Raw genomic sequence first — 72,089 nt, 5'->3', positions numbered from 1 at the left:
GAAAACATTTTATATTTATCTAAAATTACATTATATATGTATACATACATGTGTAGATACACATATATAGATATATATAATGTAATAAATATACATGTATGGGTATGAGTATGCTATACTATATTATATATATATATATCACAAAGTATATGTGTATAAATATGCATAAATGTACTTATACCATGCCTCTCTCTCCATATATATATATATATGTGTGTGTGTGTATATATATATCAATATATATATCATATGTATGGTATTTATTTCATACATAAATATCATGATTATATCTATATCTGTATCTGTACCTATATATCCATGAAGTTATACTATTTAGGAGAATAGTGCTTCCCACAAAGAACCATAGTCTTTCCAACAAAATCCACAGTTTCAGGCATGAGAAACTTCTTGTTGAGTTATTGATCAGGAGACCCCAAGAGCTTCCCAAACAATATAGGCTATTGCTGTTACCCTTGGCTGCTTCCCAGAATTGGAAGACACCATATTTCAGATACAGGACATTGGAAGAATTGAGTTGATGCTGACCTGGATGCTGCCTCCCTTAGGACTAGCATTCATTGTATTGGAAATTGCTATGCAATCTGCTGAGGAATAAAGTCTTAGCATCTGTAATACTTATAAAACACAATGACCTTCAGGAGGAAGATAACCCCAAAGGTATCTTAGTGGCACTTCTATCTTAGAGTAACCAAAACTGTCTAAGGACTTAAGGCCCACTCAGTAGGAGGGGATCCATGCCAGGCAATGTAGACCTAGTTAACTCCCCATAGCTAGTGAGACCACAGCACTAGAAGAGAATCTACTATTACCATTTCCTAGACCAGTGCAATTCCTAACTGCATTCTTCATACTCATTCTAATACCCACAGAGAGTGTAGCTCTCATCCATCAACAAAAGAGACAGTATACAGAGAGCCACACTGGTCAGAAGGAAAGAAAGGGAAAAAAGAAAACAGAGGGGAAAAAAAGATGCATCACTGTAGAGATGAAGACTCTCAGATGGCTTCAAAGTTCATCCCTGGCCCTAGGGTCTTCTCTGTAGAAAGTAAAACAAAATTTATGCATGGTGATTTTGAATCTAACCTAGATCTACTCATTTATTCAATTGTTTACTCAATAGGCTCTTAACTCTCCCAATAAATTAAGACAACTTTCAATTATTCTTAGTAAAAATATTACCTCCAGATTTCTTAATAATAATACTATTAATAACATTATTATTTTGATGTCTCAAGAAAGGGTTACTTTGTGTAGCATTCCTGGCTGTCTTGGAGCTCACTCTGTAGACCAGGCTGGCCTTGCCACCTGCCTCTGCTTCCTGAGTGATGGGATCAAAGGCATGTAGCACCACCACCAGTGCCCCAAGATGTCTGCTGGATATCTTAATTCTCAGTCAAAAAGCCTCTAACCCACTCTGCCCCATCCCAAATCACACTGCCAAAGGCCTCTCTCTGAGCCTGGTAGCAATCTCTCTACCTATCCAATTCCCAAGGCAGGTTTCCATGCCAGAAACACACATCCCAACTCTGTGGTGGCCCAGACCAGCCGCCCCACACTCCATTACACTTAAATCTACACATGAAAGAACACACAACACAATAACGTTTGACCCAATTGATGAGATATAATTGCCCACCTAACATACAAAGCCCAGTACCATCCATCCCTTAAGAACATTAATAACAACCTGTAAATACACAGAGCGGAATCTTAACGTCACCTGCCATGTTGTCCACGGGCTACTCTCGCTGTCCCTTCTATCAATTAACACCAATAAGCAACTTAAAAAATTAGGACTTTAGCCCAAAACATATCCATCTGTTAAGCTCTCTACCCAGAGCCACAGATTTTTATTTAACCTTAATAACTTCTATAATGTATGTCTGTATTCATTCTGCCTGGTGTTACAGACATTTATCACAACCCTCTATTTGGAGTCAGTGACTACTTTTCCTTAAGTTCTGAACCATGGGTGAAAATCCCCACCTGATTCGAGTAATCTCTGTACTCTCTCCTTAAAAACAAACTTAAATCGCCTACTAATAATATGTGTCATTAACCTGTCATTAACAAGTAGCTTGTCTAACTAGGACTTCAACCAAAAATTCCCGTGGAGCCCACGTTAGAAGGAATATGAGTATCCTGAAAGACTTTCTAAACAAGTTTCTTTAAAAAGAAGCTTTTAGTCTCTAACTCTATGATCTGCCATTACTTATCACACAGCAGGGGACCTACAGCCTGCAAGCACAGTTTGCTTTTGTGTTTGTTTAAAAGTTCCCGCACTTGAGACATCATGTGACTTAACATGGCGCTGGTCTCCTCTTAGAAAATAAAACTTTCTCTCAACTCTTAGGAGTACTAGTGGATTCTTGCCCATCACATTGTTTCGCCATCTGTTGTTGTAAAAATATAAAAAGTAAAAGGCTGTCTTTTATCCTCCACTAGGTCTGGTCTGCTAGACATCTTACGACTCCATCAGAAAAGCCTCTCACCTGCTTTGCTCCATCCCCTATCACACTGAGGCTGGCAGCAATCTCTCTACCTATCTAGTTCCCAAGGCAGGTTTCCATTCCAGAAACACACATCCCAATTCTGTGGCGGCCCAGACTCTCCAGCCGCTGCACACTTTCTTACACTTAAATCGCTACATGAAAGAACACACAACACAATAACCTTTGACCCAATTGATAAGATATAATTGCCCACCTAAACATACAAAGTCCAGTCCACATCCATCCCTTAAGAACATTAATAACAACCTGTAAATACAGAGTGGAATCTTAACATCACCTTCCTTGTTGTCTACTGGCTCCTCTCTCTCCCCTCTGTCTATCCCTCTTTCCATTCCAGTCTCCTCCTCTTCCTTCAAACTTTTCTCCCGCTTTCTCATCCAATGACAGGCCTCCTTCTATCCTGTACCTGCCCACACCTGTATTTTACAAATTAAATGGGGAGAAGGTTCTGGTGAAGTCATGTGAGTCCTGAGTAGTGACTAGGCAGCTGTCCTTGAGGCAGCAGAATTAGCATCAAAATACAGATAACTCCAGGGCAAACCACAACATGGTTTGAGTAAAAAAAAGCACCCAGTTACCACCACTTCGCTTGGGTGGTCAAGACCAAGAAGTAACATCTAAATAACAATTACTCCATTTGCTGTAGAATATGATGCTAACCTAATATTTTAATGACTGTGAGTAATTCTGTTCCACTAACAAGATGTTCATAGGGCTATTCCTCCCTTGACTAAGGAATTCATTTTTAACCCAAGAACACAGTATAGAGAGGGCACACAGCAACTTCTTTTGAAAAAAAAATAAAAACAAAATAGGTGAACAAGACACCTGGAGAGTATATGACTGTACTCACCAATTGAAAGAAAGTTGTATTTTAGGAGCTGCATAGTATTCCACTTTATATATGTACCATATTTTCATTGCCCATCCATCTGCTGTTAGACATCTAGATTGGTACAATTTTCCTACTGTAATGAATAAAGCAGCAATAAACATGATGGTGCAAATATCTCTATGGTAGGTAATAAAGTTCTTTGAGTGTGAAATGGGTGAGTCAAATGGAAGTTCTATTTTTTTATGGTTTGAAGAATCTCCAGACTGGTTTTCACAATGGCTTGCATTAATTTGCACTTCTACCAGCAGTGAATAGATGTTCTTCTCTCTCTATCATTTGTTGTCAGATTTCTTGATGATAGTCATCTGACTAGGGTTAGATGGTGTCTCAAAGGAGTTGCGGGAAAATGGATAGACTTAGAATGTATAGTATTAAGTGGGGTCACATAAAAACTGCACCTTCAGCTGAATGGGCTTGCAACCCCATAAGAACAACAATACCAACCAACCAGAGCTGCCAGGGACTGAATCACCATCCAAAGAGTACACATGGACAGACCTATATACATACAGCTGCATATGTAGCTGAGGATGGCCTTGTTGGGCACCAATGGGAGGAGAAGTCTTTGGTCCTGCCAAGGCTGGACCCTCCCCCCAATTTCGGGGAATGTCAGAGTGGGGAGGCAGGAAGGGGTGGGGGATTGGGTAGGGAAACACCCTCATAGAAGAAGGGGGAGGGGGATGGGATATGGGGGTTATGGATGGGAAACTGGGAAAGGGGATAACATTTTAAATGTAAATAAAAAATCCAATAAAAAATTTGAATCACAAAATCCTGTACCTTCTTCTTTATATGCAGAGCACAGATCTCTCTCTCTCTCTCTCTCTCTCTCTCTCTCTCTCTCTCTCTCTCTCTCTCTCTTTTCTTTCTCTCTGTGTGTAAAATATATGTATTGTTACAAAATAGCATGTGTGTATATATAAATATGTATATAAAAATGTTACAGAATAACATGTGGGTGTGCATAAAAGTATATGTATTGTTACAGACTAGCAAGCAGAAAAGAGAAGAAGGAAAGTAAATACTAGGCAATGCAGAAGGTAATAATGTAGGTCATGGACATGTGTCATGAAAGAAGATTTAGTTTGATCTCTGTCATTGGTTTTTCATGGCCTTTGGTGATAATATACTTATAGATAAGTGCATAAAGTATATGTGATGCGAAGCTATAGGCCTAGAGATAAAGCTCCCCAGCTTCACATGGCTATTGTAACTGTGTAGCAGTTCATTCACATGGCTACTCTGTATAGCAGTTCATACACATGGCTACTCTAACTGTGTAGCAGTTTATGGAAATGGACAGACTTTAGATCTGGTTAATTTCCCCACATGACTTTGTTTTTGCAAGTCCTTTATGATAAAGTTTTGATAAGTTTTGATTAAGGAAGAATTATCTAGAGGACTCTCAAATGGCTCAGGAACACTTAAAGAAATGTTTGACATTCTTAGCCATCAGAGAAATACAGATTAAAACTATGTTTAGAGTCTACCTTATAACTGTTAGAATGGCTAAGATCAAAAACACGAGTGACAGCTCATGTGAGGATGTAGAGCAAGGTGAACACTCTACTGCTGGTGGGAGAGCAAACTTGTACAGCCACTGTGGAAACCAATATTGCAGTTCCTCAGGGAGTTGGGAATTAATTACTTCAAGTCATAACTATGCCACTCTTGGATGTATACTCAAAGGATGCTACATCCTATCACAAGAACACTTGCTCAATAATGTTCATTGTGATTTTATTCATAATAGCCAGAAAGTGGAAACGTTCTGTAGATGTTCCTCAACAAAAGAATGAATAAAGAAAATGGTACATTTACACAATGGAGTATTACTCAGGTTTGAGAAAAACGACACCATGAAATTTGTAGGTAAAATAATGGAATTAGAAAGACGAAATCATCCCGAGTAAGGTAGCCCAGGGAAACAAATATGATATTTATTTACTTGTAAGTGGATATTAGCCATTAAGTAAATAATAACCAAGCTATAATCTGTAGACCTAGAGAGGTTGCAAAGAGTAGAGGGGTGTAGGAGGAATATATCTCCCTGGAAAAAGGAACTAGAATAGATTTTATGGGTGGAATGTAGGCAGGTGAGACAGGAGTAGGAGGGATCAGGTTGGGGGTTGGAATGGAGGAAGAAGATACACGGTAAGATGCCTGTAATTGAGGGGCACTTTAGGGGTGGTGTGGAATCCTAGTGTAGTGGAAACTTCCTGGACTATATGTAGATCATCCTAATGAGGTCTCCTCATAATGGGACTATGGAGTCTTCTTAATTGGCCATTTCTTGTCACCATGTAAGGCTTCCAATGGCAAGACTGGATTGCATTTGATTGGGATGTTGGCCAAGGGAGTTCCATGGAAATCTGCAAACAACCCTGACTGATGCTAATACAAAGGGTTCTTCTCCACAAACTGTTGGTGAGGTTCCATTGCCAAGGACAATAACCACAAAATGCACTGAACACGGAGAAGTCAAGCTGGTACCTAGATGTATCTTCCTTTCCACATTCTTGTCTCTTTGGTGCAAGAAACTACACTGCAAATGGCCAAGAGAGAAACATGGAAACCAACCCAGCCATAAAACATTCTGTCATAGCCATAAAACCTACAATCTGTCATGCTTGCAAAACATGCTAGGACAATGGTGACCCAGAACTTGTAGCCAATCAATGTTTGATTTGACCTACGGACTTCCCCATGAGAAGAAACCCATACCCTACATTGCTTGAGTAATCAAGAACCAGAAACCAGATTGTCCAGAGACCTAGGGTATACCCAAACACTCCTGGTTTTAAAAAAAATCAATAAAATTATTCTTAATGATCTTCTGCTGAATGCCTTATCCAGTTATTGTCAAAGAGATTTCCTCTGGCAGCATAAGAGATGCAGAGACCCGCTGGTGGACATTATGGAGAGAGAGAGAGAGAGAGAGAGAGAGAGAGAGAGAGAGAGAGTCTGAGACTAAATTGGAGAACTCCATCAAATCCCTTCCCTCAGAACTTAGGAAATTCTGCAGAAGAGGAAGCAGAAAGAGTATAAGAATCATAGGGGGCAGAGGACACCAGGAGAACCAGGCCCTGAGTCAACTAAGCAAGGCACATATGAGCTCACAGAGCCTAAAGCAGTAAGCACAGGCCCTACATGGGTCTACACCAGGTCCTCTGTGTATATATCATAGCTATTAATTAGTATTTCATGGGACTCCTGAGAGGAAGAACAAGTGGGTCTGTGACTCCTTTGCCTAGTCTTGGGACTCTTTTCCTCCTGTTGGGTTGCAATGTCCAATTTTGATATGACAATTTTTGCTTCATCTTACTATATTTTATTGCGTCAAGAATTGGAAAGCAGTGTCTAGAAGTTTCAAGACTGTGTTGTCTTTAGTTGAATACAAATAAAGAATTCCACGTAGATCATGTGGATAACTTCAGCTGTTTAAGAGATACAAAGCAGCAGTAACATCAATAACAAGACAATGTTGTTACTCAATCAAAAGTTGTCATTCTGTGAGATACAGACTAATCTGTATTTTAGTTATTAATACATAATAAAAATTATCTTTTCACTAAAATAACTTATCTATGATTCTGTGTCAAGGTGATTTCACTTGTGTTCTTCATGAGAACTGTACTGCTTCGCTGGAACAATAGATCCCTATCTGTATGTTAATGACTGCCTGAATGAGGCGATTACATTTCTGAGGCCATACACCCGTGCCTTGGTCAGGGATAGGTATGACCTCATCAAATGCATACAGACGTTGCCCCAAGTGCCATGAGTGTAATGCAATTTATATATTGCAATTGGACTTCTGAACTTTACAAAACTAGAATATTAGTTGAATAGAGTTTGTTTTGAAAATAGTTTTTCATTAAAGACAAAATATTCATATACATTTAGTGATAGAGGATAGATAAGATGTCAAGAAATAGTATTTCAAAACTATCTAAGAACTCTAAATTTAAAGTAAAAAACCTCTTCACTTCTGATGTTTTTTTTTCAGGACTATAAAATAAACTATTGACAGGATTTGAAGCAATAATTTAAAAACCACAACTTGAGAGTACCTGAAGAATTGCACTCAGGTGTAAGACATTGTAAGTTTTCACACAGTAATTCTATTGCAAATTCTAATTCTAGGAATTTTCATTTAGAGCGAAGGAGTTTGAAGAACTTTCCCATTTTAAATTTCAGCAAATTTGTAATATTGTCACTTCTTCTAAAATGTTCCCCTATTACTGTGTCTTATAATGTTATGTTTAACAATCTATAAGGTACTTTGTAAAGATGTATTTATTTAATGTAAATGCATAAAATCTTCAGACACACCAGAAGAGGGCATCAGATCCCACTATAGATGGTTGTGAGCCACAATGTGGCTGCTAGGAATTGAACTCAGGACCTCTGGAAGAGCAGTAGGGGCTCTTAACCACTGAGCCATCTCTCCAGCTCCATCTATAAGCTATTCTAGGGGGAAATTTAAAAATTATTCTGCCACCATGAATTTTTGCTCATTGTCTATAGCTGAAGCCATAGAGAGCATTCTTGTGGATTTTGACATCATTTATGTTTGAAATAGGAAAATGCTGACTTTTATTGGCATTTTAAAATATTTCGCTAGCACATATCTATGTAATACATACCTATATTCAAAATATAACATTATAAAGCCTCTGGTCAGAAAATATTCCTTTTAAATCCCATCTTTGTTCCTTGTTAACTGTGTGTTGCCTATGATTTCAGCCATATTGTGTACTTGGTAATCTAAGCTCAGACTAGATGAACTCGGCCCTGTTGGGGATGTTTTCACCACAGCTCCTGCTTCTGGGCTCAACATCCTCTGGCCACCTCCTGTCACTCAGGCTTCCCCATCCTCTGGTCACCTCATGCTACTCAAGTTTACCTGTTCCTTGGAAATTCCCACTGGTTTATGGCCGACTTTTCAATTACCGTTTTTACTCTAATAAGAACATTCATTCTTCAGTCCTTTTGATCATTGGGTCCATTTCCTGAGTCAGGTCTAAGTGCAATGTCAACTGAGAAAGATCTTTCTTGAGCCATGTCACCCATCAGCCTCCTTGCCAGTTGCCTGTTATTGTTAATTTTCTTTACAAATGCCATACGTACCAATTCTCTCTGTCTTCATGATTACTTGCAGCTTTACATTCCACCAGGATGGTGCAGCTGGGCGGATCTTGTCCATCGCTCTAGCTGAGATGCCTCACACCTTGTCTTTTCATAGTAAGCAAAAGCTCAATGCTTACTGACGGTGATAAGTGGTGTCAAGAATCATGGAAGAGTTGCTGTGAGGCTTAAGCCACCACTTGAAGGACCCTGCTTAATAGAAGAGTTCATGAAAATTCAAGATTAAGTGGAAGAAAAGTTCGAGGAGCTTTTCCACCTTGGTTGAGAGAATATGTGTAAATGTGAGCTCTGACATAAACAGAGAGCGGAAGATGCTCTCCACTTTCCAAGGGACATGACAACTTCAATTAGATAAAGCAAGCATATGATGCTATGAATACTGCAGATGGTGATGTCCTGGGGATACTGAGACAAAGGGAAATCTGTCTATCCAGATATCACTGCCTTAAAAAAAAAACCCAAGACATTGTAAAGCTACGTAGAAGAATTGCTGGTGAACTATACTTACCCTTAGCCTCTTTGGGAGTGAATTTAACAGTTAAGAGTATAAAATTATTGAAATGAAAATGTGCCTTAAATTTAGACTTTCAAAAGTCCAAACCCTGACTGTTGTACAAATTAATCTCATACAATATCCATTTAACATGTATGAAAATATCATTCTAGTTGAGCTCAGTTCATCCTAACTCAGGTTGAACTAGAACGCGAGCGACTACTTGAACTCTTGAGGATATGGGTCAATCTCACCACTCGTTCACCTGTTCTTAAATCCAGGAGTAGCCAATGAATTAAATTAACTCGCATGCTTGAAAAGAGTTGAGGGTCTTTAACAAATTCTATAATGATAGTTAGGGTTACCTATTGAGAGAGGGAAATTAGAAGAGGAGATAAAAGTTGGCTCAGCTTAGTAAAGTGATCGTAAGCTCTCTTCCAATATCCATGACGTCTCCAACCCTGGGTAGTTGGCTAGGTTCCCAGTACCAGACGTGATGTCACTCTTGTTGAGTGGAACTTGAGTTCAATTACAGAGCTGTTGGTTACTGCCAAGGTGTGCATGCTACCACTGCACCCCTAGGTGACTATGCCATGCTTTGCGCTGTTGTTGATGGGTATCAGGGATGGTTAGGACTGTTGTTTGTTTTCTCCCTTTGGAAGTGTTTTTGGTTCTGTGAAATTAGTCCTCAGGGAGTGGGCATTCAGGTCAGCTCCAGATTAGGGGACTTATGGCTGCTTGCCCACCATGGGTCTGACTTCCACACTGGCTTAAACAGCATGGCTGTTTTTTTCCCTTCTCTCCTCCATTTTCCTCTGGGAAGCTGCTGAGACCTACAGTTGTCTGCCCTGGGTGTTTTTCTTTAAACCACTAATAAAATTGTCCTTGAACTTAAAGAGGAAAAGAGAAAAAGAGCTGGGGGCATTTAAAACTGTAAAAAAAAGTATTGACAGAAGAAATTAACTCATTTATGAACTTAACAAGTGTATTGTCAGGATTCTCTGGAGCAATTGGACTTACAGAATGAATCTCTCTCTCTCTCTCTCTCTCTCTCTCTCTCTCTTACACATACACACACACACACACACACACACACACACACACACACACACACACACACACACACGCTATTTATTTAAAAGACTTGCAGGCCGCAGTCTAGCTACTCTAACAATGGCTGGCTGTGAAAGTTTGAGAATCCAGTACTTGCTTAGTTCAAGAAGCTGGATGTCTCAGCTGGCCTTTCCATATACACTAGAATCCTGAAGATGTAGGCTCTAATGCCAGTGAGGAAATTGGCAAGTAGTCAAAGAGCAAACGCCTCCTTCTTCCCTCTCCTTGTATAGGCTTCCAGCAGAAGGTGTGACCCAGAGTAGGGGTGTGTATTTAGAAGATCCTGATTAAAGGTGTGTGTCTTCCCGCTCAAAGATCTGGATTAGTGAATGTACCTACTTCAAATTAAGCAAAAAATCCCTTACAGGAGTGCCCTTCGTTTTTTGGATTTTAGTCAATTCCTACTGTAGTCCTGTTGCCAACCGAGAGCAGCCATCACAGAAGCAACACAGACTTGCCACTCATGATAACTGGTGAGAAAAGGACTGCTCACGCCAAGCTCTTCATGGGAAGTGTCCATGTCTATCTTGGGCCACTGAAAATGGGTAGAAACCAGCTCCACAGAGCAGACAACCAAAATAGAGATCGGGGGTTCAGAAAGCTAAGGCAGCATCTAGGAAGGCTGAACTCTTGATCAGTTAAGCCCAAGGTCATTCATTCTCCTAATGGAAGTTGCCTCTAGTTTTCAGAGTGTAGTTAGGAGAACCACCGGTTGTTTTAAGACCCTGACATTTTGGTGCAAAGTGAAGCAAAACTATGCAAGTGAAAACTTGGCTGTTATTCTTCAAACTGTCCTATTCTCAACTTCCAATCTTAGAATTCTAAGTGAAGTCTCATACATTGTCCCAACCCAAGCATCATTTTCTTAGAAAAAACCACTGTTTCACTTATTTCCATAAAAAAACAAAGAGTAAACAAAAGCAGAAATGTTTACAGTAAAATATTGATTAGGAAACTATTTTTTTTCTTTCTTTTTTTTTTTTATTAACTTGAGTATTTTTTATATACATTTCAAGTGTTATTCCCTTTCCCGGTTTCCGGGCAAACATCCCCCTCCCCCCTCCCCTTCCTGACGGGTGTTCCCCTCCCAACCCTCCCCCCATTGCCGCCCTCACCCCATAGGGCTGGGGATTTAGCTCAGTGGTAGAGCGCTTGCCTAGGAAGCGCAAGGCCCTGGGTTCGGTCCCCAGCTCTGAAAAAAAAAAAAAGAACCAAAAAAAAAATCTTTAAAATCGAAAGGAAACTATTTTTTAACTTCTGCAAAGTGATTAATGTGGAATAAGAAACCTGTGTGCAATACCAAACTCAAGATGAAATTAAAGTTAGGAAATCTGGGGTGTAAATGAAAAGGATTTGTCAGAGAACCAGCCAGAGGGCAAGGTCAAGGAACAAACACACAGTGGTGTGGTCATGTTCGGTGGATCATAGGCAAGCTTTTAGACAGAGCATTTGCAGTGTGGGAGCATGCTAGTTAATTGTATTCTGGATCCAAGTTTTCTGAGTTCGAGTCTCTTTCCCTTCATTTACACTGTGTGCACGGCAGATCCTTTATGTGTTGTGTTATATATTCACATGAATTTAACCGACCTTGGATGGAATCTATTTCAGTCATATAGGATGTTTATAGACTTTCTTGGTCATCATTCCCTAAGGGATGCAGTGTAGCAACTATTTTGCAGAGTATTTATATTACATTAGATGCTATATGTCATCTGGAGATGAGTTAAAGTATTAAGGATATGAGTGTGTACTTTGGTTTAGGCAAACATAACATCCACTTATTTACAGAAGTGGCTTTATGTTCAAGGGTTTGGGAAGCAAAGAGGGATCCTAGAATTACCCCCGACCCCAGGATACTAAAGGAACACTGGGGGTCTGATGACCTACTCTCTCCCTGCCCAGGTTTTATTAATCTGTGAAACATGGACCCTAATGTTAGTAGGTAGGTTAAGCAACACAATGAGGAGTCCATGGCCCTGCCCTCAAGTGTCTGTCCATGGAGAATGCTTTGAGAGCAGGTTTCTGTGGCAATTCACGCTCTCATGAAAGGTGACGCAGCGTACTCAGGATTTAGACTGACTCGCAGCTTTGCTGGAGAAAGCTGTGTTTCCTAATAGAGCTTTTCTTTTCTCTTTTTTTCTACCTCTGTTTCTCATCTTGAAATGGGAATGAAGAGATATGGTTTCATAGGTTCTAAGACACACAGTGAAAGATAAAAAGTTTAAAAGGAAGTGTAACGAACATGTTACATGCTACCATCCTCTCTCTCTCTCTCTCTCTCTCTCTCTCTCTCTCTCACACACACACACACACACGGACCTTTTACTATTCTTTACATGTGTGTTCCCACAATTCTCAGGGGATCACACTGTCTAATGTGTTAAGATCTTAGAAGGGTCTTTCCACAAGAGAAGAGAGTAGTAACCTTAAATATTTGGGGAAGGAGGAGGAAGAGGAGCAGTAACATGATGATGATGGTGGTGATGGTGAGGAAGAGGATAATCAGTTGCCTTCTCATCCTATCTGTCATCCAATCAGCTGTTTATCTCTTGGACAACTCTTTCTATCTCTGCCTCCAAAGTAAAACAATACTACATTCAGTGGGCAGATAAAGAAGCACTTAAAGGAAAGGGTCCTAAGCCCTAACCCTCCATACCTCAGCTGCAGTGAACCCTGGATTCTGTACCAATAGGAGGGGACCTGGCCTAACTGCCCGGTCCTTGTACTAATTTCAAATTTTGATTCCATAGAGACGTATTGTTATTCTAACTATAGAACCATGCCAGGGGCCATGCAAATATAGACAGGCTTTTCTGTTTTTGGTTAATCTACCTGATAGGTAGAGCAGGCAGTGCCCCACTATTACAGAATATGTTTCCCAGCATCTTTCAGTGTATTCTGGCATTTCCCCAGTGTTGTGGGAAATACTCATTCGCTATTTTAATCAACTTTAAGCAAGGTAGAAAATTCTTTGTCAAGGCACATTAGTATACACACACACACACACACACACACACACACACACACTCACTCATAGTCAAACACACACATACACCTCATCTACACACACTCACACGCAGAGACACACATACCAGATGCTGGGATTTTAAAGTAACTTCCCTTTACTTATTTTAGAATACCATTAAGCACTAGTATTATTTTTAAATTTTCACACCATAATTTAAATCAGTTTTAAGGCAAGAAGAGGATAAAATGTAATGTTTTCAATGCTTGATTCTGTGGGGTAGCTGGACAGCTTTCCTCTGAGACTGCTTTTCCTCACTTCCTCTCAGCCTTGCTTCTGTTGCAGCCCCTCCCCCTTCTCCCCTCCAGGACTAGCTTGACTTTTCCAGGGAATTTCAACCATTTCCAGATGTTGGGCAACATAAGAGACTATACTACTAGGATCTTCCAAAGTTCTTAACTCTTATGTTTATTCTTTTAAGTTCTTGGGTTTTTTTTTTTCCATTAATTTTGTGGAACAACAGTGCTATGAGCTATCCTTTCGCAAATTTTTACATCCATATTCACATTTCATCAAGTTCTTCCTTTCACCATCGTCCTCCGTGACTTGGTATTTTGTGTCATTTTTCAAGACAAACGGAATCCCCCTCTCTAGGAAGGGCGCTTTCTGAGTGAGTTTTCAGTGTGTCTCTTGGTGGTGGAGCTGAGATTCTCCTCTGAGCTGCTTTCAGCTGTGTAAACACAGTGGGGAAGCTCCAAGCAGACTGGGTGTGTGGAGTGGGGAGAGGAGGGGGCAGTTGTAAGTTATTTTCCTTTCCCTTCTGTGTTTTGGAATGCTGTCCTGAGAACCATGAACCATGAATTTCGTTGGAACCTCTACAACAGCACCTTTCACACACATGTTTAAGTGACTTTGAGGGTTGGGCAAAACTTTGCCCTTGATGTGTTAAAATGACAATGATTTCTACCGTACAAGAGCCCAGTTCTCATAACAACCGTGTGTTATAGGCCCTTTATTCCTATGTATATTTGATGCAAGGGAAGTAAATTAGTTTGTTAGAACTGGTAAGATTTAACAAACTACACCAGACTAGATAGTTAAGACAATACACACATATGTTCTTATAATTCTGCTATATAAAATCAACAAGATACTTACTTTGGCTTCTCTGGAAAGCTCTTTGTCTTGTAGATGGCTCTTTTCATCCTCTGCCTTCATGTGTTACTCTCTGCCTGTGTCCATATCTGTGTTTTAGTTGTTTCTTGTTGAAAGGGAAAGTCACTAAGCCCTAAGACCTCATTGGACCTTACTTATCACCGTAAAGACCTTCTCTCTGAGAAGTCGTAGTCTGAGTTACTAGGATCTGAAATTCAGCATATAAAGTTGTAGGAGACATCATTCACCCATCAGCAGAAAGGAAGCACGAGGATAAAGGAGACTCTGGTGAGAACCTTACTCTAGGCCAGAGGTTAGAACTTTGCCTTGTAGCTTATACACTTCACAGGTGCAGAATGAACTCCATTACTACCAATTCCTCTGCCCAAATTCACTTTCTTCCTGTGTTTTGAGGTTTAGGAAAGGCCACCACCATTCCAGTAGGAACAAAGCCTGAATCCCGGCGTTGTCACCTCAGTCTCTCTTCCAGCTGGGCTCTTGTGTTGCGGGAAGACCCTAAGCAAGCCTGCAAGCCCACCTGCATGATTAACGAGAATATTCCCTTCTTTCCCTGGCTCTCCAGCTTAATTTGAGCCATTCATAATTACTCACTGGGATAAGCCAAATAATATTTTAATTGAGTTCACACCTTCAAGTCTCGCCCTCTTTGGTATTCATATCCATACTAAAAAAATACTTTGAAAATACTGTTTCTTGGGGGGAAGAAATCAGTCCATGTCACTTTCTGGTTAAATTTCTGGTTGGTTTATATTGTGATAAGGATTGCATTTAAACTTTGTAACTTGAGTATGTAATATGATTCTTCGCCATCGGTTGGGTTGGTTGCATTCCCATAGTATTCTCACTCTCTCTAGTCTACTATAGAATCCGAAGATGTCGACTCCCGTTGACTAAATAATTAGGATTCACTTCTCAAAACTCTCTTACCTGGACCTGTGGGTTGTATGAGGAGTAAAAAACACCAGGGAAAAAGTCAGTGTGTCAATAACGATGAGGAAAGGAACTTGAGGTATCAGGGAGACAATCAACAATGGCGTCATCTGTTTCCTGTGGAGACAGAAAGTAAAGTCAATGTTACTATGTTACGTGATAAAGACAAGCATAGAGTTCTGCATGTAGGAGCACAGAAACTTTCTAAACTGGATCAGGAGCTCGATGGTAGATTCCTAAAAGATACCGTCTGGTGTGTGTGTGTGTGTGTGTGTGTGTGTGTGTGTGTGTGTGTGTGTAAGTTACAAGGATTGAATCTAGACATGAGTGCACGGTAAACACTTTGACTAAGCTATACCCCTCAGCCTTTAAGCTAAATCTCTGTTCTGTTTTGTATGTATTGTGCACATACATGTTTCTGTGTGTGTGGGCACATGTGTGTGCAAGAAGAGGTCTGAGGACAAAGTCAAATCTCTTCCTCAATTGCTCTGCACCTTACGTTTTGAAACAAGGTCTCTCCTTGAACATGGACTTCACCTGTTTGGCTATGCTTGCTGTCTGGGAAGCCTGGGCAGCTTCCTGTTTCTGCCTCCCTCTGCAGAGCACTTAGCTTTTTATACAGCTGCGGTGGATCCACAATCAGGTCCTTGTGCCCATCCAGCTGTGGAATCTCCCCAAACATTTTCGTCTTGTTTTTTGAGGTAGGGTTTTGCTATATTTGCAAGGTGGTCTCAAACTCAAGATCTACTTCAGTCTCCATAGTGCTAAGGTTGCAGGAGCGACTGTCCCCACCGGGCACCTAAGCTAATGGTTTGAAAAAGCAAGAGGCAGCACGCTGAGGAAGGGGCTCAGGGAAAGGTGCAAAGCATGTGCAGGGTGAGACTCTGGGGAGCAACACATCACTCCTTCTCAGCAGAAGGCAGGAGCCAAGGCCAGGGTAGGACGTGTGTGATATGTCCTCTAAGATTTATTCTGGAAACTTATCTACAAGGCTCATTGTTACCATGTGCGCAATGCTAACTATATGACAGACGCAGCCCACAATGTCACATATGTAACTCTGTGGGATAAACCTCAACGGAAAGCTGCTAAAATGCAGACAAAAAGATTATATAATTATCCCAAGTTCCATAGATCTGTTTTTAACCATTCTCTATATAGCCTTCTGCCTGGAATTTGTGATTCCAAGCAAAACACTCCCTGAAGCACGGTCCCAGGAATACACATGTGAGAAGCATGGTGCTGGATGAGGATGTACATGAGAATGAACTTTCCACGAGGGAAAGTCCTGCAGCCTTTCTGGTCTACTCTGTGATGGAATATTCCTCGGTGTACTTGCAGCCAGGGATGGAGTGCATGAGTCAAGCTCTAACCTAGGGCTCTCCTTTTCTCATGATGCTTGGGTGTCACCGGCTGCATAATTTCTAAGCTTATGATCCTCCCTGCCCTGCCACCATTGCTGGATATGCCTCCCCTCCTTCCTCAGTTTACTTGAGCCTTCTTTTTTCATGAATTCAGCTTCACCATTGGCCCCTCATGAAACTGTCAGTGAAGCCTAGTTTGATTCCAGGCTTGCTCTCCACAATGTGTCCGGAGGAGAACGTTAGAACTGTCCTTATTTTCGACTTTGATTCTTTTTCTGTCCTCTAAGCTCCCAGATGCACTGAAGATAAAGACATTGTCTACTTCATGGTGTTTCTCCCTTTAAAGAAAACCTTGATTCTATCCAGGGGCCTGCACCCACTGCGTACAGTACACAGGACTCAGGAACAGCCCTTTCCATCTCAAGGAGAGGATCTGATTCTTCTGATAGTGTAAGTCAGTTTTTCTCAACTAGGAGTGAGCTTGCCTCACCAGAGGGCTTGGCAGCATCCAGGCACATAGTAACTTGTCACCATGTGTTTTCTACTGGCGTTTTATGGTGGACAAATGTTTCCTCAGTACCCCATTCATTCACTGTTCCAGTAAAGATTCAGTGGGTTCACATTTGAGGTTTGAGAGACTTTGTTTTCTGACTGGGAAAGGACCAGCAGGGACTTTGGTCTGATCAGTTACACTCCATGATGAGGAGAGAAACAAATGTTGAAGTTGGAAAGTTGGACTGTGGTCACTTTGAGGCTACAAATGGCCTTTAGTGTGTAAAAGAGTCATGTCATGATTCAAAAGGAAAGCAGGCCAACTGCACATTCTGCAGGGCAGACAGTAGTGAATAGGAGACAACAGTCAGGCCACCATGAAGTAGCTATTGCTAAAGCTCTTGGGTGAGGTGACCTGGTGTGAAGTCCTCCCTTACCCTTGAGTAGTTAATTCCATCCCTTCGAACCTAGAAGGGATTCAAGGATGATTCCTGAATGGTTATGTCATAACTGTTCTCTGAAACATAAAAGATGACTGAGCTATGGTTTTGAGCCAGGGTTCTTAAATACCTGTCACCTGATATCTCTGACTGCAATGATGAAAAATTAATATTTAATTAATCCAAAATTGCCCTGGTTTTCAAAAGACACCTTAGGGTAATTGTGTCCATGTAGAAGCAGTGTGTGTATGTGTGCATGTGCCTGTCCTGTGGTGTGTGTGTGTTTAGATAATTATTTATATTTTAGACACACACACACACACACAGGTCCATGTGTGGGCCAGAAGTCATGAATAACTTTTCTTGGGAAGACACAAGATACACATGTTCCTTTACCCCGAAAGGCAACTCAGGACAGCGAAGTAATGATTGGACTGATCCAATCTGGTGGATTAATGAGTTCTTTTGGGGGTGACTAACAGGAGCAGGGATATTTCAAAGCAGCTATATTGCAGAAAACCCACACCAACATATCTCCCAAGTCAGGAAGGCTAATCCATGGAAGTCTTTGCACACACGGGAAGCAGCTTGCTGTCTCCAAGAACCTTCTTCCCCACGGCTTGGTAGGACAGAGTCTCTTCCCCCAGCCTTTGTTTAATGGTGCTATCAAACTGGGGAGGGAATGGGGGTCTCAAAACTTTCCCTTCCCTTAGAGGGAGGCGTACAAGTCATTTACCTCTTCAGTTTTATGAACCCCAACCTCCACCTCTAACATAAATGTTATAATTCAGAGGGAGTGGCTATGTGACAAGCCTTATATTCTATCTATCTATCTATCTATCTATCTATCTATCTATCTATCTATCTATCTATCATCTATTTATTTATTATCTATCAATCCATTTATTTATTTATTTATGTGGCTGAATAAATATTTTTATTTATTATTTGATATCTTGTACCTGATCATACTTACCTCCCATTCCTCCTGACACCCCTCCTCTGGGACCCACCCAACCCTTCCCCCCCCAAAAAAAGACAAAGTGGGGGAAGAAAAAAAAATCAGTACATTTTGTGTCGTTCGTATTCCCAGTGGAGCCTGGTCACATTTCTAGTGGCCAGCTTCACAAGGGAGGATGAGTCTTTCTACATCCACACCAGAAGCCATCAACTGAGGACAGCTCTGCCGTGGCCAGAGAGGAGCAGGGCCAGCCCTTTAGCACCCACACCATAGCCAGCTAGCATGGGGGAGGGTTGGGGCCAGTTCTTTATTGCCCATACCCACTGGGCCCCTTCCTCAACCATAGATGGTGGGCCAACTCTCCTATGCCCATGGATATCAACATGGCTTCAGGCAGCAGCCCAGACATCAGACATCCATATGCGCTTCAGTGGTGATACTGGCTTCCGATGTCAACATGGCCTCTGGACATATTAGCACCAACAACTCATGGCCCTCAGTGGCTGAATGGTCCTAAGGCCTCAACATAGCCTCAGGTGGCTACACAGGCCACTCACAACAACAGCATGATTACATGAGGCCAAAAGCCCAAGGACATCAACAGCACATATGTCCACACGGATCTCAGGCTTCATGTGGCCTGGAGCAGCAGCATGAACCACAGACCTCAACGTGGCCTCCGGTTGCATCACAGAACATGGTCCTACTTTGATAGGGTCCAATCCAGAAGGTGAACCTTTTCTTATCTCTGGCCTCTCACTGCCCAGAACCTGGGGGATCCCACAGTCACATGTTATGTTCTGGGGTTGAGTCTGCGTCTATGTAAGTTCCAGACTGTTGAACACCATCCCACAGATCCTACTTGGCAAAGATGGCGTGTCGACCTCAGCCTCTCTCACCATCTGTCACCATTGTGTCTCCAGTTTGGCCTCTCTCCATAGCCTGTGCACAGGGTTCTGTTCTTCTGTCTCACCTCTCCATCACATAGTTCATCAAAGTGTTACAAGCCACCCTGTTCCGTGAGACCCTTGAGGCAGGCGTGGGGGATCTTCCTTTCTGTTTATTTAATTTTGAGAGAAATCTCTCTCTCTCTCTCTCTCTGTCTCTCTCTCTCTCTCTGTCTCTCTCTCTCTCTCTCTCTCTCTCTCTCTCTCTCTCTCTCTCTCTCGAAGCCTGGCGCTCCCTTATTTAGCTAGAGTGCCTGACCAGAGAGCTCTGGGAAAATTTGCTTGTCTCTGTTCCCCAGCATTGGGGCTGCATTCACAGGCTCTCCTGTCCTTTTCAGGGGTTCTAAGGATCTGAACTCAGGTCTTCATGTGTGTACAGCAAGGGCTGTGAAGACTGGAGCCACCACAGAGGTCCACGGAGAATTCGCTAGGGTTCATACTTTTTCTTTCCTTTTTATCCCCCCTTTTCACTTGTTTTAAGAATGAACTCAGGTCCTCAGGCTTGAACTCAAGACTGAACTTCTGACAAGTTGCTGGGATGAATTTTTGGTAATCTTTGGTTTGGTAGTGACTGGGGACCTGATGGTAAAGATCTTCTGTGAAATCCCTTTGACAAGCCTTTCAGGGGTTTGAACCAGACAACCCTGCTTTCCCCAGGGCCTCCTCTCCCACACCCAGACTATTGTGCTCCATACTTGCTTTCCAGAATTTTCTGACAGGAAAACATTGACCGTGAATACATCAGGGAAATTTGCTGAATTGCTTTTCTTATCTTTGTTCTTGGCCATCTACCCTTTCCACCACGTATTTCCCACTCTCTCCTCCCAAATGCTCCTGAGGGAAAAACAACAGTCGAAATTTTCAGTGGAGTCGGAGAACTTCTGGGCTTCCCAAGCATCCTACTCATGTCTTTATGAAAGGTACTTGTTGCTGGAGTTGCTTTTGTAGTTTGAAAAGCACTCCAGTCTTCCAATAAGCTCGTAGTTATTTTAGAATAGTGCTTGTAAACGATTACTTTTCAAGGTTTGCTATTTCTGTACCCAGTGCTTGACTCAAAAAATTAACATTCTATAAATACATGGCTTAAAATTGACTTTTGTAAATGTGTCGTCTCTTTGTTAAAATGGATAACATTGCTTTTAATGACTAGGGCTAAAATGTACATAGCAAATTTAGAAGACATTGGGGACCTTTATCTCTCCCCACCCCCATCTCCCCCATATTTCTCTCCCTGTCTCACACTTGGCAAGGCAATTTAATTAGGAACTAATCTTCACTATGAAACATCTGACAGTTACCATAGTATGATACCCTGCTGTCCTGGCAACACCACTAGTTGCAACATTTTTAGCTATTACATTGCTAGGAAAAGATCGATTTTTCTTACATGAATTTAAAAAAACAAAACAGATTTTTTTTCCTCCCGTATGAAACCCACAACTTAAGGAGAGTTGCTCTACAGGGGCTGATGATGAGAACTTTGAAATCCTTGGGGAGAAGAAAAGCTCTAAGGACGAGCATCTCCGGTTGCACCCACCAGGCAGCCCTCCTCTTGCAGTCTGTGCGCGCGCGTGACTGAAAGTGTCCGAGTGCGCGCGTGTGATTGTGCACGCGACCGTGCGCGTGTGCGTCCTCTTGCCCGCAGCCCCTGACCCCGCTGCGCCAACCTCCTGGATTCCAACCTCGGGCTTTCCCCGCGCTGGGGCGGTCGCCTCGGGGAGCCCGGACCAGTTAGGATGGGGGCCCCCGTGCGCGCTCCGATGCTGCCGTGGGCACCATTTTCTGCTGTGCTCAGGACAGGCACATAAAAGGGAAGGCGGCAAGGCCGTGGCTGTCCCGGTTCCCTCAGATGCCCCGGCCGCAGGTTTATTATTACAGTAGGGCTGCGCCGCCTCTCCTTGGCGGGCCGCCTCCGCGCCTGGCACGCCCCCAAACCACCGCCTCCGCCTCCTTATTTGTCTGCAAAGCCGCCGCGCGGCGAGGCGGAGATCCCGCCAGAGTGCGCGCAGAGCTCCCGGGGCTGCTCGGCGCGTTCCCATCCCCCACAACCCCCAGGGCCCGGTGCCCTACGGCGGCGACGGCGCGGGTGCGGGGGCCGGGGAGCGCGCGCGTGTTGGCCGCGCGCCCACGGGGCCGCGAGCCGCCGATTCCTGCCGAGTAAGCAGTCTGGCTCCGCGGTGGCAGCAAGGCTGGGGCGCTGGCCGCGCGCCAGCTCCATCAGAATTAGCTCATTGTTCACTAGTACACTAGCAGAAGAGAGGGGAGGAGGTGGGAGGAGATGGGGGGGAGGGGGAGAGAGAGAGAGAGAGAGAGAGAGAGAGAGAGAGAGAGAGAGAGAGAGAGAGAGAGAGAGAGAGAGGAGTTGAGATTGAGAGACTGATTTAAAGAGAGAAAGAGACACAAGACACACACACACTCTTGGAGAGAGCGCGCAAGGCAGGGAACCCTTCCCCTCCTTTTCGGAGGCAGCACTTCTTGGAAGTGAAGTGGGCTGGGGTTTTGTTTCCCTCCCCCCCCTCCGCCCTCCTCTCCCTCCACCCCTTTCCCCTCCCCCTCCCCCCTCAGCTGTCTTTCTAGCATGATGCCCTTTTTCATCCACATTTGTGTTTCAGGTGTAGAGAGCAGAGAGAGTGAACAGGGAGCGGGGCTTTTGTCTGTAAGTATATGCCATTCTCATCCCCAGCCGAGAGCGCTGCTTTCTCTTTTGTGTAGATTCCTTGCCTTTGCTCTTAGCTGGACCCTTCAACCTTGCAGAGTACATGCTTTCTCCCTCTAAATTTTAGAGCTAAAGCTGACACCTTGGAGAAATTATGTCATTTTGCTCCCGCTGCATTAATGCTGGGATTTAACAACCCCCTCTCCTTTGTTTAATGCACAAGTTGAAAGAAATGAATTCTTTTGTGAAGGGGTGGGGTTTTGCCTGCTGGTGTGGTTAATGTTCTTGCTCATTGTTGAGAGCTGTTTTGTTCCTTTGCATTAAATGCACTTTGGTGCATGCAAGCTTCCCCTCCCTTTATAAAATCCTTACACTTGATTACTCTTTCAGTGTTGCCGCTGCAGCAGCGGCCGTGGGTCTTTTCCTGTTTGAGCTCTTGTAACACTTTTTCCCCCCCTGCATTTTCTTATAAAGCAGTTGAACTTGGGGTGCGGGCGCATTAAAGATAAATGACTACTTTTTTTTTCTTGATACCGCTAATAACCTGATTTGCATTTGTGTTTCTATAACAACATTATAGGAAAACTCTTAAATGCTTCTGATACCGGTCTGGAGAACTTTTAGTTTTTCCATTCATCTTAATTTTTCCGTAACTTACATTAACAAAAGAGTTGTGTTCCAATGGAATAGAGGTGGAGCGGAAACCAGTGCTGCGTGTACATTAATGTTTATTTGCTTTGGGGAGAGGGCATAATGGTGTATATTCCTGACTTTCTCCCTTGTGTAGGTTTTTTTTTTTTTTAAACACGGAAGGTTATGTAATGCAGTGCCATTTCCAAAAATATCCACTCTGAGGCATTACACTACGGTGGAAGTCTGATTCTCGTTCTGTTGTCTTGATTGCAAATATACTGCCAGTAGTGTGTCTGAGAACAAAGAGCAGCCAGCAAACAATCTATTTTTATCACTTGGGTCTACTTTTAAGTTGCTAAGCCTTTTGAACTGCAATTTAAAGATGAACCAGACACTAAGAATAGCCCAGGAGTGCAGAGCCTGGTGTGCTAGGCATTCCTTTGTCCCCTATGTAAACCTGGAGACCACTTGGAAAGCCCCTTCAGGGAAATGTTTAGAATAATTTGCGCGGGACTTATCTTCTGCACACAGAGTGGGTATTTGTCTGTGACCTCTGAGGAGGCATTTTGCATTTGCTGACCTGTGGTGAAGCAATGTGTCTACTGTATTTAAACGTATTTTGCAGGTTGGTCTCCCTGGACTGAAGAAGGGGAGAATAGAAGCCCAAGACTATTAAGATTCTCAAAATGGTAAGGAACGGTCAACAGAGGGAAATTGTCAGCTAGCTTTTCAATTATTACATAGAGGTGTTAGCCTCTCACCTTCACAGGGACACTTTATTGTTTCCACCCCGTCTGACCTTTGGAAGGTTCTTTCTGTCTCCCACATGTAAGGGCTTTGCAGTAGAGCAGTCTGTGTGAGTTGCTTGTGGTGACTTAGAGCTATTGACTTGCAGTCATTTTGAATATAAAGCTAAAATTCTTGTCTCAGAGAAAGGCTGTATTTAACTCAAACAACAGGACCTATTCTGTTCTTTAGGAAGATTGACATGTTGTGACATGCATGGAGGGAGACCGGCAGGAGGGCTGGAACAAAGCAATGGCTTTTATATTGCAGGCTGCTAAAACTTAACCAAAAAACTGTGAGTCTGTGCCCAAGTCACAAGCTATAAGATGCTCTCCTTAGTATCAGTAGATGTCAAATTTTTAATGAAGACATTATGTATTGCTATTCAAATATATGTGCATTTTTTTTGCTGACTAATAACTTTCTTTAAAAAGAGAAAATTCAGTTTCAGAGGGCAGGCCTAGTAACCTCTAAATTAAGAGGTAGCTATTTCTCCCAAGGAGTATACAGAGAGGGCAGTTAAATTTCTGATTAAATAGAGCAACATAGAAAATATACATTGAAAGCAGCGAAGTGCATGTGTTAAACTTCTGTGGGAAGGAAAGGACGAGTAGTTCTGAAGCCCCTCGCAGTGCAGCACACCCTCCTGAAGAGGCTGATGGCCCTCAGAGCACCCGAGTCTTACTTGACATGTCTGAATCCCTAATTCACTTCTTATTTTCTCTTTTTCATTTGTCTTCTAAATGAGGGTGGAATTTAATGAATTAAAATTGGATCTGATATACTTGATGTTTTCTGTGAGAACAACTGAGAATTAGCTTCCAAGGAGAAAGATGAATCAGAGGCAATTAAATGAGTTCAGATTGGCTTTCATTAAGAGTGAGCTTTGTAAATTTTTTTTTAACATATGCCTTGCCTGTCATTTCAACAAGTGGGTGTCAAGGCACCAAGCAAAGTAGGTTTTGCTTGGGCCGGCTTGCTAATGAATTAAAGAATCGGGGCAGAAAGACAAAAGAGGCGAGCATAAAATCAAACCAATCAACGGGCTCTTTGCAAACAGCTGCCTCCATATCACCTTTCCAGTTAAACGTTTGTGTAGAGCAATAAGGTGGTGGCGGAGTGTTCGGAGTGTACTTTATTTAGTTCTTTTCACTGGAGTGGGCACTCACTTTGCCTCTCTCTTAGAGCCCTGCTCACTTTGTATCACTCTAGCCACACCACAAAGGCTGTATATTGCAATGTATCAAGTGACAGTTTTAGTTAAACATAAATAGGACAGTTGAACCCTGCTAAACCTGGTCTTATACATCAAGGTCAAGGCAAAATACCAGGTTTCTGTAGTCGGGGGCGGAGCGTGCTTTGTGGATGAGAGGCGTGCCCGCCAAGCTGAGAGTGAAAGCTGGAATCACTCAGAGGCTGAAAGGCAAAGACAAATTAATATTAAATGCTAATTTCCTTCTGTAGTCCATGGTATGTGGTGGCAGAATAGATGAACACAGTTTGTTTCTCTTGGGAGGATTTTTTTTTTACTCGGGAAACCAAAAATTCTCACAAGTTTTCGGGCTCCTTTCATCAAGACGAGAGGCCTCCCTGGCACCAGCCCATTGCCTGAAATAAAACCACCAGCAGTTATTGTCTGAGGGCGATTCCAAGTCACTTTCTAGCAATTCTCGTATCTGGAAAGTCCCCGTTCTTAAAAATCCTTGTGTAAAATAATGTAAAAGAGAAAAAGGTTCAAATAGATAGTTTTAAAGCCTGATACTAAAGATGTCTTAAACCTCTTTCTTTTAAGCAAAATGAAGTTAGTTTCTTTGATTAAAACTGGAACTACTTTGTAGAACTCTTTATCTAGTTTACTGAAAGATTTGACTCACATCCAGTAGCAATTACTTACGGGGAGCAGGGTGTTTAAATACTGACCATCTCTGGAATATACACGAGCCTGGCTTTCCCTTTAAACGCTCGTTTTCATCTACATAATGTAAAAATACTACGGAGATTCTAATTTCCATATTCTAAAAAGGTTCATTTCAAATACAAATTTACTATCGATTCAGTCCAATGTAAGATATTCGCCAGTAAGCTCTAGAATTCTACAGGTTATGATTAAATCTCTTTTGACCATGTACATACCCTAAGTTTGTAGGGTGTCCTGTTAGCTTTTTTCAACTTAACTCATACTAGAGTAAGCTGGGAAGAAGGGACCCCGACTGAGGAATTGCCTCAATCTTATTGGCCTATGAACCTGTCTGTGGCTCAGTGATTGATGTGGGAGGGCTCAGTCCACTGTGGGCGGAGCCAGCCCAGGCAGGTGGTCCAGCGAGCGAGCGGTGAGGAGCAATCTGTAAGCAGTGTTCTTCCATGGACTCTGCTTTAATTCCTGCCTTCAGGTTCCATTCTGAGCCTCTGCCCTGGCTCCCCTAGGGATGGACTCTATCATCTCGGTCAAGCTACTACCTTTTCATCCCCAGGATGCTTAGGATGTAGTGTTTATCACGGGGTCAGAAACCAAACTAGAACACAGGGTTTCACAGTAGTAATTTGAAGACATGGAAGGTTCATAGAGTGTCATTTGCATTATTAAAATAAATAGATAAATAAATGATATATATGACTATCTTCAGTTTTGTGGCCTATGGGCATAATCGCAGGGAGTACCAATAGCATGATTTTGCTGTTGGAGGCAAATACTGTTCAGAGTGCTAAGTTCTTAGTTCTAAGCATAGTTTTCTGCACCTTTATTAAGCACTGTTTTTATCAATGACTTGTTCTCCCGTTTTTCCAGTTTTCTAGCAAACATACCCTTCCCTTTACCGTTTGCAGTTTGTAGAGTTTGCATAGCTTTTTAATTACCACAAGTCTATAGGGGTCTTTGAATTTTTTTCTTTTCATTTAGCTCTTTGCTGGGTTTCGATCTCCAGATCCCTATTTTATGATGTGCTGCCAACTTGTCATTTTATTTTATAAGTATTTGACCTGTACATGACAACAAGGAGAAAGCGGTTCAGAACATATAGGTGATCCTATTGAAACTACTTTGAAAAACCAGATTTTTAATCCATTGCCAAAGTTAATGCCCTGTTTTTACCCTCCAGGTAGTAGGCCTGTCTCCCTGTGTGTGTATGTCATAACTCTCGGAGGTATAAGCAAAGACTTGGAATGTTTTAACGGGGGTCTGGGTACTGGGGCAATTTTAATTCTTTATGGTTGATACGTTAAAAAAGACCAGTTGACTCTATGGTACCTTTCAAAGCACTGTGCTTTCTGTGCATGCTATGGGGTTAGGAGCAAGCCCCCTTAATACTCCCCACATTAATTAACATAAACGTCCCTGGTTTAAGGAAATGGGAGGGCTGGGAAGGTTGGTTTTACTGGCAGCCCTTGTCAATGGGTTTGGATTGTAAATTGACTAGTTGTTGAGGTGACTTTCGGTGCTGCCTTGGAGGGTAATTTTATATGGTGCCATCTTGTGTTTCGCCAAGCCTTCCTGTGCCTTTGAAGGAGAGAATTGGGGATTGTTTGGGGAATTAGGACAGAAGAGATAATCAATCTATCTGGATTTAGCCCCAGTCCAGCTTCCTCTTGAGCTGTGTAGAGAGTCAGGTCGGAGATAGTACCCGAGGAAAAAAAATCTTGGAATAAATAGCTATTCAAAGTGTGTTCCATTTTCCCACTGTGCACTTCTTAAAAAGTTAGGTATAGGTTAGATTATCATAAATATACAAAGGGGATTCACATCATTTGAAATCTTAAAATAAATTCCTCCAGAATTAGAAATACTTTGCAAAACTGAATGAGTAATTCCCAGATAAGAATTTTGAACATTTAAATATTTATTTACCTGGTCACTAAAAGCCCTGGTGTGCATGCCAGTGCCTTGGGCGGCCTGGAGGTGGCGCCAGTGATGCTGCAGGGCCGGCCAGGTCCTTGACCCTGTGCTGTCTCATTAGTGTTGTTGATGGCTGGGAAGCCATCTAAGACCTGATCCTCAGAGCTTCGGTGAAATGGAAGACCGACACAATTATCTGAATAATTATGCTTAAAGAAAAAACAAACCCTTGATTTCATCTGATTCATCTGGGTAATTCAAATGTTGCTGCCACAACGTAGGAGTGGATTTGTTTGCTTTATCTGTATCATTCTTGTGCTGTGCAAGAAAAGGCCAGGGATAAAGCAGTCTTATTAGCAATTCAGTCCAGATATACAAAGGGGAGAAGATTTCAAGCGCCTTTGGACTGTGTTATCTTGTCAGACGATAGGCGGCAAGATTCCAACTCCAAACTGCTCTTCTGGCTTGAACTACAAAACAGGTTAGCATTTGGGGTTACATTTATCCAAAATAGTTATTTTGCGACATTTTTATCTTTGGGAAAGTTTTAATAATATTTCATTTCATTAGTTAAAAAAAAAAAAGAAAACTTCAGTGCTTCTGACGAGTACATGGTAAACATGGTCAGCCCTGTTAGTTTGGGACTTAAGCATTTAAATTTCTCTTCACTAAGTTCCCAGTACCAGTCAGCTCGTTACTGGCCGTGATATGATACAAACCAGCCCGATGACATAATTTGTTAGAAGTTCATAACCTTTTTCCTATTGCCCTGCTGATTATAGGCCTACAAAGGATTTATCTACTTCATAGATCATGCTTAGAAAATAGTATATAGTAAATATTTTGTGTGTACACACTAATGTCTATTAAGTTGGCTTTTTTTTTAATTTAGCACTAATCTGTTGCCACGATTAGTTTTGGTGACGTAGATGTAATCTGTATCATTAACCTCTCCTCAAGTGCCTTGACCCTGAAATGAGTGTAACGTTCACTTTCACACATGACACACAATGACACACAATGACACACAATGACATTACTTATAAAAGAGCAAGAAACAGGTTAAACCATAAAGTGTAGCATTCGCCCATTAGAGTAGCCTGGACTGCTGGGGTCCCCAGGGCTCAGAGCCATGTCCTGAGTAGGCAACGAGGAGCCTGCACTCTGGGTTTGATCCATCCATGGTACCCAAAGCTCACAGCAGCTGGTCCCACAGCCATTCAAAACCCCTCCTGAATCCAGGAGGTGCTTCCCTACCAGCCCCTCGACTTTAACACTCACTTCTTTTTAGTATAATCTGAGTCGTTGGTCCCAAGGACACAAAGACAGCATGCCTGAACACACAGGAATAAGAAGAGTTAGCAGCAGGAATATGCATCTTTCGCCTGTGAACGGAACATCATTTTCAACTCAGCATAGTTCTTTACAGTGCAGAAGACACACACCTGGCCCCTGACCTCAGCGCATGCGTATTTTAGTTGTAGAAGGAAGGAAACAAACACTGCTTTCCTCCATATTCCAGGGCTCTATGTAAGATCCAGAAAGGGGACACAAAGGAAGGGGGTTGGTAATGCTGGAAGCCTTTCTCGTTAATGAAATAAAAATTAATCTAGAGCTAGAAATAGCAGGTCTACAGCATGCATGCCTCCTCTAACTACCCATGCTGACTGCACCAGTCATCCTGAGTGTAGTGTAAGAACCCCAGCATAGCATTTCAGGAAGACTTGCACAATTGACTGGCATTAGCACAAAGCCCAAACCCTGCAAGTGAACTCTTTTCTCCTTGATAGGGAGTAATATGCCTTGTTACCTTCTCTATCCCCGAGTCTTGAAACTAATCTTTAATAAGCATTGGGTGCATGAAGAATTAAGAATACTTAGAGAAGGCAGAAGAGAATTCCAGATGGAAATAATATATCAGAAATTCATGCTTTCAATGGTGCTTGGTTCCTGTCATGGGGCTCTGTGCTAACAAGGGTGAGCTTCAAAAGTCAGACCTGGAAGTCAAGGGCTTGATTTGCTAAGCAATAAGAAGCCACAGAGCAGACGTCTTCCAGATGGCTGAGTGTTGTAGCTCAGGTTACCAAACTATCTCAGGTTCTTTGCCTTCTGATTGAGCAGAGCGGGTTTCCTACTCACTGTAGTCTCTGGTTAAAGGCACAGCTGTCTTGACTGCTCCCCTACTGTCCTTGGACCAAGGGTTACACAGTGGGGAAAGGGAGGCCCTGCCCAGGCACCCGGAAGGGAAAGGGAGGCTGCCTGCCACACTTCTCAAGGTAGTGTCAGCCCTTCTTTGTGGCAGTACTGTCCACTGAGACAGGAGCCTCCTGCTGGGCCTGATGCCTGAAATGGGACACCGTGTTCCGTCTCCGTAGGCAGACTGGGTGCAGGTTCGCGCTGACCACATGTGTTAGGGATTCAGCTACTCGTCTCTGTCAGGTCTTCCTGACTAACTGGACATACTTCAAACGGGAACTCCGAGTAGCATCTCAATAATGTTCACGTATTAATAGTTGTGAGTATCTGAGGGAAATCTTCTCATGTGATTCACAAAAGTTGAGGAAAGCCAAGTCTGCCTATGGGGGACTTTTTGGGTCTCACTCTGGGAGGTGTTAGCTTCAAGATCTCCTTGTGAAGAGTCAGGATCTGCACCCATAGCCTCCATAGGTGAGTTTGGCCCATCCCTGAGCTTTTCAGGGAGGGAGACATAGGTCAACACTGTAGTCCTGTCTTGTGACTTGAGCCCCTTTCTGAGCTTTTCAGCAAGGGCAACATAGGTAAGCATTGGCCTGGAACAGTTTATCTGCCCTCTGTCTTTTTTTTTTTTTTCTGTTCAAATATGTTTCTTTTTTCAGCTCATGGTTTTAGATCTTCTTAAATTTAATTTCTGAGGTGAAACCAGTTTGCCTGGAACCACAATCCTTTATCTGTAGCAATGAAAGTGGTCAGCCTAGGTCACTGGTTATTCTCGATGTGTCCCAGGCTTCCTTCTGTGTCTTTGCTTGCATGGTCCGTGAGGAATGCACTCCTGACACAATAAAGGTGTTCTCACACTGAGAATGATCCCTGTGAAGGAATCCATAAAGCCCCCAGCCTGGCAGGAATAACCTCAAGAACCTTGTAATGTATCTGCCTAGCACCAGCCATTACCATACATACCAGTGAACGTTTTCCTGACCCGCTAGGCTTGCAACCTTAAAATACTGACTGACCATAGAAACCTGCGTTTCTTGGTAGCAGTAAGGCTGTGATGTCTTGCCCCACTCCCTTTCCTCCGTGGGTAGGGTGGTGAACTCAGAGATGGGAAAGTTTCATCACTCAGAACTTTTGAATGGGTAGCAAACTAATTTGGCGTTCCCATTACACAGCATAGAAACAACCCCCAACCTTCGTTAACATGTTCTAATGGGACCTTGGAATAGAGCCTGCGTCCATATATAAGCCAGGATGCTGTCCCTGCTCATGTCTAACTAGGGTCTGGCACATCCCCAGTGATCAATAAGTGCTCCAATGTTTGTGGAATAAATAAGTGAGCGGTCATAGATACACGACAGCCTGTCATTTCTGGCCACAGCCAGGTGGCCTACTTCAGAATTTATAACCTTGAACAGCCTGTCCCTGTGCAGAGCTCCAGTATCTCAGATTATCAATCCTGTGGTCCAGGAAGTAGATGGGTCTAGACAGATGATGTGCTCATCGATGCAAGGCCTCTAGCACGAACATTTCGCAGTGTTAGGGAGGCGAAGGGAACAGTTCAGTCAGATCAAACCATCCTAGAAGCACAGCTCTTAAATTCTGTGCTCTCCTCTTTTACACCGCTTTAAGCAGAAGTGCTCACACATTAGCTCAGGATGCTCGGTTTGTATGATTTGCCATTTTCAGGGAGAGTCCCAGGCCTCATCTGGGGTTCTGGCTGTGGAGTACCATTATGCACGCAGTTAGTAGTGGTGTGTCTCCGGCAGCCAGCAGGGATCGCCTCTCAGTACTCTAATGGAGGTACTTATGGTGGAGCAGATGATGTGCTGGCTTCACAAGGTGATGGAATCTCCCAGAACAGAATCATGGCTGCCAGTTTGCCCTCGGGTGTTAGGAGCATACAGACAGAAGCATTCAGAAGCCCTGATTTCAGAGTGCTCAGTGGCTTGGTGGCCATCCCTCCTTTCACGGAGGACAAAGTAAGAATAACTTGAACTCAAGATAATGCAAACAATATAAGGGAGTATGGCTGAAGAAAGGAAGCTCTGTTTGATCCTTTTTGGCTGAAATTGAGAGTTCGGGACTCTGGAAAAAGGGGTGGGGAACAAGAGCCAAGTAGGTGGTGCCAGTGGACTTACGGAATCAGCCGCACCGATAGGGAGTTAAAACAGAGGAGTTTCAGAATGTGCACAGAGGGGCTGCTGTGCCTGACCAGCCCTTCAGCTCCCGCACTCAGATCTCCATCACACACAGCCATCCTTTGATTACTGGGGCAGGTAACAGCCTTCCTGGTGGAGCTAGGTTTGATTCAGTTCCAGCAGGGAAAAATACCACAGGCCAAGCAGGGAGAATTTTACAAAAGTTGTTTTGTTCAATACAGGCCCAGGCATTTTGAGGACAGTCTTATTGGATGAAGTTGGTGTCTAACACAGGAAACCATCTTTGGACAGGAAAGGGATTAGGAAGCAAAGACACTTCTTCTTGGACATTCTAGCCATGAAGGAAAAACCACCATCAGTAGTTAGATGGATAAGACATGCTAAGGTAGCTGCATACACGGCCCCATAAGGGTTTGGTACTAAGTACTATGTACTCCCTCCGCAGGAGAGTTTCATATCCTCTACTAGGTCATCCTCTTAAAAGTTACCCTAAGGCTCACTGGGACCATAGTCTGAAGATTTGCCAGGCACTTTGCGCAGTGTAGCATATCAGCAATTGGCAGCACAATGGTGGGACGTCACTCCAGTGCCTTGTAGGGACGTGGTTAAACCAGCTGAAAAAGTGAACACTGTACAAGGTATCCAGCCATGCCTCACGGTCCTGCGGCATCAGAGGGTCTCGGGTGTTCATGATTAAGATAGTGAGAACTTGAACAGATGAATGCTATTAACTAGATCACCGCTTTCCTGAGGAGACTTTCTTTGATTAGCTTGTGGAGAGGGGGGGGGGGAGACAGAGAAAGAGAGACAGAGACAGAGAGAGACAGAGGGAGAGACAGAGAGAGGGGGGGACAGAGAAAGAGAGACAGAGACAGAGGGAGAGACAGAGAGAGAGGGGGGACAGAGAAAGAGAGACAGAGACAGAGAGAGACAGAGACAGAGAGAGGGGGGGACAGAGAAAGAGAGACAGAGAGAGAGAGACAGAGACAGAGAGAGGGGGGACAGAGAAAGAGAGAGGGGGGGACAGAGAAAGAGAGACAGAGAGAGAGGGGGGACAGAGAAAGAGAGACAGAGACAGAGAGGGGGGGCAGAGAAAGAGAGAGAGGGGGGGACAGAGACAGAGAGACAGAGAGAGAGAGAGAGCACTCACAGGCGCATGCACACGCACTCACTCGAGTGCATACTTAGAGGCTGCAGATTGATGTCCACCGTCTTCCTCCATTGCTCTCACATCTTCTTTTGCATATCAAGATCCCTTGTTAAAACTGGCACTTAGGATTTCCGAGAGCCTGAGCAGCCCTTGGATCCCCCTGTCCCAGTCCAGCACTGAGGTGACAGACGTGAGCTGCCACACCCAGCTCTTATGTGAGCACTGGGAATACAAACTGGTCGAAGCACTTTTCCCACGGAAACATTTCCTCAGCACCTGCACCCCTTAAAGCATTTTGGAAAATTGTGTTTGCTTCTTAGATGATCTCAGTCCAAATCAATGGGACATTACTTATTGATGAAAGTGTGCTTCCTCGTTCTACAAAGATTACCGAGTGCCTACTACCTCACAGAAAGGAAGGACATTGTGCATATTTTTTCACGAATTGATTAGACAATTGAACTTAACCAGTTAGTCAATACAGAATCAAACTGTCTCCTTGTACCTCCTCTAAGCCCTTCTAGTCTTACATTTTTAGTTCTTGATTGTCTGGATTTGATTTTTCCAAAGCCCAAATGGTCAGAACCAGACCGACTCTTGAACTCTGCTCTCTCGTAGAGTTGGATTTAACGTCACGTCGTCCAGGGCCTTGGCCTGACAGTTTGCTCAGTTCTTCACAGAAGAATCTTAAAGTATTCCAGTCTCGTTACTATGGCCTGGGAGCCAGGTCTCCACATCTTTCCATTCAACGTTACTAAGTCTCTTCCTAAACCCCTCTTTTCTGAGGACTATGTTTTTAAACTTTAATTGTGTTTTATGAGGTTTGGTTGTCTACCTGTCACAATCGATCCAATCAGAGGTTCAATTAAGTTCATTCTTTGGCCTCCTGGAAGCAACTTACTTGACAGTGCACATTTGTGCTAAAGTCACTGGCTGGTCCTCTCCTAGAACGTTGACGTTGGTTGAATAGCGTCTTCTGTGTGATCTGAAGATGAACTAGGTCACACTTCATTTCATGCTGGTTGGTGTCTTTCTGCCATGAAGACCTCGTAATTAGCCTGCTAACTTCTCCACCTTTCCATCAGCCTGTCTTTAGAACTGCATGGATTTCTACCACATTAATTCAAAGTTTCCAAATTAAGTCATGCTAAATCTATTTTCCTTCAGAATTTCCGATCTCTACTAGCTTGCTCACTGCCTTTCTGCTCTAATTGGTGTTATTTTCTTTCTTTTTAGTCACGGTCACATTGTATTTTATGCAATGCATGGTTCGTCTGCACACGTCATTGCTAAAGACAAGATTCTAATTCTCTTAACTTAGCAGTTTGTTGTAAAGTTGACTAGAAATTTGAAAAGCAAAGCTATGGTGAAGGAGATTCCAAATGCCTTCCATGAGAGAGACCAAAGTGCAGGAGTAGAACCACTTTCGCAGGCTCTCGGAGGAGGAGCTGTTAGAGAATTCATTTAGTTGTCATATTGAAACAATGTAGTTTCTCAGCAAATGATCTGGGAGTTTCCTGTAGCGATTGCTGATACATTTATGTTGTGTTGAATGTTTCCTTCCAGAGAAATTTTGAGACAAGTGGCATGGCGAGGAGGACAGACATTGAGAGTGAGAGTAAGAATAAGAATGAGAGAGAGTGTGTGTGAGAGAGAGAGAGAGTGAGAGAGACAGGGACAGAGAGACACAGACAGAGATAGTCAGAGACAGAGAGACAGAGATAGTGAGAGAAGAAAACCGAGACTGCCAGTGTTTTTAGGTTAGGTCCAGAAGCATTTGAAGTTTTAAGTTAGCCATGTTGAAGATTCTGCTCATACAATAGATTTCCACAGCAACAGTAGTAACACTTGGGCACCGTGGAACAAATCCTATATCCTCAAAGACTGCTTCCCCCTCCCCCTTTAAGGTAAGTTCTATTTGAAGGAGTGGCTATTACTGGAAATAGGTTTTAGAATAACAGATAATTTGAGAAAATTACTTTGACAGTGGATATCAGAAACCTAAAATTCATATTCAGGGCACTCAGAGCGGGTGCCAGCACCCTTGGGGTTGAAAGTGGGCCTCAGCTCTCAAAAGGGCTTTGGGGGAGACTCTCCAGGCAGTTCCAGAGAGAAGCGCACTGTCAGCCCTGACGGGTGGGACTGTGAAGACGGAGCACTCTGCTTTCTCCATGTCTTGGCTGTGTGGCCCTGGAACAGATCCAGACTTTTCCTCAGTGTTTGCATCTACATGAGTTAAGTGGAAGGAGGGTGGTCCAGGGGCATCCCACCTTTGTGCTTGGCCCTGGTGCAAACACTTACTGTGTGTCAGTTTGTCACATCCTTACAATAAAATGATGAGGTGTGAATTATTGATTAGTGCCAGGGACTGGAGTGGAACTGGTGGAATGCTGGTCAGGCATGCATAGAGTGCTGGGTCCCCTCCCCAGCACCAGTAAACAGATAAATAAGTAAACTTGTCTTGAGCTTTTTGAAAAAACATGCATGCAGATTGGGCTGCGTGTAGCTCAATGGTAGAATGAATGTTTAGCACCCACAAGGCCCTGGGCTCATCTTCAGTAAGGAGAAAGGGAGGCAAATAAATATACCAGAGAGTTCTGATGCCTTTGATACTATGGTGCCTTTCTACATGTCACTGGGGCCCCTGGATTTATATATTCTGTCTGTGTGGGTTCCCACAACACCCACCTGTTCCTCGTGCCCTTCTCGTGGAAAAGTAGAGTTTTGATGTTTGGTTTACAGTGGGATAAAGACTCGGGGTGGGGAATCAAATAGAGGGCTGGTGAATAAAGTCCGGGTTTCGAATGATGGTGGTGTGATTTTAAAATGGGGTTTCCGTGGTGCTTACAAGGCAGGTGGGATCCCTGCTGGGTGCTTTACCTTCTAGCTTCTTTGAAGTTCCTTTCATGGCCATCTTCACAACTCTTGATACCTTGTTCTGGAACACTCTTTCCACTTGGAGTGGAGGTCTTCCTCTGGTCCTCTGCTTCCCAGGACTCTTCAACAGAACGATGTCTTCCCTTCAGACCTCGCTGAAATGCATGCAGTGTTCATTCAGAGCTGTAGCCCATCCATTTTGAGCCCGTTCCCTTTCCTGCACCCTTTTAGACTTGTGCTAGTTTGTCTGGAGGACAGGCTAGCAGAACCTGCTTAGTGGCCTCTCTCAGCCTGGGCACCCATAGGCGGTACCTACAGATCTGTAGATACTGTTCCTTTATGTACGAAGACCAGACTTTATATGCTGTGTCTTCTGATGGAGAAAGCGTTTTCCTTCCGAACCTGGAGGTCTGTCATGATGCTGTGAGGACACCTCAGTCTACACAGGACGGAGCTCCTCAGCACTGACCCACGGGATGGCTTTTGCAGAGTGCCGAGGTGTATGAGACTGCTCGCAGGAGCGCGTCCACTGAGCGGGAGAGCGAACTGTTCCTTTTGGAATGAACACTGGTGGAGATGCAGGTTTTCTGCAAAGCTTTCCTCTTAGGTCTTTCGTACAAGTCACCTAGATAAATGCTCCAGAATGCCTTCAGTCCTTCAGGGCAACGGTCAACAATCGATCTCTCTGTCCACCCAGACCAGGGAAAGTCCAAATTCCCCGTCTAAGTGTTTTATTCGCATTTGACTGAAGGCTGTGGCAAAAGAAATATAGTTATAAGCTATTATTTTTCCATTTGGTAGAGTTTTTTTTTGTTATTAATGGGTAGCGCAGTAATGTTTTGGTACAAAGACGAGGGGAACTAGCATCCTTGGTGACGAGAAGCCAGACTTCTAACAGTGGAAGCCTGACACCTGATGATTGACACTCCCAGAGTGATCGACATGATGTCATCAAGTCGGGAGACTGGGGTTGGTTCACTTTGCTGCCTGGTGTTTTCCTTTGTTAGCATTTTTTTAAAAAAATAATTTATACAAATTAAAATATTAAGAAAAGTTAAGTCTGGAGGTTCCCGCTAGCCTTGGGACCAGCTGCTGGGTGTGCAGGTCGCGGAGAGGAGGAGCAGCGTTGCCTTTTCTGTGGTAGACAGTGCCGCCCTAAGGTTCAGTTGCAGTTTGGCACACTGGGTGTAATACAGAGCGAATACCACAGCGTTCTTTCCCGTTTTCCTTCTGACGGGCCTTCCAGGTTGGATCACAGGGTGTAATGCTTCTCCTTTCTTGCTTACAAATGAAAACAAATTCATCTAGAGGGACCAGGTAGTCCAGACTTAGAACTCAGAGGTGTCAAATAAATATTTATTCTGCGTCTACTCCAGGGAGGTAAAAGGTTTTATTAACACGTTTCTCGGAGTCATGGGGGTGAAGAGAAGCTTAGGCCTTGCTGTCAGGCCTCAAAGGCTTTCTGGCTGCAGCTTCACCAGGGCTCCATTTTCTTCTTTTTATGCTTTCTCATTCATTTCTTTCTTACTGCAATGGCAGTGTGCACTGTGGCCTCTGATTTAAAACAATTTTATTTTTGTTTAATTAATTAATCGATTAATTAATTTACGTGTGCACATGTGCGCACGTGCACGGATGCATACACACGTACCGTAGGGCCGTCGTGCAGGGCGGAGAACAGGCCCCATGGGCCTCCGAGGTGTCTCACCGCCCCCCTTACTTCTCATCGTTCAGTAGCAACTACATAATCTCAGAATTTAAAAAAGCCTTTGGTTCTTCATTTGGAAAGTCTCTCCTCAGACACCGTGAGCTGTTCCAAAGCTTCGGTCTTGTGCTTTTCCTCGTGGTTTGCTTTAAGCTGTTATCAGCTGTTTAGACTTTGTTTTGTCTTCATTACCGAAAAGTCACCCATTAAAGTCCAGACTTGCAGCACTGAGCTTACTTCTTTGAGATTAGACCGCACTTGGCTCTGATCCCTGTACCAGACTAACCTCGGTCCCGGGGAGGTGCCTTGGCAGAAATGTGGTGATCTCTCCATACCTGCCCTCTGTTTTGGGTTTCTGCAGTATTTAGGTATGTTGTCTTGTGTTAAGCTTCTTCCTATTGGGAAGGATGAGGCTGGGATGGGAAGGGGAGTTTGCAAACATAAGGAGTGTTTGCAAACATAAGGAGTGTTTGCAAGTGACATCAGAGTGTCAGGACCGCTCTGCTCTATTAAGCCGGGAGCTGCTGCACCTAGACTTGAACCATGCGCCACCAAAGCCTAGGAAATCCACGGAATGAGTGGGTTTTAACGGTGGTGAGAAAGAAAAAGCCGACACGGTTGTTAGCCTGTGGCTCCTTGCTACCTTTGAAAGTCTTTGCTGTTATTCTTAGAAAAAACGGAATCTAAAAGAGTCAGCAGCGAAACAGACAGACTATTACACCGAGGAACAGTGGCTGTGGAAGCTCTTCGTGCTGACGATTAATTTCACATGTAAACACTTTTCATTTCGTTGCCAGCAAGGAGATTTTCATTTCCTTTCTCTGCCTAGTTGAAGTCTAGAATTAAAATTCCACAGCTGTCAGGTTCCCACGCAGTCACCAGCGGGCTCTCATGGCGGCTTTAGAACGAGCAGAAAGAGTTCAGAGGATTCCACTATGAAAGTCCACACGGCTTGTTTCAGGCACTCCGACCGCTCCAGTAGAGAATTGCCAGTCTTTGTATTGTCCGACACACGTCAGAAGGTCACAGAATCAGCTACAGAAGATGAGTCAGATGTGAACATTATCTGTGTCCATCAGAGGGACACACACCTAAGGTCAAGCTGATACCATTGGGTCTGATCAAGTTGGAAGCTATCCCTGTCTTCTTTCTTGTGAGGCACAAGTACCTTCCCCCATCTCACTGTCTCTTCATGGTAGGGACTTACTTGTCAAGACTATGGAGACTCCGAGATCTAGAGGCCATCCATTCTTTCTTGGCAGGAAGACTCATAATGTATTCTCTCAAATTACTAATTGTTCTAATAGCCAGTGTGTGTGTGTGTGTGTGTGTGTGTGTGTGTGTGTGTGTGTGTGTGTGTGTGCGCGTGCGCAGCATAACATGTTTGCCAACTTAGGTAATAACACCTTTATTCTGCGTTCTGAAATTCGAAAGGACTATATCCATCGTTCCGGTGGCTCAGTGTTCTTCCTGGTTTCCTTCTTCTCTTCCAATACAATGCATTTCTCCCCCTGTGCTTTCCCTTGAAGAAGCTTTGTCTGGGTTCTGCAGGCCTCTGGCACGAGGGCTCTAGGGAGCCAGCACAGGACACCATCTTTTTGTACCATCTGGTCTTTGGTACAGTGCTGCTTAAAGAAAAATGGCCTTCGTTCCTCGTTTGTAGTTTCAGCTCACAATCTTCTCTCAGGCGACCAGCTACGGTTGGCGCTCAGTGATTTCTGAGGAAGATTCATAATTGTGATACTTCAGGGAATATTTACCAAAATTAAGTGTATGTACATGCGCATACATTCTCTTCGAGTTACAGGACTGGGTTTCACAACTTCCTGGCTAATTAGGCATAATAGAACATGTACATATGCGGTCACACACTATTTAATTGGCAGTGAAATTATGAAATATACTCCTTTGCTATAGAAAGAATTAATTACGGAGGTCGGACACCTGCTGCCTGTTACTGTGTTTTCTTAATGGCAAGGGGTGGGCATCTATCTTTTAGGTCACACACAGGACATGCATGTGCTTCCTTGAAACACAGGGAAAGGAATTTCTTACAGTTACACTCACAGCTAAGCCATGCTGCACTCTTCAGAGCTCCGTGGTGGTTTGCTAAGCAGCTAAGGAAGAGGCGTTTATCTATATGAATACATTTGCTCAGAGGGAAGGTATAATTGGAGCCTTTGTTGGCCATTATCTCCAAACAGTCTTCTCGACGAAACGTCGAGAAAAGCAGTGCACAAACGGGAACATTCAGAAGCTTCGAAATTTCCAGCTGGTGATACAGGGAAATCATATTCTGTCGTGGAGGAGAGGGGATGGGTAGGAAGTAGAGCAAAGGGCTTCTCCATCGCTCCTAATCGAGGACCACAGGACCCCAGGGAGACAAACGTAAACCAAAACAACGACGACAAGCACGGAGCACGCCTTCTCGTGAGAAGCGTGGGACAATTCGGGCAAGCTTTAGGTTGCTTTCTTTTCTTTTGAAACATGGAGGACTGGTCTTTGATGCCACCTACTTCAACACACCACATGTGTGCGTGCGCACACACACACACACGCACACATGCACACACGCACACATGCACACACGCGCACACACACATACACATTCACTCTCACACACTCACACATACTCACACACGCACACATGCACACACTCACACACACTCACTCTCTCACACACACATAAACACACACACTCACACACACATACACACACTCTCACACACACACACACATGCACACTCTCACATACACACTCACACATACACACATACACTCTCACACACACTCACACACGCACACATGCACACACGCACACACACACACATACACTCTCACACACATACATACACACACACACGCACACATGCACACACGCACACACACACATACACATTCACTCTCTCACACACTCACACATACACACACACACACACGCACACATGCACACATGCACACACGCACACATGCACACACGCACACATGCACACATACACACTCTCACACACACACTCACTCTCTCACACACACACACGCACACATGCACACATACACACACTCTCACACACACGCACACATGCACACACGCGCACATGCACACACGCACACACACACATGCACACATGCACACACGCGCACATGCACACACGCACACACACATACACATTCACTCTCTCACACACTCACACATACTCACACACACACATACACACACACTCTCTCACACACACACACATACACACACACACATACACACACTCTCACACACACTCACACACACATGCACACTCTCACATACACACTCACACATACACACATACACTCTCACACACATCCATACACACATACACACATGCACACTCTCACACACACGCACGCACACATGCACACACGCACACACACACATACACATTCACTCTCTCACACACTCACACATACTCACACACACTCTCACACACACTCACTCTCACACACACACATAAACACACACACACATACACACACTCTCACACACACTCACACACACATGCACACTCTCACATACACACTCACACATACACACATACACTCTCACACACATACATACACACATACACACATGCACACTCTCACACACACGCACGCACACATGCACACACGCACACACACATACACACTCACTCTCTCACACACTCACACATACACACTCTCTCTCACACACACACACACTCTCACACACACACATACACACACACTCTCACACACACATACACACACACTCTCACACACACATGCACACTCTCACATACACACATACACTCACACACATACATACACACATACACACATGCACACTCTCACATACACACATACACTCTCACACACATACATACACACATACACACATGCACACTCACACACACTCACACATACACACATACACACATGCACACATGCACACACACTCACACACATGCACACAAACACACACACTCTCACACACTCTCTCACACACACACTCACACATACACACATGCACACACACATACACACATGCACACACACTCTTACACACACATACACACATGCACACACACACACACCTTCTCTCTCTCACACACACACATACACACACTCTTTCTCTCACACACACTCTCTCACACACACACTTTATTTTTCTAATTTGGAATACTGGCTTTTAGTTACAATTCATATCAAATTCCAAATTGCTTTCAGCTAATTACCGTATAGGCTTAAAAATTAAAGTATTTTTACTGTGGCCTTAACAAAGTAAAGTAAGTCTTCCAAGAGAAGAAAAGAAGGAGGAAGAAAAGGTAGGAAGGAAGAAAGGAAAGAGAGAGAGCCTTGATTCTCAAGGTGTATGTTGTGCTGGGATATTTAAACTAAAGTCCTGGCAGTTGGATACTTTTGGGAATAAGAAATAGTAAATTTTCCCCAAAGCCATATTTGAATGTATATTATAGATGCACATATATTGATTGAGTCCCTCATACAGTCCTGTTCCTAATGAATCATCAGAGAAGTCATTGTAGCTTTGTGGGAAAAGGTAGATTAATGAGAAATGAACACACTGTCAGGCAAAACCAAATCAAAAATGCTAAATCTTTCCTTTATAGTTTTGGAAAAGCACTCACAGTAGTCGAAATATAGCTTGTATCCTCATCCCCACATGACTATTTGGAGTCTACGAGAGTAGTATTCTAGGAGTATTTGACTGAGATTTTTGTTTATTTTTCTACACGAAAGACAGTTTTGAAAGAATAAAATGGTTTTAGAGTGTTTTCATGGACATTACCCAGAACGTTTGAGTTTGCGAGATAGGAACCACCACCGTCACCCAAAGTAAGAACTCAATAAAGTGTGAAAAAGAGTATTACTTTAGTTTTTGTGAAAAAATAGGAACTTTAATCCAGGATGATGAGTGTGGTGAGAGCCAAGTGTCGAATTGTGCAGCACAAACCAGTTGGTCCCAGGGGCAGAGAGAAACTGCAGTCAGCATGCATACGGGGACTCTGGGTGAATTCATAGCACATTCTCGTTGTCTGGTTCTCAGCAGCAGCGTCTGCAGGCCTTAATCACAGTCATGGGTCATTGCTGGTTAGTAAACCAAGAGTACAGCAGCCTGTGACAGTGCTGTTGGGGCCCTGGGAGCCACAGTGGGCACAGGGGCATCTGCCCCTTGGAGCACATCACCTTTGAACTTGCCTATCACTCTCTGTTCCTGGATTTGCATCTAACAGTAGCCGCCTTCCCTCCCTGAACTTACTGCCAACAGCCCGCACTTCTGAACATCGCACTAAATGCTGTCCTTGACACATGCTCTGGTAGCTTTGCTATGCTAAGTGCTGAAGTGGTGTAACTTTATTTAAACAGAACACCCCCAGAGAAGCACACAACTCACAAACGTCATTTCCTTACTTTGCCTTTGGTTCCTTGGGAAACCATTTTTCCCTATTTGCTTTTTGAAAAATTGTGGTGATAATGTTGAAATGTGATCAATCACTAAGGTCAATTTATATTAAGTGAACTTATTCCTGACCTCTATTTGGATCAAATTGAGGATGTGAGGCCAAACTGAGATTTTTATGTGCTATGGTTTTGTAATATGCCTTGAAACAAACAAACAAAGAAAAATCTTATTTATTTTAGATTGTACTTTCATCTCCCCTTTTCTGGATGAAAAGAATGACAGGATTGGCTGCCTGTCCCAAACAAGGCAGATGGGGTCATTTTTTAAGAAGGAGCTGGGCAGAGAAGGGGAAATCCGTTAAAGGAAGGAGGGGTGGACTTGACAAAAGCACAGGCTCGCCGCACTCCAAGGAGAGGAAATGGTCCCACTTCTTACAGGATGAACACTCAAGCATTTAAGAGCCCCAAGTGGGTGGTAGCTGGACCAGTCTTGTTTTGAGAGAGAGATGCGAGAGAATAGATACCTTGCTTTAGGGAATAATCTAAGGCCAGCGGCACACTAGGAAGAAGAGTTCAGATCGAGGAACCTAATTTGAGTTATAGTCCTGACCTGTGATGTGTCGCTTTGGGCAGAACATCCTGACCTTTCTGAGTTTTGTGTCTCTCATCTGTGTAACTAAAATATTCCTGTTCATAGGCCACCTGCTGAAATAGATTAAATAGAGCATGCAGTTATTCAGTGGGCTGCGATGTGCTCTAAGCTTAACTGACAGACCAGCCAAAACACTATGTTAGCCCAAGGAATGAACCCGTGAGCCATCCACACTCCCTGCTTCAGGTCCCCTAACCGACTAGATCAGTGGAGTCATACAACATAATTAGCCATTAATTCAACAGCGAGTGCTTCCGACGCTGAAAGAGACACGGGAGTCTCATTTGTTAATCTGTTCACGAGAGGCGTTTCTTAATTGTTGCCGTATAGGAGGCTTCTTTCGAAAACTCGGATCTGGAAGGAGTCTCCTCTTCCGTCCCTTCAGGCTGAGCTGGATCAAATGTGAATTATCTCTGACAGATGGCTGTCCCATTCTGTTTCTCAACTTTTAAAAAGAAGACTTCACAGTTTTTCCACTCTAAATTCTTTTAGTAATTTAACAATTCCCCTGCCAAGATCTTCCTTATAGCTGACCTAAATCTGTGATTTGTAATTTTAAGCCTCCCCTCCCCATCTTGCTTTCTGGAAATAGAGAAACAGCTGGTCAACAACCTTATGCTAATAACCCTTTGTATATTTAAAGAAGACTTACTCAGCTTGCTTCCCTCCTACCTCCTCCCACCCTCAGAATTCATCAACTCGTATTATATTATCTGAATCATTCATTGCCCAGCTGCCCAGCTCCCTGCCCCCCTCTCAGCCAGCTACTGGGCTGCTCTAGGGAGCTAAATGCAGCATGGTGAGAGGGGCTGCATGGCGCTGGGGAGGATACAGGCCGTTTCCACCCTCCTTCTTTGCTTTGTGTCTGTTCTTTAACCGGCTGATAATAGGAGGCTAATTCCTAACGGCGTTGATGACTACCTGAACCTCTATGTCATAAACATGGACGTGTGCAAGGGCGCTCATGGAAAGTAAGATGCTTTCAAAGCTCTCCACGGTGACTAAGTGCACCCTGCCAGACCTGCCATTAAGCTGCCAATTTGCCTGCTAAAGATAACATTGATTGATATCTCTGCTCTGTTGGACTCCATCTTGGAAGAGCGACCGACATTAGCTGAAGTTCTCCTGAGTGCAGAGTGTGTTTGGAAAGAGTCTAATGAGTTTCCTGGTGCTCTGGGCAGAAGGCGGGGCTTGCGGGGCGGGGTCAGAAGAGAGCTTAGAGAACTGAGAGTTAAGACCTCAGAGAGTTGAGAACCGAGCTTTGACAGGTGAGGCTGTGGCTTCAGGGTGGATCTGGTTTGTGATTTGAATGTGTGTGCTTTTGTGTCTCCACAGGTTTACTACCCAGAACTCTTGGTCTGGGTCAGCCAGGAGCCATTTCCATACAAGGAAATGGAGGGAGGTCTTACTAAGGTGAGAACCCGAGCTCTGTTTGTAAACTCTGTTTTCAGGTTTGAAGCATAAACACACATAAGGAAGTAAATTGGGCTTACCCTACTTTCATCTTAACGCTCATTGTCTATCCCATAATAATCCACTAATAGGAAACTGTGCTGATATTGGAAGTAATGTATCCTTAAAAACATAACCTGGGGCTGGGCTTGGTGGTACACATGTATAATCCCAGCACCCCAAAAAAGCTGAGGCAGGAGGGCTACTGAGAACTTGAGGCTAGCCTGGTCTACATAGTGACTGCCTATCCCAAAACACCAAGCAAATCCCTTGCAGAGCCATAAAATCGTTAACCTCCTGTTACCTTTTTGTGACGTGGACTCAGATGCAAATGTTTATCTAAGCATCATCGAATCAGTGTGTCAAATGTGTGTTTTACAGATTTTAAGTTTGTTTCAATCCTGGTTGGGTGAATTTAAATTTAATTATCACTGATAAATCCAAAAACTAACTCAGGAAGGTAGGTTAAGAGTGGCTGATGAGGTCTTCGGAGTCCGAAGTGATAGCTTGTTGGTGGTGCTGGCTCACCAGAGACGACCCACAAAACAAAGTGGGAAATCATTAAAAACGGTTAGATTGTGTTCCTTCTGGTTTTTATAGGCCTGGGAAACATTCTCTATCAAAATGGTTTTGGTGTGACATCTTGGTGGGCCAAAATTCTCTGTCTTGAGAAAAAAGATTTTTTTTTAAATTAGTCCTGTTCTTGAAACACATGGAAAACAAGACAAATTGCCAGTGTTTCCTGTAGACACTTGACTTCATTAGATATCAACTCGACATAAGTAGTTTGGTTGTGCTTCTTAGCACTGACCTTCGGGGTTCACAATAAGGACAGAATCCACTGAAAATAAAATTTCCATTTAGCAGTTTCATGGGGCCAGAGAGGTGGCTGCGGTTTCGAATCCTGCTGCTCTTCCAGAGGGTCGGGGTGGATTCCCAGCACCCACATGATGGCTCACAAATGTTGGTTACTACAGTTCCAGGAGATCCAACATCCTCTTCTGGCCTCCCGCGCACTGCATGCTTGTGGTTCAAATACACACATTCGATCAAACCACCCATGCACATAAAATAATATTTTTTTTCAAAAAACCCAAAGTCTCGTGCCATTGAACAGTGATACCGCCCAGATATGATACGGCTGCCACTTTCCTGTGGGAGAAGACCTTATTTACACCAAACGACAGAATTCACTCTTGACAGAATCTTCAGAAGTTGCAGTCCTGTCCCCTCGCAGTTGGCATGGGAAGAGAAGAAGCCCAAGCCATTTTTTAGTGTTTCAGAGAATTTCTGAAGGTCAGGTTGAAACTTTCGGCAGAGATGCGGATGAACGAGATTTTGTGGGACTTGATGGTACTAAGCCTGTGCTAGTCGGACAGAGCTGGGGTGGAAGAACTGGGGTGGATAGAAACTCAACCATAGCCCACAGCTCCAGCAGCAGCACCCAGCCAAGAGCAGCGGAGCCCTTTACCACCAACCCACCCCTCCTCTTCTTTGTTATTGTCATTACTGTTATTATTATGATTACTACTTATTGTTGCATTAGTACTGGGATGGTTCTGGAGGTAGAATGCATGCTAGCCACATATTCTGCACTGGGCTACGTGCCTCACCCCTTACAATTATTTATACACATACATATGTATTTTTGTCCCTAGATAATCTTTTCTGGGCTAAACTAGGGCCTAATTCCCCAGTGGCAGCTGAGGGTGAAAAGAAAGCATAGTTAATTCACACCTCAGTCAGGCCTCCACGAAGCCCTCCTCCATACTGGCAGTATCAAGCAAGTAAGCAAGACCAAGTGAGGTTCCTCAGTGAGGTGTGAGGTCAGCGATCCTTCCTGGTATTTCTTGCCTACCCTACGGCTTGCTCCATGGCAGGCACGGTAAGTAGGAGGGGCAGGTGTTCAGCTGTCTTGCTATACCTTCTCTAAATGTGAACTCGTATTTTAAACATTAAATACATATCCTTTTTCCGGAAGGAAACTTCTGGAAAAGCGTAACTTTGCGTACCTGCATGAAAGATAAGCTCAGTTTACTTGGTCCATAGCACACTCTTTAGTAACTGGGGCTGGACTAGTAGTCATCAGAAGGACTGTTGTCCAAATGTGACTTCTGACAGAGCAGGCTTGTTGTGGCCATGCATACACCTGCTTGCCATCTAGCCTCAGGCTTCTAGATTACTCCAATCTCTGTCTCACAAGGATCGTCACCTGTGGGTGATGCAGAATGGTGACCATGTCACCTCAGCTATTGTAAAGCCTGACTTCTGAGGACAGAAAGTGTATTAGAGACAGACAGTTCTTTTAAACCAAACAGTAAGCACTGGAGGCGAGGACTGTGATGTAGTAAATCCAGACTCCAAAAAGGAGGCGCAGAGAGCCACACCTCTGGGAGCTTGTCCCCTTGAAGGTGGTTCCATTTGTTGGCCCTTGGGGTCTTTCAGACCATGCCTCTGCATGACCTACGGGCATGGTCTGTTGTCCAGTTACATCGGTACATAGTTAAGAGCAGATTGCATAGGGACTATTTTCCTTTGTTTCCCTCTGTAGACTTAAACTCCAGCAATGTGTGCAAGCATTCACAACAAGACGGTATATGAGTGTTCGGTACTACAGAAGGAAGACAATGAATTAAATAGAAACAGAAGAGCTGGATTCAGATCTGAATGAAATACCCCACTTTGTTTTTCAGGAGATAACTCTTTCCTAGCTCTCAAATTTCATTTTGCAGTGTGTGTTTTTCTTCCTGGAGGTCAACGGTTAGTGGGACTGAGTCTCAAACACCAACACACAGCAGTGTGCTAGCTTTGGAACACTTTCAAGGCCACCCTAACTGGTCAGATTGGGGGGTGGCATTACTTGGAAAATACCAGTGGATTTTTTATCTTTATTTTGTGTACTGGATACTAAAATTTCAAGATCGAAATGGTTTTCACAACTGCATAGTACTTCCGTGTAGACAGTTCCTTTGACTGGAACACAAATACTTAAAAGACCAGAAAGGCTAATATCGTCCTTAAGAAAATGCCAAAAATTAACGGTTTGATTTAGAGAGAGTTTGTCTTCACTGAGTGTGTGTGGGTAAATGGGATATGCAATCATTTTTCCTTTTTAATGAATTAAGACTCTTATGTCAGTTGGTCAGTGGGCCCCGCTGAGGGAGGCTGCACCTCGAGGCTGCCCTCCTTCTGTGGATCAGCAGAAGCAGCACAGAGTGGTCATCACCTGTGGGGTTCATCAGCATAGCTATCAGCTGAGTAAGGAGGAACTTAGTTACCAAGTCTCAGGAGCCTCTGGGTGTGGTCTCGAGCTCTCCTCCTCTTTCCTGTAGCTAGCTGCTATCTGGGCTCCTTTTACATTGTATCTCTCACTCCACCATTGGGTACCATTTTAGTCCTGACCATTAGCATTTGTATGAAACATGCCAGCTGCTTATAGAGTAACGCTTACATAGAAATGATTTCTGTATTATGATCTATTTTAAATAGTATAATAGAAAGTAGGCTACTGTCAGCCCTCCATTACATCACCCATGTACTTAAATACACACACACACACACACACACACACACACACACACACATGCACACACAGAGAGAGACACACACACATACACGCAGAGACGAGACACATAGGTTTAGAGAGATGGCCCAGCGGATAAGGTTAAGAACACTTTCTGTTCTTGCAGAGGACCTGGGTTCAGCTCCTAGCCCCCACGTGGTGCTTCACAACCATTTGTAGATACAGTTTCAGGAATCCAATGTCCTCTTCTGCCCTCCATGAACACCAGGCCAAATGTACACACATATACATGCAGGCAAACACTCATACACATAAAATAAATCTTTGAAAATGTATTAGCACTTCTATGTATACCCCTAACCCAGCTTGATCCTGGGTCCTGCCTAATGCTAGCCACTGTCCCCAGAGACCTGACACTGAAGAATGACACCACCATGAGAGAAAGAGTTCACTCTACTTGAGCAAAGAAAAGCTTCTTCAATTGCTTCATCCCCCACTGGCCTGATACTGACGCCCAACAGAATACTGTTAATATATAAACGGTTTGCACAATAGCAAAAGTTCCTGGACAAGAAAAAGGCAGAGAAGCAAAAACTGTTAAAGATGGTTTTAAAAGTGTGACTAAGTCTGTCTTTGTGTATGTGTGTGTCTCTCTGTCTGTCTTCTCCCTGCAGGGAAGACTTCCTGTGCCTAAGGAAGTGAACCGCAAGAAGATGGATGAGCCCATCGCTGCCTCGCTGATTCCGCCGGGCAACCATGAACCCGGCTCCCCAGCTATCGGTTACCTCCACCCTTTTTAATCGTCACACCTCCATTTGTATTGCATACGGTGTATGGGGTTTTGATGAGGTCTTGGTATCATATATGGGATTTTTTTTTTCTGTGTAAATCATCAAATATAAGAAGAAACTATGGGACTCTAAGCCTGGCTTTAGAGAATTTACAGTGGACAAATAGGTTTCATCAAACCAGTTTTTAATCATTCTGACTCAAGTGAAAACACTCAGAATTTCACACTGTGAATCCACGTTTACAACCCCTACAGGTGGGCCTTCAGGCCTGGTTCGCTACAACAATGTCTTCCACAACTCAAAACTCCTACTGCGCTCACACGACCGGTCCACTCCTGCCTTTCGTCACAGCTCCCGACTGCTTCTTGCAGAGGCTGAGAGTCCCCCCCACTTTTTTTTTCATTTAGATGTAACAAGCCTAGTAGTTTAAGTTCATCGATTGTCTGTATACCTCTATATTTTACCCATGTACTCTTTTGCTGTATAGAAGTAGTTTGAAACTCATTGTTTCCTTGTGGTAAGTGACTGAGACGCTGCCACAGGGCCTGAGACACTGATGAATGGTGCTATTTTGGACTTTCAACATGCTCCTTGGCGAGGTAGCTCTGACGGAGTTGTTTTTAATTTCCATGTTCTAAGAAGGTGTTGGTACTCTGTTTCCCGGAATGTTCTTCTCTAGACTGGACTGACTTGTTTTCCTTGTGTCTTGAGTGTGGCTTTCTTCTTCAGTGTTGTAGGCTGAGCGGATGCTACCAAGAGTGTGAGAGGCTGTCCTCTCGTGACTGGCCCTGGGTGGATGTGCAGTCACGGTAGCGGGAGCAATCACAAAACTGTAATTGACCTACCAGAACTCTTCCTTTCTGCAGCCTCACCCGCCTGACTTAGAAAAAGAAAAGCAATAATTTTTTTCCAGGCGTTTCGAGGTTATTTCTTTGGAATCTTTTTGTTTGACTAGATATCCTGGGGGTGGGGGGTGGGGGGGAGAGGTAAAAGGTCCTTTTTTTTTTCTTTAATAAGTGCCCCGTGGGAAAAATCCAAAGTACTGGCATTTGAGTAGGAATTTAAAAATTATCCCTTTCCCAAAGTTGAAATTGGAAAAGTGTCTTTATAAAATAGTGATAATGATGATGGTGGTGGTGGTGGTGGTGGTGGTGGTGATGGTGGTGATGAAGATGAAAAGCAAAACAACCTTTTTGATAAGCAAGGTATAGATTTTACATTTTTGTCCTTGCTCCCAATGAAATGGATAAACAAAAATAAAATCTGACAATGCCGTCTCTTCACGGAATGTTGTTGTGTTAGCCGGACTGAAAGCCCACCTTAATTTTTATATAACGTCTTTAGCTCTTCCTTTGACAGGGCAGGCCTTGTTCTGAACTGTTTGCGCTTCTGACTGTTAGACACCAATGACGCATGCACTGTCCCTCTCATTCTCTCTTGCTTCCCCTCTGGCCTGAGTTTCTTGTGCATCCTCCCTACCCCCACCTCTGTTAGGGTAGATATATCAGCTATGTAAATAGAGCAAGGAAACGGTATTGTGCATTTGTGGCATTTACGTAGAGTTGCAGTTGTACGCTGCTGAAAACGCAGGCTTTTGTAACATGTGGTCCTTCCATAAGTACCCAATGTATTTTAGCTATTTTAGTCGTATTTGTTCAATAAATATGCAAGCTATAAGGTAACTGTGCTTTTGGTTCATTATTGTAGGGCCGGCCAGTCATTTTCATGCCTGTGCGGATTCATGCTACGTTTTGTGTTCCCAGGACCCCTCAAGTCAGGCCAAGTGTCAAAAGGGAGAAAGATTTTCCTTTCCAAAATGTTCTCTCTTGAGGGCTTTATGAGATTAGAGGCGAGGTCGGGGCTCATTAGGATGGTATTAGGAGCATCGCCCTGGTCACAAAGTAGAATTAAATGCAAATCTTTTCCCTTTCAGTCATGTCCTCTCGCATTAAAGCATCCCCACACAACTCAAAATGCACATTCTCACACTCCCTTACCAGTAAAACCCACACTGTGAAGGCTTGGCATCTCCACACAGGCAAAAGACTTACATTTGTAAAGGATGCAATTCTGAAATAAGTGTTTAAGCCATTAATGTGAAGCATGCAGTCAGTCACCCGGACCCCTGTGATGAGACGCCATCCTCAGAGCCTTTGGAAGTCTCGAGTCACTCTGAAAACTGGAAATTGGGGATTCATGATCCATGTTCTGCTCTAGATAGAATCTAAGGTCAGTTCATACAAGGCAAGCCACTCTACCACTGAATTTTATTGTTAACCCTCTTTGATATAGTCTTTAGGAAGGGCAGAAGAATGGGGACATCTCAGGTCTGAAGAGAGGGACTGAGGTCCTCAGCCAACAGCTGAGGGCGTGGGCGTGGCTCTGCAGCCACAGCCTCAGTGGCACTGAGTATTTGACCTCTTGGCTGTCGATGCTTCCACTCATCCATCACGGAGCTGGGGCATCACCTTGACTTAGGCAAGAGTTTCAAAGTTGGCTGGTGGGGTGTAGACACCAGGACACCTCACCGGAGGGTAAAGAACATAATTCTGAAATAAAAGCCAGAGAAGAGAGGTGGGGGTGGGGAGAACAGAGAATCTTACTGTCCCCACTCTGGGAGTGTGTCCTCAGTATGGGGGACGGAAGATGCTTTCTGGAAGATCCTGGTTCCTGATTGTGTATGTCAAGAGGTATCTCTCATAAATTGGGAGGTATTGAGTTTAATTTTAAATTAATGCACCTTCCAGGTGAGATACTGGCACCTGTATACATTCTCAGAGGTTAAAGCCTCTGCATACAAGGGAAGGTCTCCCATTGTTTGGTTATCTTTTTACTCATAAACAATTCTAATTTTCCTTACTAAACAAGCTCTCTGTCTGGAGGGGTGTCGCAGCTTTGAGGGGATACACTCTGCCTGGAGGGGTGTCGCAGCTTTGAGGGGATACACTCTGCCTGGAGGGGTGTCGCAGCTTTGAGGGGATACACTCTGCCTGGAGGGGTGTCGCAGCTATGAGGGGATACACTCTGCCTGGAGGGGCATCACAGCTATGAGGGGATACACTCTGCCTGGAGGGGCGTCACAGCTTTGAGGGGATACACTCTGCCTGGAGGGGCGTCGCAGCTATGAGGGGATACACTGCCTGGAGGGGTGTCGCAGCTTTGAGGGGATACACTCTGCCTGGAGGGGCGTCGCAGCTTTGAGGGGATACACTCTGCCTGGAGGGGTGTCGCAGTTTTGAGGGGATACACTCTGCCTGGAGGGGCGTCGCAGCTATGAGGGGATACACTCTGCCTGGAGGGGCGTCACAGCTTTGAGGGGATACACTCTGCCTAGAGGGGCGTCGCAGCTTTGAGGGGATACACTGCCTGGAGGGGCGTCACAGCTTTGAGGGGATACACTGCCTGGAGGGGCGTCGCAGCTATGAGGGGATACACTCTGCCTGGAGGGGCGTCACAGCTTTTAGGAGATACACTCTGCCTGGAGGGGTGTCGCAGCTATGAGGGGATACACTGCCTGGAGGGGCATCACAGCTTTGAGGGGATACACTGCATGGAGGGGCGTCACAGCTATGAGGGGATACACTGCCTGGAGGGGCGTCGCAGCTATGAGGGGATACACTGCATGGAGGGGCGTCACAGCTATGGGGGGATACACTGCCTGGAGGGGCGTCGCAGCTATGAGGGGATACACTCTGCCTGGAGGGGCGTCACAGCTTTGAGGAGATACACTCTGCCTGGAGGGGCGTCGCAGCTATGAGGGGATACACTGCCTGGAGGGGCGTCGCAGCTATGAGGGGATACACTCTGCCTGGAGGGGCGTCGCAGCTTTGAGGGGTACACTCTGCCTGGAGGGGCGTCGCAGCTATGAGGGGATACACTCTGCCTGGAGGGGCGTCGCAGCTATGAGGGGATACACTGCCTGGAGGGGCGTCGCAGCTATGAGGGGATACACTGCCTGGAGGGGCGTCGCAGCTTTGAGGGGATACACTGCCTGGAGGGGCGTCGCAGCTTTGAGGAGATACACTGCCTGGAGGGGCGTCGCAGCTTTGAGGGGATACACTGCCTGGAGGGGCGTCGCAGCTATGAGGGGATACACTGCATGGAGGGGCGTCGCAGCTATGAGGGGATACACTGCCTGGAGGGGCGTCGCAGCTATGAGGGGATACACTCTGCCTGGAGGGGCGTCGCAGCTATGAGGGGATACACTCTGCCTGGAGGGGCGTCGCAGCTATGAGGGGATACACTGCCTGGAGGGGCGTCACAGTTCTGGGGGATTCACTCTGCCTGGAGGGGCGTCACAGCTATGAGGGGATACACTCTGCCTGGAGGGGCGTCGCAGCTATGAGGGGATACACTGCCTGGAGGGGCGTCACAGCTTTGAGGGGATACACTCTGCCTGGAGGGGCGTCGCAGCTTTGAGGGGATACACTCTGCCTGGAGGGGCGTCGCAGCTATGAGGGGATACACTCTGCCTGGAGGGGCGTCGCAGCTTTGAGGGGATACACTCTGCCTGGAGGGGCGTCGCAGCTATGAGGGGATACACTCTGCCTGGAGGGGCGTCACAGCTTTGAGGAGATACAGTCTGCCTGGAGGGGCGTCGCAGCTATGAGGGGATACACTCTGCCTGGAGGGGCGTCGCAGCTTTGAGGGGATACACTGCCTGGAGGGGCGTCGCAGCTTTGAGGGGATACACTGCCTGGAGGGGCGTCGCAGCTATGAGGGGATACACTGCATGGAGGGGCGTCGCAGCTATGAGGGGATACACTGCCTGGAGGGGCGTCGCAGCTATGAGGGGATACACTCTGCCTGGAGGGGCATCGCAGCTTTGAGGGGATACACTCTGCCTGGAGGGGCGTCGCAGCTATGAGGGGATACACTGCCTGGAGGGGCGTCACAGTTCTGGGGGATTCACTCTGCCTGGAGGGGCGTCACAGCTATGAGGGGATACACTCTGCCTGGAGGGGCGTCACAGCTTTGAGGGGATACACTCTGCCTGGAGGGGTGTCGCAGCTTTGAGGGGATACACTCTGCCTGGAGGGGCGTCGCAGCTATGAGGGGATACACTGCCTGGAGGGGCGTCGCAGCTTTGAGGGGATACACTCTGCCTGGAGGGGCGTCGCAGCTTTGAGGGGATACACTCTGCCTGGAGGGGCGTCGCAGCTTTGAGGGGATACACTCTGCCTGGAGGGGCGTCGCAGCTATGAGGGGATACACTCTGCCTGGAGGGGCGTCACAGCTTTGAGGAGATACAGTCTGCCTGGAGGGGCGTCACAGCTATGAGGGGATACACTCTGCCTGGAGGGGCGTCACAGCTTTGAGGGGATACACTCTGCCTGGAGGGGTGTCGCAGCTTTGAGGGGATACACTCTGCCTGGAGGGGCGTCGCAGCTATGAGGGGATACACTGCCTGGAGGGGCGTCGCAGCTTTGAGGGGATACACTCTGCCTGGAGGGGCGTCGCAGCTTTGAGGGGATACACTCTGCCTGGAGGGGCGTCGCAGCTTTGAGGGGATACACTCTGCCTGGAGGGGCGTCGCAGCTATGAGGGGATACACTCTGCCTGGAGGGGCGTCACAGCTTTGAGGAGATACAGTCTGCCTGGAGGGGCGTCGCAGCTATGAGGGGATACACTGCCTGGAGGGGCGTCACAGTTCTGGGGGATTCACTCTGCCTGGAGGGGCGTCACAGCTTTGAGGGGATACACTCTGCCTGGAGGGGCGTCGCAGCTTTGAGGGGATACACTCTGCCTGGAGGGGCGTCGCAGCTTTGAGGGGATACACTCTGCCTGGAGGGGCGTCGCAGCTATGAGGGGATACACTGCCTGGAGGGGCGTCACAGTTCTGGGGGATTCACTCTGCCTGGAGGGGCGTCACAGCTTTGAGGGGATACACTCTGCCTGGAGGGGCGTCGCAGCTTTGAGGGGATACACTCTGCCTGGAGGGGCGTCGCAGCTTTGAGGGGATACACTCTGCCTGGAGGGGCGTCGCAGCTATGAGGGGATACACTCTGCCTGGAGGGGCGTCACAGCTTTGAGGAGATACACTCTGCCTGGAGGGGCGTCGCAGCTATGAGGGGATACACTCTGCCTGGAGGGGCGTCGCAGCTATGAGGGGATACACTCTGCCTGGAGGGGCGTCGCAGCTATGAGGGGATACACTCTGCCTGGAGGGGCGTCGCAGCTATGAGGGGATACACTCTGCCTGGAGGGGCGTCGCAGCTATGAGGGGATACACTGCCTGGAGGGGCGTCACAGTTCTGGGGGATTCACTCTGCCTGGAGGGGCGTCGCAGCTTTGAGGGGATACACTCTGCCTGGAGGGGCGTCGCAGCTTTGAGGGGATACACTGCCTGGAGGGGCATCGCAGCTTTGAGGGGATACACTCTGCCTGGAGGGGCGTCGCAGCTATGAGGGGATACACTGCCTGGAGGGGCGTCGCAGCTATGAGGGGATACACTGCCTAGAAGGGCGTCGCAGTTCTGGGGGATTCACTCTGCCTCATTGCCTTGCTTAGTCTATAAGAAGGTGATGCGATGGGACAATTGGTGGCATTTTTCTGCTATTTCCATCCATCTTAATTACTGATTGTTCCTAAAGGGATTGAAACCACATTTTGCACACTGAAACCATATTCTTTCTTCTCCCACAGGTTCTATGGGTCAGGAATTCTGGAGTAGTGTGGTTGGGGGTTATTAGTGTGCTCTTGAGACCAAGATGTGAGACTGGCCTACAGCCATCTGATATTCTGGCTGTGACTGGAGAGCCGTGTCTACCTCCTTGACTGTTGGCTGGGCACCTCAGTCCCTCTATTCTTCTTAGAACTGACATGTCCCCAAAGCTTCTGCTTTCCTAAAGAATATATCAAGAGAAGTTTGGGAATATAATTCAGTTGATAGGACAGCTTGCCTCAAATCCACCAAACCTTGGGTTCCATTTACAGCAATATGCTCATTCGCATGTGTGTGTGTGTGTGTGTGTGTGTGTGTGTGTGTGTGTGTGTGTGTATTCCTGCATGTAAGCATACGTGTGAAAGCAAGCAAACAAAGAAAACTCCCCAAACCAATCCCTGTCATACTCTGTTCAGGTAAACTAGCTACTAAATATAGCATTATGACATACTCTACACGGCAGAAAACCAAGTTTTAGTTGAGATGTGGGGAAAACTAAAGAATTTGGGAACATGGTTTTGAAACAACATAATCACCTCTGTCTAGTAAAAGAACTCAGGGTTTATTGTAGGCTAAAGGGTGACTTATAAGAAAAACCGAAACCTGGAATAGCAGATGCTCTAAGGTGAAAGTCCCTGGAGCCCAGTATATCATGGTTCTGAGGAGGGTTCTAGAACAAACCCAAAACAGCAGGGCTGTAGGGAGTAGCCACACTAACCAGAGTGCTCTTAGCTCCTCAAGTTACTGGCAGTTGTAAAAAACAGAGGCTGGAATACAGGAGATTTACTGTTCTGAGAAAAATCGGTGCTGTCCCACAGGGGTCACTGAGGATGGCTCAGTCAGTTTCCACGAAGTTAAAAATGATGGGTGGCTGACCCTGCACGTCACTGTAAACTCACGGGAATCATGCCAGGAGTAGCCAGGGACCTGTTAATGGTTAATACCCGCTGTGACAAAGTTAAGCATTTTAAGGTCGGATGAATTGGAAGGCTAGTTGGAGTTAAACAGGAGACCCAGTTTGTTTTTATTAAAGACTTTGTTCTCTCACCAGAGGCCAAAAAGTATTACCACACTGCATTGGGATGCACATGGGCAACCAACAACTGAAGACCAGATAGACCCTATTGACCTACAATGCGTTTTTAAGAGTGTTGGTTACTTACCGGTGCTTACAAAGATGGAGATACTCCACATAAATGTCTAGGCCGAAAAATGGAAGCTGTAACAATAGAAGAGTGGAGTTGAATAGCAGCCTCTACCGTCAGATGACCTTCCGATGACCCTCACCACCTCTGCTCTTGTTCCCCGCTTTGTTCAGGAAAGATGTTTTGCACTGATAATCCTGTGGGCACAGGGAGTAGCCATGAACCTGTTTTACTAACAAAGGGCCAGGTGCTTTTGTGTTTGACAGGGGAACTACTCAACAGCAGCAGTCACTTCAGCCTAGAAACCAGCTCCTCCATGCTGACCCCACAGCCCGCCTGCTGGACCATCTACACCTCCTCCGGCTTTCATTGGAAATGTTCAGTCATCCTCTCCAAGCACTGAATGCTGTGGTTTAAAGAAGAAAAAGTATTGGGTTGATTTGGGTGAGGTTATAGGTGAGCAGAAGAGATTCCTGAAGTTCAGACTGGGGTAAGTGGCAGCTTCCCATGGGTACGTATGGCTGGCTTTCAGGAAGTTTGTTTTAAAGTCTTCTGTCTTCTTTCATTAAAATCAGTTATCAGAAGACGTCTCTGGGCTCATAAGGAGCTTTTTGTTTTTTTACACGCAATTTCTTTTAAAGAGAGGGGTTTCATCTATCTCAGATCTTAATACAACACATGGCCCCTAACCTGAAACTGAAACCCGGATGCAGCAAACAGAAGGCTCCTTCTCATTAGTCAAGAACAGAGGCCTAGACTCTTCCTTCTCCTGTTCGTGTTAAAGATGATTATAGTGTTAATGAGCGAGAAATTGGGTCTTTGGGCTCATTGGGATTTCCTGAGTTTAGAAGTATGGAAAGTAGGATGGAGGCAATAGAAACCATGTTTACTTCAGACTGCTTCCTCTTCCCCCTCGTGCTTCTGAGCAAGGATTGCCTTGCTTTCCGGGGAGACTGTGGGAAGGGTGCAGTAGCAGTTGGGACAACAACAATGGTAGGAGACATCAAGTAGGGGAGAAACGGTTTCTGCAAGGGATTGCATGTAATCATTTTCTACCGTTCCTGCATAGAGATTAACACACAGAATAAATTTTGAACACTTGGCTAGGGAAAAAGTAACAAGAAACAGGTAGAACCCCACAGACTGGCCACGCTGGTTTCTGCTTGTTTGTTTACTCATTCATTCATGCATGCATTCTGAGACCAGATCTCGCTCTGTTTCCTAGGCTGACCTTGAACTCCTGGCCTCAAGCAGTAATCCTGTCTCAGCCTCCCAAGTGGCTGGAATGGCAATAGGATGGCACCTTGTCTCTTTTGCTGGCTACTTTTAAGTGGGATTATAATGCTTTCTGGAGATATCAAGTAGATAAATCCAAAGTTAAGGACACTTTCATGAGGACTCTTTCAGACTTGATGCATATTGTTTGATAAAATTGTCAGAATCACTGCCCAAATTATGACATGAAATGTTTATTCGATTATAATCATTTCCCCTCACATATTATCATATAAAGTGTTTAATATCTCTTCATAATGGGAACAAAAACCTCTGTGCTGTTAGACCAATAAGCAGCCAGAAAGAACATTGTCATTCTTAGTGGTATTCTTGATTTTCTCATGAGTTCTTACATGATTATTCTTCAAAACCAGTCAACAATATTCAAGAGCTGCATATGAGTGTGCTGGAGAAACGACCTGCCTTGTGTGCCATCTACTTTCATGCCATCAAGACCATAAACCTGGCAAGCAAATACTTAGAGGAATGACATATTCTGACTCATGATGTGAAGAAGACATGTTGGAGCCCATGGTGACAGGTGCACGTGGCTGGGAGCAAAATGCTAGACCCAAACCAGGGCCCAGCTACAACCTATACAGATCTAGGGCCCTACCTCTTCTAGCCAGGCCCTACACCCAACAGGTTTAATGACCTCTGAAATCGAGCCATTGAAGGACATTGCATATTTAAATCATAGCACTTTTTTTTCCTTTTTTTTTTTAATTAACTTGAGTATTCCTTATATACATTTCGAGTGTTATTCCCTTTCCCGGTTTCCGGGCAAACATCCCCTCCCCCCTCCCCTTCTTTATGGGTGTTCCCCTCCCCATCCTCCCCCCATTGCCGCCCTCTCCCCAACAATCTAGTTCACTGGGGGTTCAGTCTTAGCAGGACCCAGGGCTTCCCCTTCCACTGGTGCTCTTACTAGGATATTCACTGCTACCTATGAGGTCAGAGTCCAGGGTCAGTCCATGTACAGTCTTTAGGTAGTGGCTTAGTCCCTGGAAGCTCTGGTTGGTTGGCATTGTTGTTCATAAGGGGTCTCGAGCCCCTTCAAGCTCTTCCAGTTCTTTCTCTGATTCCTTCAACGGGGCCCCGTTCTCAGTTCAGTGGTTTGCTACTGGCATTCGCCTCTGTGTTTGCTGTATTCTGGCTGTGTCTCTCAGGAGCGATCTACATCAGGCTCCTGTCGGCCTGCACTTCTTTGCTTCATCCATCTTGTCTAATTGGATGGCTGTATATGCATGGGCCACATGTGGGGCAGGCTCTGAATGGGTGTTCCTTCTGTGTCTGTTTTAATCTTTGCCTCTCTCTTCCCTGCCAAGGGTATTCTTGTTCCCCTTTTAAAGAAGGAGTGAAGCATTCACATTTTGATCATCCATCTTGAGTTTCATTTGTTCTAGGCATCTAGGGTAATTCAAGCATTTGGGCCAATAGCCACTTATCAATGAGTACATACCAAAATCATAGCACTTTTGTCTTCCTTGGGGTTTTGCTATGGTGAAACACCATGACCAAATGTGACTCGAGAAGGAAAGAGTTTATTTCACTTAACACTTTCTGGTAACATCACTGAGGGAAGTCGGGGCAGGATCGGACAGCAGGAAGCTGGGGGGAGGAACGCACGCAGAGGACGTGGAGGGATGCTGCTTCCTGGTCTACTGTCCATGGGGCTCAGCCGGTCCAGGGGTGGCACCACCTACAGTGAACTGGGCCCCCACCGTAATCATCGACCAAGAAAATGTCCCACAAGCTTGCCTACAGGCCAATCTGCTGCGGACATTTTCTCCGCTGAGGTACCCACTTCCGGAATGAGGCTAGTGAATGTCAAGTTGACATAAACTCGCCGGGCACAGCTCTGCTTTCCGTCAGAGCACGTTGATCATCTTGCTCTGTAACCTATTTAAATATGCAACAGCTATCCCTGTCTCACCTTGATTTGTGTTTTTAGTGATCAGTTTTACAATGTTTTGTAGAATTGAAAATAGCTATTTGAGTAGAAAAATAAAGACAACTATTACCTCACAGAACTCGTACCTGATTCAGCCATTGGGATCGTGAATGTTGCCCCCATTGATGTGTGTTTTTGACAGACATTTTCTGTAATTGAGTAAAATCTACAGCTCTAAAGTAGAAAAAAAATACACTTAAAGCAAAAATTAAGATTGGAGTATTTCATCAGAAAGCATTGTTTTATCAAATGTTTAATCAGTTTTTTAAAAATGTGGTTTTATTCTGCCATTTCTAAAAAGATAGTTTTTTTTAAAGGTGGCCCTAAATGCATGTGTTACAGCATAATTAAGAATCATTTGAGAAGTCAGAGTGAATCTGTTTTGGTGTGCTTCCCAGAAACTGGGGAAGTAAATTATTCAAAATAACTGGAGAGTAAGGCTCTGCTACTCAGACTTTCCAGGGCATTACTTTAAAAATGCAGAACATTACCAAGTTGTCAGGCAACAGAAAAGCAAAAGTATTTTCAATTACAGATTATTACATGAATTTTGCCACCTAGCACCAGACATTCAAAGAAATGGATTTTGGTGCAGCAGTAAAAACATTTTCAATGTATATGGCATATGTGTGTGTGTGTGTGTGTGTGTGTGTGTGTGTGTGTGTGTGTGTGTGTGTATGTGTGTATGTATATGGATATACACACACACATACAAAAGAAATAGAATTTATTTGACCTGTTCTCATTGGCGGACACATGAATTAGTGACTAAGGTTCGCTATCTCATTAATTCTTGCACTGGGGTGTGGTTTTGCATTTCCTCTTACTGAGTGGGATGTGTGAGTGTTTTCATTTGCAGTGCACTGCTTTTGAAAATTATTTACTTTGCAAAGATTTCTTTTAATACTTAGATATTTCTGGTCAAAGGAAATAAAAGTAGACGTTTAGGCGCATTTTAATATCAGGTGAGTGCAATAAAGCAATAAAGTATTTTTGACCAAAATAACATGACATTAAGATAAAGATCTTGGGTAAAAGTAAAAAAAAAATGGTTCAAGAGGGGGAAAACGTTCAACTTCTGAAGGATAGAGACGTATTTGCTTCTGCAAACAGAATGATAGTATCTTACCTGATAAGTAGCGTGATGTTTTGATTCCATTATATACATTTGTGCAAGGAATTATAACATTCATTTAAAAGTAGAAGCACTTATCATGTTCTTTAAACTACAGCATTTGAAAATATGTAAACTTGGGGTTGGGGATTTAGCTCAGTGGTAGAGCGCTTGCCTAGCAAGCGCAAGGCCCTGGGTTCGGTCCCCAGCTCCGAAAAAAAGAAAAAAGAAAAAAAAAAAAAGAAGAAAATATGTAAATTTAACCATGCGATTAAAAATTGCACAAAAGCATGTGCTTTCTTCAGATTTCTCTAACAAGGATATTTGGGGCTGGGTGAGAGAGCTCAGTGGATCTTCAAGCCCTTGCTGTGCCGGTGTGAGGTCCAGGTCCACAGCACCCAAGTGATTCCAGCCATTGTGCAGGTCTGTGAGCTCCGAGATGGCAGATCAGGAGAACCCAAAGCCTTGGGAGCCAGCTAGCCTGACGTACAGAGCTGTGAGCAAACGAACGCCCTCAGACAAGGTGGAAGATGCAGTCTGACACTCCGAGTTGTTTCCTGACCTCCGTCTGCATTCCATGATACATACGTGCCCTCCCCCCGGGCCCTCACATGTATATGCATACTGTACATGTATGTATACATGTAAAAAAGAGCAACATCTTTTGAAAACTTTTGGCTATACGACAATCTAAGCTCTGTGTTATTTTATTTATTGTTTTATTTGTTTACTTTATTTTTTTTTTCAGACAGCATCTCAATGTCTGTCTCGCTGTGTAGCACTGACTGGCCTAGAAGTTATCATGTAGACCAGGCTGGCCTCAAGCAGAGATTCGCCTACTTGTGCCTTCTGGGTGCTGGAAGGAGTGACGTGCACCCCCCAGCCTAGTGCCTGGAGGAATTTATTCTTGGCCAGAAATACTTGGTAGCTAGTCACGAAGCGTGAGCATACCCCGCCCCACCCCCTTTTAAATTAAGCCTTGTCTGTTGCCGAGGCACTCTCTGCAGCGGTGGAGAGGGAAAGACACCAAGGGGACCTGGGACCAGTGCTCTTTTGACGAAGAAAGAAAAAATGTTCTCCAGAATACTTGTTAATGCTTACTGGATGGGGCAGTAAGCCGCAAGGAGTGGTGGGGGTAGATCTCAGTGGGGTGCATTATCTTCAGTTATAAACCTACTGTTCTGATGTGAGCCTACTAGACATATATAATAAAGGGAAAGCTAGCCCTCCTTTTGAGCCCAGATTCATGAGCTGCTTTCCGCACTGGCTTTTCCTTAGGAGTGCCAGGGTCTCAGGAATGAAGCCTGGAATGTAACTAACGCTTGTCTCCTTTCTCCCCTTGTCTTTTCCTCCTTCCAAGAGGATGATCATACCTCCAGACCCTTGGACTACACTAGAGATGTAATGAAGATGTTATAAGAAAGCACTACGGTATCCAGGGAGAAAATGATCAAAGCTCTAGAGAAGGTCGTCTGTGCTTAGCTGTTTCGGTCAGGCCCATGTGGCTCTGTGTGAAAGCCTTGCAGAAAGAGAATTTTAAGAATGCATTAATTTGCTGAGTCCTTCAAGTTGAGCAGCTTTAATAATTAGTTGGGGTCTCTCTGAGCCCAAGGCTCCTATTAATTCTCTTCAACACTTTGGCCCTAGATGAGCTCGGAGGATTTGCAGACAGAGCTGTCTCCCTCCCATGCCTCCACCTTTCCCGTCTTGTTCCCCTTGCTTTTCTTTCTTTTTTCCTCTTCAGGAATGAAAAGCCTCAGATCCTTTAACCAGTCTCTCTGTACCTGCCCCCTCCCCCCCGGGGGACTTTTAACATCCTTTTCAACCTCTTATAGGAACCTTTGTCTGAGGCCAACCCAGATTCTTTTTTTAAATGATGGCCGAGGTCTGGAAGGAATCAATGGCGGGGCCATCAGAGTGTTCTATGGTACAGTGAAGTGGAAGGAGGGATGGGTGTCTGTGCCCTAAGCATCTTCTATAGACCTGGCCTTCACATGCTCTTCTCAATCTTATGCCTTGGGCAAGTGTCCTGCTCTCCTCATGACACCCTATAAGGTGAGACAGTCACTGCCCTGCATGAAGGGTCCAAAATCCTTCTGATAGTCTCCTTCCTTGAGTTTTGTTGAAAAGCTGCTGGATTTTTGGGAGAGGAGAAACAAGGCATAGGCGTCCCCAAACTTCCTCTGGGATGTCTGTCTCCCTGGCTCGTTCCTGACAGTTACATGACTCGTTTCTGAAAAGCAGATATTCCCGGGAGAGCTCAGGGGCACTGCCTCCTAGGACAAGGGTAATGGGAGCTCCTACTTGTCACTGACAGCTGCGATCTGCTTTGTCACGTGTGATAATGAGGGGGCATTGCATGTGAGTTCTGGAGGAAGATTAGCTCAGAGGGACATTTTAAAAAAAAAGTGTGGTGGCGGGAAGAGTGTGGAAAATAGCCACTTGCTCATTGACTGTGTGGGACATTGTCACTGATAGCATTGTGCATTTGGCCCCTCCGCAACACCATGAAGTCAGCAGCGTGTGTCAGCTGAGGGATAAGTCACTCTGCGAAGTGTCTATGCTACTTCAGAGGACTACTCTTTACCTCCTCCACGGTGGCATCATAGAAACCTAAGGCTGCTATTCATAACTTCCTCTAAATTCATGGTCTTTCTCATTTCCCATATGAATTAAGAAGAAACACTGGGGGTTGTCCCCAGAGAAGGTAATATTCATATCTGGTTTTGAAGGTGTATATTGTAACCTTGAGACTCATGAAATATCCCATTGTCACTGCCAACCTAGAGACTTGACCCAAAAGCCTGAGATTCTCGTCTGCACTCCTGAGAACCAGAAATGTCAAGGCCAAAATGTTAATTGTTTTATTTGATAGAGAATTTTGCTGTGTTGTCCAAGCTGGTCATGAACTCAAAGTAACTCTCCTGCCTCAACCTCCTGAGAGGTGGGAGTGTAAGCATGTGCCACCACATCCAACTTAGGATGGGTTAATCTTCTAGTGACAGGAGTTGGGCTGAGAAAAGGCAAATTCGGCTTCCTTTGCTTTTCCATTGTATCCAGGCCTTCGGTGGTTGGGAAGACCCTTGTATGGGACGGTCCGCTTGCTTGATTCTGTTCACCAATTCAAATGCTAAGATCTTCCAGGAAGGCACATAACAGCATTTAGTCAGCCACCCAAGCATGCCATAAACCACTCAAGCTGACAAATTAAAATCATACGCGATATTTTAGTTGTTTGAAACATGCTCTCACAAAGTCTGAAGTACTTTTCACTTAATCAGATGACAGAAAACGGGTGACCATGGAATACTCAACCGTAAGGATGTATATCTCACCACTGCCTCCCTCCTTCGAGTTTCAGGAAACCTATGGAAGAGGGGACAGAGAGAGGGTAATAGCCAGAGGTTAGGTCACACTGCCAGGAAACTATTTTCTGTACAAAACAGAGTTACTGCTGTCCGGAACTCAAAGTGGTTGTGGTTACCTGCACAAAATCAAGTGAGCCAATAGTCCAACACCAATGGACGAGGGGTGCATGAGGCCACACCCCTAGCTGAGGAGCTCTTGGCAGATGGTGGCTACTAGGAGATGGCAGGTAGCTTTCTTGAGGGATGTGGCCTCTTGTATGTTGCCTATACTCCAGTGGATAGTCCAGCGTCCATGCTCACGTGGGTGGTACCAGTTGGACTCAGTAAGTTAAAAACAAAAATAAAATGAGATAAATAAGAGGATTTAGGATTGGGAGGGAATTATGGAAGTCCAGGAGGAGTTGGAAGCATGGAATGGGGGTATATATGTAATCAAAGTACATTATATGCAGGTGAGAAATTCTCAAAGAGAAAATAAAATGACTCAAGTAGTTGCCCTGGTTTTCACAAGAGTCTGTGCCTCTTAACGTAGTAGAAATTCTTCCATGAAAGCATGGTATGCGCATGGACAGATGTCAGAAAACAGAAATGGGAGATGAGGGAGATCAAGTGGCATTTTACCCATCCCTGGTAAAGACCCTTTCCTATAAACCTGACTTTCAGCAGACTGACATCATGTCATCCTATTTGGACAGGAGCCTAGCACAGAAATACTTTGCATTTTTACCCTGGATTCCATGTTTCTGGGGCACACCATCTGTTTGAGACATCTGTCAGAATGCTGATCCCCAGGCCAGACTCAGCTGGCCTGGCTATCTGGGTAGCTGCCCCCTTCTTCTCTTTCTACTCCACAGAGAGCCATGTGGCAGACAGAAGAACCTCCTCTGGTTAGGGACTCCTACTAGGAACACATAGACACACTGCTATGGCCTGATTGATCTAAAAATTAAAACTGATAGTGGATTTTACCAAACGTTTTACTTTCAGGAGGATGGAGATGCTGGAAACAATCTTGTTTGGCGACGTACCATAACTATTACCCAGAATGCTAGGGGTGATGAAGATGCTATTATCCGACCTCACAGCTGACTCCATCCCCAACACTCTTATCTGGGGCTACAGACTTCCTAGTCAGCCTGCATCATGCTTGCGGGTGAGCGCCTGTGCTCATATGCTCTGGGTGCTTCTCATGAGCTGTTTGTTGAATCTTGAATCTTACCCACCTTTGTAAACTTGATCTAACCCTAGGATTCAAAACCGGGAGATGATCACACAGCTTTGACAGGTTCAAGGTACTCAGGGTGAGTCCAGAGCTTGGTTTGTGGCCCAGACTTAAGAAATATGGGGCTAAGTGTGGCATTAAGAATGATTGTCATCATAGAGAGGCAAAGATTAAAACAGAGGCTGAAGGAACACCCATTCAGAGCCTGCCCCACATGTGGCCCATACATATACAGCCACCCAATTAGACAAGATGGATGAAGCAAAGAAGTGCAGGCTAACAGGACCCAGATGTAGATCTCTCCTGAGAGACACAGCCAGAATACAGCAAATACAGAGGCGAATGCCAGCAGCAAACCACTGAACTGAGTAGTGGACCCCCATTGAAGGAATCAGAGAAAGAACTGGAAGAGCTTGAAGGGGCTCGAGACCCCATATGAACAACAATGCCAACCAACCAGAGCTTCCAGGAACTAAGCCACTACCTAAAGACTGTACATGGACTGACCCTGGACTCTGACCTCATAGGTAGCAGTGAATATCCTAGTAAGAGCACCAGTGGAAGGGGAAGCCCTGGGTCCTGCTAAGACTGAACCCCCAGTGAACTAGATTGTTGGGGGGAGGGTGGCAATGGGGGGAGGATGGGGAGGGGAACACCCATAACGAAGGGGAGGGGGAGGGGTTAGGGGGATGTTGGCCCAAAAACTGGGAAAGGGAATAACACTCGAAATGTAAATAAGAAATACTCAAGTTAATTAAAAAAAAAAAAGAATGATTGTCATCTAGTAACTTCCCACCTTGGCTGCATATCAGGGTTGCTTGGGAGAACTTCTGTGGCTCACTTCACCCCCAGAGGAAGGTAACTCCTCCTTCTTCCTCCGGGCATAGCCTAGGTATTTTGTCTCTCTACACTTCTCCAAGCCATCCTGAGAACAACTAGTTCTGCTCTGTCCATGTGATCACAGATGTTAGAAAGCTTCCTAATGACAAGTGGGCCACAGCTGAAGGTCAAGTAAGACATATTTGATTACATAAGACAGGAGTTATTATAAGAGCACAGAAATGATTAGCAAGAAGAAATGGTTTTCCCTCTTTCTGCCCTCATGACTCAGGTGCAAATCAAATTACATCTTGCTTTCGGACCCCATTCCTGCCCTTAACCAGATGGCTTAGCTTTCGTCATTTGCTGTGTGAAAAGACTCATATCTACCTTGTATATTGTGAAGAAATGCTCTAACAGTGAAACTCACATCTTCTGTAAGATAGGTTCTGTGTGTGTGTGTGTGTGTGTGTGTGTGTGTGTGTGTGTGTGTGTCTACACTTGTCATTCTCAGGAAGAAGAACACCGAGAGAGAAGGGAGTAATCGAGGAGAGGTGTAGGGTGAACAACCTGCACAATTACCAGAAGAGTCAGACGCAGAGATGAACTGCAGGGAAGCTTTCAGGAAGATAGAATCTGTCCAGTGTTTGGCTGTGGGTCTCTGCTTCGGTTTCAGTCAGCTGCAGGGTAGAGCCTCTCAGAGAACAGTTACAGTAGGCTCCTGTCTGTAAACATAACAGAGTACCATTAATAGTGTCAGGGATTGGTGCTTGCCCATGGGGTGGGTCTCAGGTTGGGCCTGCTATTGGCTGGCCAATCCTTCAGTCTCTGCTCCATCTCTGTCCCTGCGTTTCCTTTAGACAGGAAAATTTTGGGGTCAAAAGAGGACAGGGGACAGGAGATGGGTAGAGGGACCCTGTGAGGGGGCAGTGATTGGGATGTAAAATAGATAGATAGATAGATAGATAGATAGATAGATAGATAGATAGATAATAAATAATAAAAAGGCTTCGATCTACATTGTATGTGTCCTGGAGTGGGATCCTGGGGAGATGAGAGGAGGGCATGCAGGGAGGGAAGGTTTGGCCGCACCTACCATTTCCTATAAATTCATACAGAGATCGAGGCAGAAGGCACAGGGCAATTTCCACAGGTGTCATGGAATACTGGGGGTAGAGATAGGGAGACTCTCTGATCCAGAGCAGGTTCCCGTCAAGATGAGGACCCACAAGGGTGTGACCTGGAAAGTACAGAGCAGGGCGTGGCCCTCTTGCTAGAAGGAACTAAGCTGGAAAGAGGGAAGCATGAAAAGATAGCGCAAGAGTCTGGTGGCACAAAGGGACATTTCCCATCTCCTCTGGAATGTTCCAAGAGTCTGGTGGCACAAAGGGACATTTCCCATCTCCTCTGGAATGTTCCAAGAGTCTGGTGGCACAAAGGGACATTTCCCATCTCCTCTGGAATGTTCCAAGAGTCTGGTGGCACAAAGGGACATTTCCCATCTCCTCTGGAATGTTCCAAGGGCCTGGGAGTTCTTGTGTTGTCTCTGAACGCGCCTTCTCCTAGCCCTGATTCTCATCCCTCTCCTTTTAGAACCACACAAACAGCAGTTGCTGTGCTTTGCTCTGTGGCACTGAACACGTTTCATCATTTCCTTGATTTCCACTCTCACTACAGTCCTCTCAATAGGTAGCTTCTATTACCCTGGCCTTCGGACGTGAAAGGCCATAGGGATTGTGTAATGACTTCTCCAAGCCAGTGGGCAGCTCCAGACTCTATCCTTTCTCGGGCTTTTTTTCTTTTTCTTGTTTTCCTTTGCATTTTGCATTTTGTAAGATTCTGCTGATCCACCTTACTCATCTAAGCTGCTGTCCTTTTGAGAGTTCTCTTAGTTTTGGAAGCAAACTGTTCTGTCAGAGTTAGAGATTTCTGCCGCTAAAACACAGTCACACCTGCCACTAGAGCAGGGTCATTTCACTTTCTAAGAAAGAGAACTGGGGTTCAGGGCACATAAAGTGTTTTAGAGTCGGATTACTGATGGAAATTGCCTTGAAAACATCTGGTAGGAATCTAGAGATAATAATTTTTGCTTAATCAACATCGGCAGAATGGAAAGAGCTGATTTTGTTGTAACTCAGTAGAGACTTTGCAGGGAAAGAGAGAAACACCAGCCCACTACTAGCTATGTTCTACCGTTATCCACGAAAAGAAATAAATAAAGGGAGAAAGGAAGGGAGGGAGGGAGAAAGAGAGGAAGGGCAAGGGAGAGAGAGGGAGGAACACTAGCTCAGGACAGCTAACAGTAATGGCCTTAAGATATGCTTGCAGGAAGGAGTGTAATTAGCCAAGCGACAGATCAGTTCAGAAGGGAGAGGGCATCAGCTTCCTCTTCCGGGGAACACAGGGGTGTCAGTGTCTATGGAAGGCTCTACCTTCTGTAACAACCACCCAGCCACTTTCACGCCTTCTGCAGGTCCAGCTGCTTTCTGGGCAAAGTGATGTGAGGTGTTATTTCATACAAAGATGGCTTTCGTATATGGAAGAGACTCTTTGGACATTTCTTTCATTCTTAAAAGTTGCTGTGATTTACCCATCTCATCAGTTCTTCATAAGCTCATTCAGCTTGAGCTCACTTCCTTTGTGAATCTCTCTCTCTTACAAAGCATTCTCAGTGGCTTGTGTGAGAGTCAGAGAGCACACAGAGACAAAAGGTGTGAAGCTCAACGGGCTACTTAGGAAGGTCTAAACCCAGAATCGTATTTGACTCTTTTCAAAGTCCAGTGAATTCAACACTTTCACAGATCTTGAAATGCACTTTCAATTTTAATTATTTTATTTCCCTCTAGAGTAATCTGATTGCTTGACTGGCAAACCTTCTAAAGCAATTCACATAAATCTAACAAATAAAACATATAAATGTTTGGATCCCTATGTTCTTGGAGTGTTATAAAGTTAATAAAAATTGCATCGTAAACTCTAAATATAAATTAATTACTTGATTAGATGTTTTAAATTGACATTGAACTATAATTATAGTTATGTGGCCAAATATCTTACCTGAGGGTCTGTAGCCACCTTATTCTCTCTGTAATACAAGGAGGGCCTGCCACCTGCCTGCACGTGGGCATTAAATCATACCCATCATCTCTCGTTTAAGTGTATGCACGGAAATAGACAACGCCCTCACTCTTGCCAAGAAGATGGCTGTTTAGTTCTTTGCCTCTCAAGACATGGAAATGTCACACTGCCCACCTTCAGACTTGACAGTGAATGACTTTTATGCACTGCATCTAAGTAGCCTGTTGAGCTTCTCTACAGATATTAGAATAAACTGTGGATGTCTCCATATTTCTCAAAGCCAAAGTTGGTGATGAAAACATTCCTCCTCTTCTTCTTCTTCCTCTTCCTCTTCCTCTCTCTTCGCTTTCTTCTTCTTCTTCTTCTTCTTCTTCTTCTTCTTCTTCTTCTTCTTCTTCTTCTTCTTCTTCTTCTTCTTCTTCTTCTTTCTCCTTCTCCTTCTCCTTCTCTTCTCCTTCTCCTTCTCTTCTCCTTCTCCTTCTCCTTCCTCTCTCTCTCTCTCTCTCTCTCTCTCTCTCTCTCTCTCTCCCTCCCCCCCTCCCTCTCTTTCTCTCCTGCGTGTGTGTCTGTGTGTGCTCGAGTGCTTGTGCATGTGCATGCATGGCCGTGCATGTCTAAACTTACTCTGATCATTTTGTGGTTAGATGGCTTATCAGACCATTTGAGTGTTAACTTTATTCTCTTCTTCCACGTCCAGTGCTAGCCTTGTCTTGATTCAAGGTAGTGAAAGAAGTCTTGACTGGAATAGGACCCTAAAGGGCATTCTGGGGAGTCTCTCCATCTCCACAGTTTCTCTTTGGTATGTAAATCAGCTTGAGGTGGGGGCATTTTCCAGGGTTGGACCTCTGCACTTTACCATAAAACCTCAAGTTCAGCCACAGGATCCCTGGCCCACAGAGGCTCCTCCACTGGAATTCGGCTTCTACAACAGCTCTTTCTATTTTTGTCTCATCTGGAAGGACAGAGCTAGAGTGTCAAGTGTCTTACAAGGTCCTAATTGACTAGGTCTTTAGGCTCTGGGCCTACACTGTGTCTTGCCTCAAAGGCAAGACTTCTCCTTGTAAAGCAGGCGGAGCCTGAGAGACCATCTCCTGTCTTCTCCTGAGCTCAGGGAACTCCCTGGAGATTGACTTAGATTCTCCTGTGTTGTCCAGTGCCTTCCTATTTCCTCCTCTAAAAGTTTTAGGTCATTTCCTTCTATTCATGCCCCTTCTCCACAGCTGACTCTTTAGCCTCACCAGAAGGACTGGTGTTTAGCAATTATTTGTTGGGAATCAAACAAGTTATTTTCAGTTGTAAATCATTTACACCACAAAGAATGTGTGTTTCCCACGCCTGAAAAAATAGGAACATTTTCTTGTAAAACAACCCCTCACCCCAAACTCAAAACGAAACAGACAAACAAGCATACAAAATAGAATCTGTTTAAAAATATACAGACACAGTTTATTAATTGCTCTTTTTGTCTTGGGCACTTGCCGAGTACCCGGCCTAATCTTATCTGGGCAGCAGCTTGATGAGACCATTTCTCACTTGTGGCTACCGATCACACAGCTTCTGCTGTGTTTCCTGTAGCTGATTGCCCAGTGTTCCTGCAGACCTGGCTGACCTCGATTTCTCCTTCAACGCTGCTGACTTGCTCCCCTTCCCTTCCGACTGCTCTAATCCATTGCAAGAATGCGCTTTACCTCTGAGAAAATATTGGCCCTGGGACTTTACCTCTCATGTGAATACTTTTTCTAAATCCCCACTTAACTGAGCAGTCATCCGTAACTGACCACTCTCAAATGCTTGGCTTTATGGCCACTTCTTAGACGTGGACCTGGAGGAGAGAGAGGACTTCCTTCTGAAGCTTCATTAAGCACCCACAAGCTGTAAGTGTTTAATGCAAATCGGATGGGCATGGCTAAGGTTTGCCTGCTGCTGTGCCCCAAATTCTATGTTCAAACTGAGGCCTTTAGATTGAGGCCTTCCAGGCAGCGCCGGCCCAAGCAATGGGGGTGCCACCCTTGTAACAGGGTTATCAGGGAGCTGCTTTGTCAATCCCTCCATATAAAGACAGAGCATTCATCCCCACCCCCTCCTGCTATGTGAAAGAGGGGCAGGATGGTGCCCTCCATGATGGACCGATATAGAATCTACCAGAACCTGGATCTCGATTCCCCTAC

At 44.8% G+C, this 72,089-nt stretch overlaps 1 protein-coding gene and 1 long non-coding RNA gene across 5 annotated transcripts in view; both read left to right on the top strand.

Annotated features, from left to right (window-relative positions):
• Nucleotides 1-9,147, top strand: part of LOC102549443 (uncharacterized) — an 11,827-nt gene extending 2,680 nt beyond the window's left edge. The window contains exons 2-3 of the long non-coding RNA XR_361296.5: nucleotides 7,439-7,532; nucleotides 8,594-9,147. This is a non-coding gene — a long non-coding RNA (uncharacterized LOC102549443). The remainder of the gene's footprint in view (nucleotides 1-7,438; nucleotides 7,533-8,593) is intronic.
• A 12,293-nt stretch (nucleotides 9,148-21,440) lies between these two features.
• Nucleotides 21,441-50,964, top strand: Nrep (neuronal regeneration related protein). 4 transcript variants are annotated; one of them, NM_001419560.1, is made up of 5 exons: nucleotides 21,441-21,618; nucleotides 22,074-22,117; nucleotides 23,376-23,439; nucleotides 44,852-44,929; nucleotides 49,166-50,964. In NM_001419560.1, exons 3-5 carry the CDS (start codon nucleotides 23,437-23,439, stop codon nucleotides 49,289-49,291), a joined length of 207 nt encoding a protein of 68 aa, NP_001406489.1. In that variant the 5' UTR covers nucleotides 21,441-21,618; nucleotides 22,074-22,117; nucleotides 23,376-23,436; the 3' UTR covers nucleotides 49,292-50,964. The 4 variants fall into 4 exon arrangements, with proteins under 4 accessions (NP_001406489.1, XP_063133526.1, XP_063133527.1 ...); XM_063277456.1 differs by lacking the exon at nucleotides 21,441-21,618 and adding an exon at nucleotides 21,635-21,729; XM_063277457.1 differs by lacking the exon at nucleotides 21,441-21,618 and adding an exon at nucleotides 21,879-21,897.
• Nucleotides 50,965-72,089: the final 21,125 nt, after the last annotated feature.

The sequence above is a fragment of the Rattus norvegicus genome, chromosome 18, assembly GCF_036323735.1.
Source record: "Rattus norvegicus strain BN/NHsdMcwi chromosome 18, GRCr8, whole genome shotgun sequence".
Taxonomy (NCBI): Eukaryota; Metazoa; Chordata; class Mammalia; order Rodentia; family Muridae; genus Rattus; species Rattus norvegicus.
This window is presented reverse-complemented; position numbering and strand designations above follow the sequence as displayed.

What these genes read in the sequence shown, in the direction of transcription:
- Nrep (NM_001419560.1), top strand. An exon ending in TGGAGGGAGGTCTTACTAAG is followed by an intron (nt 44,930 to 49,165) that starts GTGAGAACCCGA and finishes TTCTCCCTGCAG; the next exon opens with GGAAGACTTCCTGTGCCTAA.